General features: G+C 44.7%; 4 protein-coding genes and 1 pseudogene across 10 annotated transcripts in view; 2 read left to right on the plus strand and 3 right to left on the minus strand.

Moving 5' to 3' along the window:
* Nucleotides 1–219, minus strand: part of LOC125523914 (uncharacterized) — a 3942-nt gene extending 3723 nt beyond the window's left edge. For both annotated transcript variants that reach the window (XM_048688981.2, XM_048688980.2), the window contains exon 1: nt 1–219. This exon is cut by the window's left edge and continues 760 nt beyond it. The gene's annotated coding sequence lies outside the window, so the exon portion shown is untranslated.
* A 12781-nt stretch (nt 220–13000) lies between these two features.
* Nucleotides 13001–15902, minus strand: LOC125520438 (uncharacterized). 3 transcript variants are annotated; one of them, XM_048685365.2, is made up of 8 exons: nt 15636–15902; nt 15466–15539; nt 15265–15375; nt 15124–15192; nt 14959–15036; nt 13951–14873; nt 13801–13860; nt 13001–13705 (listed from the first exon to the last, which is right to left on the minus strand). In XM_048685365.2, the coding sequence occupies exons 3-6, from the start codon at nt 15341–15343 to the stop codon at nt 14080–14082; spliced, it is 1020 nt and encodes a 339-aa protein (XP_048541322.2). In that variant the 5' UTR covers nt 15344–15375; nt 15466–15539; nt 15636–15902; the 3' UTR covers nt 13001–13705; nt 13801–13860; nt 13951–14079. The 3 variants fall into 3 exon arrangements, with proteins under 3 accessions (XP_048541322.2, XP_048541321.2, XP_048541320.2); XM_048685364.2 differs by lacking the exon at nt 15466–15539 and having other exon boundaries at nt 13001–13636; nt 15636–15898; XM_048685363.2 differs by lacking the exon at nt 15466–15539 and having other exon boundaries at nt 15636–15898.
* Nucleotides 15903–16038: 136 nt separating this feature from the next.
* LOC125520436 (uncharacterized) lies at nt 16039–21117 on the plus strand. 4 transcript variants are annotated; one of them, XR_015610062.1, is made up of 7 exons: nt 16039–16469; nt 16594–17423; nt 17515–17845; nt 17945–18520; nt 18840–19108; nt 19201–19308; nt 20649–21117. XR_015610062.1 is itself a non-coding variant. In XM_087533387.1 (7 exons), exons 1-6 carry the CDS (start codon nt 16278–16280, stop codon nt 19104–19106), a joined length of 1923 nt encoding a protein of 640 aa, XP_087389513.1. In that variant the 5' UTR covers nt 16039–16277; the 3' UTR covers nt 19107–19108; nt 19201–21117. The 4 variants fall into 4 exon arrangements, 1 of the variants encoding a protein (XP_087389513.1); XM_087533387.1 differs by having other exon boundaries at nt 17945–18191; nt 18465–18520; nt 19201–21117; XR_015610061.1 differs by having other exon boundaries at nt 17945–18191; nt 18465–19108; nt 19201–21117.
* Nucleotides 21118–22440: 1323 nt separating this feature from the next.
* LOC147961043 (uncharacterized) lies at nt 22441–24063 on the plus strand. The gene has a single exon (XM_087533648.1). It carries the CDS (start codon nt 22441–22443, stop codon nt 24061–24063), a length of 1623 nt encoding a protein of 540 aa, XP_087389774.1.
* Nucleotides 24064–29270: 5207 nt separating this feature from the next.
* Nucleotides 29271–29409, minus strand: LOC125526134 (small nucleolar RNA Z247; annotated as a pseudogene).
* Nucleotides 29410–71787: the final 42378 nt, after the last annotated feature.

The raw sequence follows: 71787 nt of genomic DNA on the forward strand, positions 1-71787 counted from the left end.
GGTAGCCACGGTCGAGTGGGGCGCAGAGACTACGGTGCTCGAGGTGAGCGCGTTGGATGCAGCCGTATTGGATATGCGTACAGTGCAAGGAACACAGGGTGGCGCTGCACCTGTAGCCTCAGTTGTTTCTTCGTTGGATCCATAATGATATGGGAACAAGCATAAACACGGATGGAGCCTTGGCAAGGGAGATGGCTATCCAAGGACGCTAGAGTGATTCTGATGAATTCCTTTTTTATTAGCCTCCTAATGTATCTCATGGGATTCTATAATTTACATGAATCCCTCCATCAGGAGGTAACCAAAATCCTCTCCCAGTTTTTCTAGGCCGGCTTGAATAATAAACAGAAATACCACATGGTGAAGTGGTCTGAAATCTGTAAGCCTAAGGACCAGGGTGGTCTTGGGGTCATCTCATCCAAGTGGATGAATATCGCCCTCCTCTCGAAATGGCTCTGGCGGATCCAGACTGAGGAGGGCGGCCTTTGGCTGGAGATTATTCGCGCTAAGTACCTTCGTGGTCAACCTTTGGCCTTTGCCTCTAGGTCAGGCGGGTCCCAGTTCTGGCAGTCGGTGATTCGTCTGATGCCTGTACTACGCATTGGAACCGCGATCTCTGTAGGGTCCAGCGCTGGCACCCTCTTTTGGCTAGATCGATGGGCAGGGCCCCGCTCATTTGCGGTGCGCTTCCCTTCATTATTCTCGATCTGCACCCGCCCACTCTTATCGGTTGCGGTTGCCCTAGTAGACTTGGGGGTCGTTACCTTCCGCCGTACCTTTGGGGCGGCGGAACGCGAACAATGGGATGAGCTAGTTGCATGTATTGCACTCCGCTCTCCTTCTCCCGAGCCAGACACGCTATCTTGGCATCTTGAGCCGAATGGCCTCTTCTCAACTAGGTCCCTTTATCAGGCAATTATACCCACTCCGGGACCGGCGGAATTATCCGTTCTTTGGGAAATCAAACTTCCCCTGAAGATCCGCATCTTCCTTTGGCAGTGGGTTCGAGGCCGATTACCCTCGGGCACGGAGGTCCGCAAGCGTAATGGCCCTGGGGATGGCCTTTGCCCCCTCTGTTTGGTCCCGGAAGATTGCAACCACATTTTCTTTCGTTGCCCTGCAGCTCAATTCCTATGGAGTTGCTTCCGGGAGGTCGTGGGTGGCAACTGGTGCCACGATAACCTCCCGGACTTGTTTGGGGAGGCATTTAGCCTCCCTGGCCCCCGGAAAGCCGCCACTTGGGTGGCTTTGGGGACCCTTGCTTGGACCCTGTTGTGCTCCCGCAATAAGCTTGTCATTGAGCGTGTGATCCCCAACCGTGCGACTGACGCTATGTTTAAAATGTGTGGCCTCTTACAGCTCTGGAGACCGCTTAGCAAGCGGCGCGATCGGGAAATCCTTGACTACATCAGCGCAGGCCTTCGATCTTCGGCAGCAGCCCTCTCGCCAGCGCCACCTCCACCGCCACCCCCACCCGAGCCAGATTAGCTTTCCTTTTCTGTCTTCTTCTTCTTTTTTGGGGCTTGTTCCGCTGTGCCCCCAGCATGACTTGTTGACTTGATCGGTTCATGTACTCTTATGTTGGATGCTTGGTCGTTGGCTTTATAATATAAAGCGGGGGGAAACCCTTTTTCAAAACAAGCATAAACAAAAGATAGTATCTTTATCTGTGCCCCTTTTCGAAAAATCTGTGCAAACAATGAAAAGGGGAAGTCTAAACTAAACTACAGTTGCTGCAAAAGGCTAACATCAGAAAAGGATTTTATAGGACATCAAAATGAGGGTCATTTCCAAGGATGAGGGTCATCTTTACATCCCTTTCAAAGTAGGGGTTGTCGGTTACATCTCTCACTTTCAGCCATCACAATGAAAAATGTGCTAACCATGGATGCATTGTGCCGTGGGAAGTTAATTATGGGAAGGCACTCTCATCTTTTAACCTCAGCGATTAGTCTAAAGATTCCCTGTGACGTTATACCTTTCTTTTGGGTTTGATACGAGACAAATTAGTCATTGGATGCATGAGCATGCTTGGGACTAAGAATACAGTTCTACAGGGGAAGGGATATGCAAATTAAAGGTGCTGAAGTGATTGGTAAAGAGACCTCATCCATCCAATTACAACATCACTGGAAAGAAAAAGGCAGCTCCAGTTCAGGAACAAAAGAGAACACGTACGTCTATGGCGGTCAGCGCATTCTTTTTTGTATGCCGACAAGTGTGCTGGGATGACCACGGCCGTGATGGCGTGGTCGAACACCTGTCCCTTTTTTGTGTGTTGGCGTGTGCGCCGGTCGCTGGCAAGTGCGCCAGATGAACTGTGTGGTATTTTTTTTTTAAGCTGGCATTGTATGCCGGCGCGGGCATGATGTCGGCATGAACTTCGGGTGACGACATGGATGACTGGTGGTAAGTGTGTCGGTTATACACATAACGTGGATGAGTGTACATCCGAGCAAAACAAGACAGCAGCTGTGTCCATCATTAGTCAGGCTGTGTGACTGATGACATATTTTTTTGAGAGAGATTTCAGTTGGTTGTGACGTCGCCGTCCTTCATAGCTTTCGCGGAGGTGCAGAGTCAATAAGCCCGCAGCAGGCAGCAGCTGTTCCATGGAATGCAACATTCATTAGACACGCCATGGAAAGGTCAAAGTTGGCGAGGACAAGTGTTCTTAATCCCCAACTGGTTGGGTGCTTATTGACTGTCGTTGACGTGTTGGGGCCCCAGCAAGGGCCGGTCCACAGATAAACGGGGCCCAGGGGCAAGACAAGAACATGGGGCCCTTCTTGACACACAAAAACTCATTTTATTTATTTATTTTTAAAATTAGAAGCAAAGTAAATATCCAGTACATAGTGTAGATTGATGGAACAATATAGCTCCAGAACAGTTCAGTTTTCGTATTTGTTATAATGGAGATATATTTTTTTCTACAAAACAAAACAAACAATGAATGATTGTTGTTCATTGACATGCAGTATTTCTGAGTTTGGTGAATGAGCTAGGTTTTTTTAATTGTTTACTACAACTATTATCACCCTCGTTGGTATCATCAGCATCAGCATAAATATTGTCAGTTTTTGCTCTTCAATATTTACTACAGTCAAGTGCAAAGAATTACTACTTTTGGAAAACTTAGCCATTACCCGCCAAAAAAAGGAAAACTAAGCAATTGATCCTTTCTGAGATTCTACCTGTTCATCTATCCATTTTTCTCCCTTCCTTTAATCACTACCAAGACAAATACTCACTCTATAAATTAACATAAGAGCATTTAGATCACTAAAGTAGTGATCTAAACGCTCTTATATTAGTTTACGGAGGGAGTACTTTCTTGGAGACATGTCACTAAATAAGCTGCATAAAAAGCGTTAATACAGGAGCAGAAGAACCTGGAAACGGATTAGTGCGGATGTAGGTGGCTTGATCCACAGGCCGCGGCAGCCAGAATTAGCATGAATAAGACGACACCACCATGAAGTGAATAAAATTAACCCTTTCTCTTCTAATCTCCTACCTGAGTACTCTCTCATATATGGATCCAATGAAGAGCAGAACAATGTGCAATGTGGAATCGTGACTGCCGGAGGGTAGGGCTAATTACCAGTGAATCTTTGAATCGAGGAACGAGGTTACGGGAAGCAAGAACACATACCATCTTGATCTCTCCAACTCTAGTTGATGGGGAGTGACCAGATCGTTGAGAAAGGAAGGAGAGGACCATTGGGGAGTGAATTCGCGCCCTAGGTATCACGGCCGTGTCCTTATAATCGGAGAGGCATCAGGCATGCGAGGGGCGGCGCTGTTCAGGAGTTGGGATTTGGGGAAGCGAAGCAGTCACGGAGCTGAAGAGACGAGAGCGATGATGGTCCAGTGCGAACAGACCTGACTTTTGCCTGGTGGGTTTTCCATAGCACGGCTCCTTGGGCCTTCATTATTTTTCCCTTGTACTTTCCTTGGCCCATTCTACTTACTAGAGAAGGAACACCTGGGCCGGGGCCCCTGCCCCCCGGGGCCCAGGGCGGGCGCCCCGTTTTCCCTGCCTATGGGCCGTCCCTGGCCCAAGCCTTTGCTGTTGGGTGTTGTTGAGCTATGTTCACAATTTGAACTTCGATGGAATTTTATTCTTGAATCCCTAAATTGAGATTCCAGCTATGAATTTCCTTCACGGATTAGCAATGCTAGCCAAAGCATTAGCAACAACTATGAATTTTATTTCTATGTCATTTGAGAAATAGTTATTTTGAACTAAACTAGTTGCCATCATGTCTATGCAACTTCTCAGGCACGATACCTGACAACGCAAATAGTATGCAACTTCTCAGGCACGATACCTGACAACGCAAATAGTAAGAACACTCTTGCATCCCTGGTGATCCTTGCCTATTGAGAGATTTGAAACAAGCAAAATGCTAGAGTTTTTTGGAACGAAGGCTCAAGAAGAGCCCTGCTTTGAATTAACAAAGCCATCAGCCGGTCAGGATTACAAACTCGAAACCAACACAAGAAAACGTAAAAACGACAAGGTACAAAGGCGCTGGAAAGCAGGTCACAAGCCTCACACACACCAAGCTAAAATGATCCTACACGGAGACACGCAGCTCGGAGATGTGTAGGTCCTCAATCGCGAATAGGACACCAGGGAAGGATAATGTCAGCACAGGAGCAGCACTTCCGACGGCGAGGAAGGGCCTGCCGTCGCCAAATCACCAGCGGCCCCGACATGCCATGTCCTCCCAGCTCCACTACCAAAGAAGGCCCCTGCCTCCTCGCCTGGCTCGAAGGCACCGAACCGTTGACAGTGTAGAAGTTCACCCTAGAACCTTGGAGGAAGGACACCAGCAGGCTGCAACTGGAAAGGAACTGAGCTCACCCGACTAGCCACTTGGTGCTCACCTGGAGCAGAGCATCACCAAAACCCACGTACTGGACACGGAAGAGAAAGAGATGCCGGAATGGACGGAGAAGAGCAGTAGCAAGTGTCCCAGGAAGGCATTGAGAACCTAAGGCCTTGACTGAAAACGGAGCTTTAGCTCTCACGGAACACTGAGATGAGCCACCGGAGGGGAACCCGCTCCCCTCTCGCGCTGGAAGGCAAGGCACACCTCCTCTGCCATGAGAGCTCCTGAATGCAAGGAGCCACAGAGAATCTCACCACAGACATAGGGCACCCGCTACCACCGCCGCTGCACACCCACCACATCACCGAGAATCCCAAAGCCCACCTAGCTCCCAAAAACGGCGCCTTCAGGAAGGACGCGACGCCAAGAGCGCCGCCGCCGCCCAACAGAGTTGTGGTTTTCACCTGGGAGGCTAGAGGGAAAGGGGGACGGCGGATCTAACCTGAACGGCGCCTCCAAGGAGGGGAACGACGCCCTCGAGCGTCGCCGCCGCCAAAACTGGTGAGGCGGGCTTGGGATTTCTCCCGGTCTTCGAATCCCCGCCTCCCTTACCCCAACGACGCTAGATCTGGCGGCTCGCAAGGAAGCAGGCCAGATCTAGCCGGGGTGGAGCTCGTCGAACAGGGGAGGCAGGGCGGCCAGTTCTGGCGCTGCCGACAACCACATCGGCCGCAGCACCAAGGCACTCGTCGTCCGGTTCACCCGCCATTCACACGGCCAGGATCGCCGGCCCACGCCCGCGCCACTGCCTGCCGCAGGGCCGGTGACGCCTCGCCGACTAGGGTCGCCGCCCCGGAGAACGCCCCCCCTCCCCCCCCCCCCCCCCCCCCGCAGAAGATGCTGGGCAGCCAAGGCCCCGCCGCCACCTTCCTCGGCGGCGCCCTGGGCTTGCCCGGCGGCGGCGAGGGAGGAAGGGAGGGGAAAGGGGGGAGGCGGCGGAGCTAGGGTTTGGACCCTCGAGTCGCCCTAGCAGGGGCGACGCGAGGGGAGGGGGAGGCGAAAAAATGCTAGAGTTTTCATCAATGAGAGTGTGCACCATGTTTCCCGTCCTTACGAAGAAGACTGTGTGATGCCTTAATTTGGATGGCGGCAGCTGCAGATGGCCTAAGAGAGAAGTCGTTCTACGACTATGTGATTTTACACATTGTGTTTTTTTGGGTGTTCTTTTAGTAAATTTGTGCACCTCTCTTAAATATTTTTCACGTAAAATGAAATAATAAGAAGTACGTGTGAAGTGGCAAATGACAATGCAGATACAATGAAAGTATTTCCTGTAGGCTATCACATAATAATAGTGATGAAATTTAAAAAACTGTAACCATGTGGGGAGGCGGGGGGGGGGGGGGGGGGGGGGGGGAGGGGGACTGGAAGTTGGCATCAAACAAACACATTTTCTTGTCTCTTGCAAAAATAGCTATCCTATCCCTTTCTACAATCTCTCTATATCCTTGTTACATAAGGTAAGTACTGTATAATAGTTCGGTTTTCCGTGATTTTTTCTATTCCTCTGTGTAAATAGCCTAATATGGGTTCACAATCAATAACATTCTCACCATCGAGAGTAACGATCAGTCGAAGAACACCATGCATTGATGGGTGTTGAGGGCCCATATTGACTATAATGAGATCTTTTCTTGTAAGCGGAAGTCAGGCACCAGGAGCTGAATAGGCCACAATTAGGGAGGCCCGTTAGAAAAATAGGTAATTTTTTTATTATTCAGAAATATCAACAATGTACCTTTATCTTACTCATTCATATACAATAATTTTAATTAAAAAACTAAAATATTCACACATATTTAAAAAATGCCTGTACATCTAAACACATGTGCTGTATTTGAAAATCTGTACATGTATTTTAAGAAAAAAGTTTATGTAATTTACAAAAAAACATTTGATTAAAAAGGTGTTCACATATTTACAAAAATTATTTAGGTAATTGAGTAAAATGTTCACATGTTTTTGGAAATGTTCATTGATTATAAGAAATGAAGCATGCCTACTAAGGATATTTAAAGTTGTTGTTTCAAAGTACTCATATGTTGAACTACAATTTGAATAATGCGCCCCACCTAACGTTGTACGTGATCCATTCTCTCCATGCCGTCAAATCTCCCAACTTCATCACAGAAGTTTTCAGGTACAGCTACACCTACATATTTATACAGTCCCCCCCTCCCCCCACCCTCGTGTGTTTTTTGCATGTCAATTTCCCAGCATTGAAAGAATTAGTGATGATGGTAGGTTTGTTGTTATTTTTTCTCACGTTTCTGCTTGCTATCTCGGCAGTCTATCTATTGGATGGGACATGGGAGTGATAGGTATCGGGAGAGAAGTAGCTACCGCAATGCCATGCGTTGGATCGTAGTTTGTTGATCGATGGAGTTACAACGAGTTCTGTTGGGTTGCTTGGAGCTTGATGATGAAGAACAGGACGCCAAGAACTACTCCATTTTTCACGGCTCCCGCCTCCTCGTAGTGCCATGACGACGGTGATAAAGCGGAGATGGAAGGCGGCAAGGCAATAACAAAACTACAATCAGCTGGCCAGCGAGAGACAGGTTCCTTGTTGCCGTGCACATGCCAAGCCTGACGAGCAACGCCGGGGCGAAGTTGAACCTGCATCACAGGATAGTGGTGATGGTTGAGTGGGGCGCAGAGATGGTGGCGCTGGATGTGAGCGCGTTGGATGCAGCCGCCTCGTTGATGGTGGCGCTGCATGCAGAGCAAAGAAAAGTGGGTGGTGCCGCACCTGTAGACTCTTTTTCTATTCAATCCATCAGGATCGGGTTGCAATATCACAAAGATAACGGAACAAGTATAAAAGATAGCATCATTTATGCAAGGGAACCCTTTATGCAAACAACCAAAAAGGGAAGTCTATACTAAACTACAGCTATTGGAAAGAGCAAAAGGCTAAGAGCCTCTCTAGCAGACCCCGTAAAAGGGCCGAACCTGCATAATTCCGACGAGTATACATGTTCGACCTGTTTTTCTTGTCAGAACAGACTCCGTATCCCGGGCCGGGCCTGTAAAAAGTTTACCTTGGCCCGAAAAAAGACCCTCTTCATAGCCATTTATGCGATTTCACTGCTCGGATACGGGTCAAACCCTATCCGTCTCCGCCGCCGCTCCGTGGCGATTCTCCTCCCTCTCCGCCCCAATTTCTCGAAGCCAGCGAGCCTAAAAAAAAGCCATAGCGACACTTCCCGACCCATGGACGGCTACCGAAGTGGTGCGGATGACGCGGAGCGCTGCCGCCGCCGCACCCAAGCGGGGGGCGGGGAAGTGGCTCAACTATGGGAGCCGGCTGCCGCCGGCGTTCGAACGCCGCGAGCTCGCGGTCCGTCGCCGCGAGGAGCTCATCCGCGGGCGCCTCGAGCTCGCGGCTCACTCCGGTCAAGAGAGATCCGGAGGAGCTCGGGCCGCTCGCCGTCAAGCTCGAGGCCGACGCGGACCCGCCGCGTCGAGGCGTCATCGGCCCCGGCGACTACCTCTCACCAGGGCAAGAGAACCACCTCAAGCGTGCTATCATGGAGCGCTTGGCGAGGGAGGAGGAGGCGGCTGATGCGCGCCGCCGCCGCGAGCTCGAGATCGAGAATATCTTCCTCGAGCAGGGCATGCGGTGTCGCAGGCGCACGTGTCCAAGGAGGCAGACCTGCGCGTCATGAAGGCCGAGCAGGCCAAGGTCTGGATCGACCTCGATTCCGACGAGGACTGAGCTCATCCGTCTCCTCCGCCGGGTCGTCGCCGCCGCCGCACCCATCGATTTTGGTAGCCTAGGCTCGGGTACGCTGCACGGCCCGCAGATCCCCCCTCCTATGTAGTACTATGATGTAGTATGATCAACAACTATCTATAATGTAGTATGATGATCAACTATGTATGATGAATTTCGTTGCAAGTTTCTCTCGTGAATGTTTTTTTCTTCAAATTTTACTGTTTCATATACGGGGTCTGATCTACAGCGAACTGTAAACGCATTTTTCGGATCAGACTTTTACGGGATATGCTAGAGATGCTCTAACAACAGAAAAGGTGTTTAGGGCATCTAACTCTAACCCCTAAAATGGACACATTATTTATCCACGCACCGGTGGGGAGCAGTCCGTGTATATTGATGCGGGAACCAGCCATCCAACCATGTCCCCTATAAATGCCCTTCTATGCATGTGCATGTCACGGTTGAGGAGAGAGAGAATGTCCGGATGTCCGATGTGGCAGCTTTTGATTGTCTAGACGAATGTTCGGACTCCCCCAAAGCCCCCCACTCCCACCCCCACCTGAACACACACCAAATTTGCTTCTAGTTTGGAAGAGTCTGGATGACCGGACATTTGGGGGTGGCATTGGATGGCAAAAAATGTTAGGACTCCCGCAAAGAACATTTATGGGAGATTTAATGGTCCTTGTTGGAGATGTCCTAATAAGACATCACAATGAGGGTCATTTCCAAGGATGAGGGTCATCTTTATATCCCTTTCGAAGTAGGGGTTGTCAGTTACATCTCTCACTTTCAGCCATCACAACGAAAAATGTGCTAACCATGGATGCATTAGTTAGCTGCGGGCAGTTAATTATGGGAAGACACTCTCATCTTTTAACGTCTGCGATTAGTCCAAAGATTTCTCATCTTTTAGCCTTGGCAATTAGTTAGCTGTGATAGGTTAATTATGGGACGATTCTCTCATCTTTTAACCATTCCTTTTGGTTTGATACAAGACAAATTAGTCGTTGGATGCATGAGCATGCTTGGACTAAGAATACAGTTCTGCAGGGGAACGGGTAGGCAAATTAAAGGTGCTACAACTACAACATCACTGGAAAAGAAAACGCACTTTCAGTTCAGGAACAAAAGAGAACACGTACGTCTCTGCACGCGCGCTTGTGCCTGACGACTGTTGGGCATGATGCTTCTACTGAACTGAGGGTCAGTTTGGTTGCTTCCCTGGAGCAAAGTTGCCTGGCCTGGTGCTTGCCTGAGAACTAACTGTGGTTTGTTTGGTTCGTGACCTGGAGATCGAATGCTAGCCTGGCCTGGAAAAGTGGAGCTCGTCGTTAGCCTGGCCGGTAAACCTGAGCGTGTGATTAGCCTGGTTCAGGCCACCTGAAATGGACGCCTGGACATGCCTGTGATGCTAACCCTGTCATCCAATTTAAAATGGGAAAGGTACAGGTGAATAGTGGCCTGGTTTAATATATTTAACACTTACTAGGCATGGCCACGAACCAAACAATGCTCGTCTCGTCGATTTTTTGTCCAAAAGGACCACCTGCCTAGCGGAATTACCAGAAAAGACCCCCTCTGGATGAAATTGGCAAAAAAGACCCCCTAAGCCATGGTAGCAGGCGCGGCAGCCGACACGTGGCACCTGCCGCCACGCCCGGAGGCGGCAACACTGTTCACTATACTGTTCATGCAAGAGACGAGGAAAACAACAACGAGGCGAGCGAACAGTACCTGCCGCCTCACGCAGTGGCGACAACACTGTTCATGCATGAGTGAACAGTCATTTTGAAAAATAAAAGAAAAATAGCAGAAAAATTCAAAAAGTTCTGAAATTTTGCACCCACTTAGAACACTCGATTGTTTTTGCTGCTAAAAAATTCCAGATTTTTCTGAATTTTTCTGTTTTTTTTTATTTTTTCAAAATTACTGTTCACTGCACGTGAACAATATTTTGAACAGTGCTGCCGCCCCTGCCTGAGGCGGCAAGTACTGTTTGCTCACCTCGTCGTTGTTTTTCTCGTCTCCTTCGTGAACAGTACACTGAACAGTATTGCCGCCTCCGCGCGTGGCGGCAGGTGCCATGTGTCGGCTGCCGCGCCTGCCGCCACGCCCCTGGGGTATTTTTTGTCAATTTCATCTGGAAGTGGTCTTTTCTGGCAATTTCATTGGGCAGGTGGTCTTTTTAGACAAAAAATCCGCCTGGTCAGGCAGGAAACAGAGACATCTCAGGCCTAGTCCAGGCACACAATTTTTCCTGGCATGGCCTCTAGGATGTGAACCAAACAGCCTCTGAAACTCTGGTTAGTACAGGCAACTATATACTACTCCTTTCATTCCTAAATATTTGTCTTTTTAAAGATTTCAAATGGACCATCACATACGGATGTATATAGACATATTTTAAATATAGATTCACTCATTTTGCTTCGTATGTAGACATTTGTTGAAATCTTTAGAAAGACAAATATTTAGAAACGGAGGAAGTAGTATCTAAGCTGCTGCTGGTGAACTAAAACTCTAGTACACAAAACTGAACTGAACTGTAGTATAGTATCTCCAACCTTCATCACTTTTATACGGGTGTTAACAGATCGTTTGTTTTTTCAGTAATCAGTAGTCCCTCGGACCACGTATACGTATATAGGGACTAATATATTATCTGAGGTTACCTTTGCCCTCGGGTTAACCCGGTAATATATGACATGCATGTTACACTTATATAAAGTATACCATCGAATTCGCATATGAAAGAAGTTTTTAATGACTTGATTTTTATATCATGCATCTCATATACTAATTTTTTTATCATTGGTCAAAGGCTACCTTAAAAAATATACGTGAAAGTGATTATATGTATGTGGTAAGCATCTACTCGTGGTAAGTGTATCGGTTATAGACATGATACCAGTAGATAAATGGTTAGCCGCAACTTTAATTGATGGCGCACCATTTTCAATCAACGTTATCACTATTTTGTTCTAAATAGTGATGACGTTGACATATTTGATACTCCTTTGTCCTAATTTTTTTGTTTTAGATTTGTCTAGATACGGAACACGTCACAAGTTGGTGAGCCCAGCTGTACTGACCAGCCACAAGTTAGTGGTGGTGTTGGATCCCTGTGAACGCCATAGGAAATAAGGGTAGTGGTGGCGTGCATTATTTTGACACACCATCGCTAACTTTTGCCTATATAAGATGTTGGCAGCTTCCTTTGTTCCTCACATAATTTCATTTCTTTATCAACAAAAATCTTCTCCCTAGCTTGCTCCTCTTGGTATTTGTTCTACCCGCGTTGTAGCTATGTGGCCGGTTTGACCCACCGGAGCTTGTAGAATCGGCATGAGACCCACGCGTGCTAGCCCACATCGACTGAGAGTGTCGAAAGTTCAAGGCTCCGCCGCCTTGGCGGAGTTTCCCTATGCCCCTGCACCACCGGCGCCGAAGTGGTCGGGAATCCGACGAGGGCGCCCGTGCTGCCATGCGCTTGCGGACGCTCTCATGATAAGAACACTTCACACACAACAAAGAATCGAGAACGAGTGTTCATCATCTGCGCTGGTCATGGAAAGAACGTTTCAGCACATTTCCAACCTGTTCTGATGTTGACCTGCGCGCTACTGCCATCTATCTGCTAACCATATTGGTCCATTAATTCCTACATTTTCAGATCGAACAGATAGAAGAGATATTTGCCGTGATAATCCTCACTGTATTGGGCTGTTTATATAGTACATGTACATGTTCAGTTACAAGACATTACGACGTGGAATATCAAGAGAGAGGTCTCTAGACCTTCTACATTCTAGCACTAAGCTGTAATTGCTAGGCGTTGCAACTCATTATGCTAGACAGCACTAACTCGTAACATTTGACACGCCCCCTCAATCTCAACCGACAGAGACAAGATTGAGATTGCGACGACATCGGTCTAGCATCAACTTCGTGCATGGTTTGGTGAAGACATCCACGACCTGATCTTCTGAAGCAATGAACCGGACATCTAGAGCTCCTAGTGCCACCTTCTCTCGGACGAAGTGGAAGTCGACCTCGATGTGTTTTGTCCTTGCATGAAACATTGGGTTGGCGGTAAGATAGTTAGCTCCAAGGTTGTCACACCATAGTACAGAAGGGCGCGGCTGCGATATATGCAGCTCTTTTAGTAATGACCGTACCCAAGTAACTTCGGCAGTCCCATTTGCGAGTGCCTTGTACTCTGCCTCTGTAGATGAGCGTGACACGGTTGGTTGTTTCCATGCACTCCAAGAAATTAAAGTTGGTCCAAAGAAGACCGCAAAGCCACCGGTTGAGCGCCGATCATCTGCGCATCCAGCCCAATCAGCGTATGTGAAAACGCTCAAGAGTGTAGATGTTGATCTCCGTATACTAAGCCCACAAGATATTGTCCCCTTGACATAGCGGAGAATTCTTTTTACAGCTTCCTAATGAACCTCCGTTGGTTGAACCAAGTACTGACAAACCTTATTGACGGCAAATGAAATGTCGGGTCTGGTGAGCGTCAAGTATTGCAAACCACCTACAGTACTGTGATAGACAAAAGCTTCTTCATCATTTAGAGCTTGGCCAATGTCCCGCGATAACTTATGTTGCACATTCATGGGGTTGACACTGCCTTGCAATTCTCCATGTGTGTACATTGAAGTAGGTCAGTAGCATACTTCTTCTGAGTAAGACTCAACCCCCGAGAGCGCTTCAATTCCCAAGAAGTACTGCAATGGCCCAAGGTCCTTCACTGGGAAGGACTGAGCTAGCTGATTCAATAGACGCCGAACAACAGTCGGGCTGGAACTGGCGACGACGATGTCGTCGACGTAGACGAGCATATACATGGTGATGCCGGCATGAGAGAAAATAAACAGGGATGTATCTACTGTTGATGGAGCAAAACCAAGTTGCTGGAGATGATCACTGAGCCGCGAGTACCATGCACGCGGCGACTGTTTGAGGCTATAGAGAGCCTGCTGAAGTTTACACATCATACCTGTAGATAAATCAGAGGTTTGGTTTACTTGTGGTGCAGTATTATGCGCTGAATATTGGGTCGTGTCATCTACAAGATTGACAACATTTCACCTTCAATACGTTGTTTGCACCAATAATAATTGACCACATAAGAATTGAAGAATAAGCAATGATGACCGATACCTGCAGGTAAATCCGTGGCATGGTCTTCATGTGGTTCAAAATTCCCAACTTGTTCACTTTCTGTAATCAAGTTTTCATATAACAGAAAAATGAGAACATAAGTCTTCATTCATAAATAGCAAGTATATAAATGAATAATGAACCTCATACCCGTATATAAATCAGAGGTTTGGTTTACTTGGGGTGCAGGGTTACCAGACAAACATTGTGTGGTGTCATCGAGGGGGCCACATATGGCATCCTACGATTCCAACCAGTCTCCCCATGTGGGAAGAATAGTCAATGGGTCGTAGCACCCATAGTATGCTCTAATATATAGGGGGCGTTCTCTTTTTTTCCATGTACGACAACACTTCTATCAAAGCAATTCTTTGGGTCGCTCCCTTCAACCCATATCGCTGCCACCTGAGAAGTCATTGGGGCATTGTACCTTCGTTGATCCAAGTTGATATCCGTGTTTAGTGAGATCCTATACTCATCTAGATTTGGAACAGACCCAAGGCTCTTTAAAACTTGTGCATAAGGGTTATGCTCAAGTATTCGCAGAATCTTTCGTATGAGTTCTATATTAAGATCTGGAGACCTCATAGCCCTGTGAACCAAGTCTTGATCTGTATCATAAATATAGAGCTGCAAATGGCGAGGTCCATTATCAGCCGGCACCAGACCATCAAGAGCGTGGTATAAGCCACCACATGCACGAAATGTATATACTCCAGTTCCTGCCGCAGTGCTTACTCGGCGATCATGAGTGACTCCTAGAGTTGTGAATGAGAAGTGCGAGTTGAAATACCGTATATGCTCTCTGAAATATTTAGCATCCTCATCATCTTGACTTGTAAACAACCGTTTTAGCTCTTCTGGAACATCTGGAGTAATAATATCGACTTTTCTTTTTCTGCAACAAAATGCTGGGCCCTCAAATGGAAACCGCAATGCCCCACGGTGGCGGCAGTCGGGAACCTTTCTTAGGACATGGTGCTTTGTAGGTAGGTTTCGGTAAATGAATTCATCGGTATTTGATACTGGTGCTGCTCGTGGGCGTCCAAGTTGGTAAGATTCATAAGCAAGACCTAGCATTAAAGAACAATATATATTAAATTATGAATGAAGACCTATGAGGCTCATGGTAAATTCGGAAATAGACAATGGACATACCTTCGGCCATAAATATTCTAGGTTCCTCATCAGGCTCATGGTACACAGATTCTCCATTTTGCAATGGCGCCAAGCAGTCTAGTAGGCAATATATTGGTCAAACATAAATGCCACAAAATTGTCAACGAAGAACCTGAACAGTGAACGACTAAACATTTAATGTACCTTCAAAATTGGGTTGTTGAACAACGGGTTCAAATATTCCATATGGATCTTCTATCTGGTCGTTGCCCACTACGAAAAACCACAAGATAAGTAGAGCATACAAAATCAGGTACTATAGTAGTCTAGGGTCATAAAAATCACTTTGTAGATCTTGAGTGCTTTGAGTATCATCTGGAGACGGTTCTGCAGGGCGTCTCTCATCATTAGTTGGCGTCTTCATTGGTTGACTGGAGCCATTAAAAGGCTCTATACCTGAATAGACGAAAGAGAACCAGGAATTGCGGTCAAATAAACACTATGGACACACTTCCACCATAACTAAATGGACGAACTAAACCGGACCTTGAATTGAGAAATCTGGGTTACGTATTCTGCTAAGTTCGGGTGCCTGAACCCTGAAAGTTGTGTGAGAGGCTCTGCATTGTGTTCAATTGACAGTAACTTTCATTCAGAAGCTGATTATAGTTTTGTTCTTGTTTAGAAGATTACAAACCAAAGCCATTAAAGCATACCTTGTGCAATATCTCTTACAACGGTGGAGATTGATTGCATGTTATCACCAAGAGGCATAGCAACATCTCTAATGCGTCCACCAATTTGTGGTATCTGATATGCATCATTCCGGTGCAACCAATCGGACTCCTCGTCGCAGTGGCGGACCCACCATTGGGGCGAGCTGGGGCGGCCGCCCCGGGTCGCCGGCGGCGGGGGATCGACCCCTACCTACCTATCTTCCTCCGGCGGTGGAGAAAACCAGCGGCTGCGGCGTCTCTGTTCGTGCGGCAGCCAGCGAGCGAAGGGATAAGAGGAAAGCAGAGAGATGTGGGCCGGTCCGCCGGTGGACTGGGCTATTTTCTACAGGCCCAAAATAAACGTCTGTTAGATCTGCTGACTAGTCCTCGATCCAGAAATCCAATCCACCGTTCCCCTCCCTCTGCACGACCTAGACGACCTGCTGCTCGCTGCTGCGGTGCTGCGCCGCCGCCAGAGCCCAGAGGCCAGGGGTTCCTGGGCGCGAGGGGCGGCTCCTTCATCTGCTCGCTCCTCCATCGGCGAGGGAGGGGGTTGATACTGCGGCTGTGTGGGGCGGTGCTGGTGCTGGAGCCTGGAGGTCGGGCCAGCGGCGAGGGGCGGCAGTGGGGGCTGTGCCAGTGATGGATTCCGGCGAAGAGATGGACTCCGGCGAAGAGGTGGATTGGATAGGCATAGTTGCTGCTGTCGAACTCGAAGAAGCTGAGGCTGAGGCTGCTGCTGTCGAAGATGCGGCGGCTGTGGCAGAGGCAGCAGCTTCGGCGGCCAGAGCCAAACGGAGGCGAGAGCGACCACATGACTCTGACGACCGGCAGGTATCCTCTTCTAGTCTTCTTGTATCCGCTTCCTTTGATATGTTAGTTGGAAACTTGGAATGTTGAATAGCAGATAGCAGTAATAGGACACTCGGTTTTGATATGGTGCCATTTGATGTTGTAGGGCATTCCTCCGGCATTTAATTTAGCTGATGTGGATCCTGATCCTGGCACACGTAAGCAAATTGAAGAGTATGCAACTCCAGAAATTAGAGATGAAATGAGAAGGGCATATTTGTCGAAAGGTGTTGGACGTTTGTATGGTCATGATTTTCCTCGGACTCTTTTTGGGAAAGATTGGCGGAACTTCAAAGAAGCATGGTATAAAGATTATGATTGGCTAGAGTATAGTAAAGAGACAAAATCTGCCTATTGTTTCCATTGTTTTCTTTTCAAGCCTCCAAGCATTGGTGACAAGTTTGGCCATGATGTCTTCACTAAGAAAGGGTTCAAAAATTGGAAGAAGGCAGTGGAAATATTCAATGCTCATGTAGGTGGACCAAACAGCGCTCACAACAATGCTAGAAGACGGTGTGAAGATTTCAAAAACCAAAAGCAAAGTGTGTCATATGCAATGACTTCTCATACTGAGAAATCACATATTGAATATGAAGAGCGTTTCAGGGCTGTTGTAGGTGTGGTAAGGTTTCTTGTCTCTCAAGGCCTAGCTTTTCGTGGGCACGATGAGACTACCACTTCCATGAACAAGGGTAATTTCCTTGAGATGTTGGATTGGTATGCAGAAAGATGCAAAGATGTAGCCGATGTGGTCCATAAAAATGCTCCTGGCAATCATCAATTGACTTGTCATAAAATCCAAAAACAAATAGTACAAGCATGTGCCGAAGTGACTACAAAAGTGATAATGACTGAGCTTGGTGATAGTAATTTCTCTCTACTTGTTGATGAGTCTCGTGATGTATCTGTTAGAGAGCAAATGGCTGTGATTGTGAGGTTAGTTATTTGTCATGATTGTTCTAATTCTGAATGTACCTACTCTACCCTGACATGCTTGTTCTAATTTTATAGTTTGTTTTGCTTGAAGGTTCGCGAACCAAAAAGGGGAGTCTTTGGAAAGATTGCTTGGTGTTAAACATGTTCTTGATACTACATCCGCTTCTTTGAAAAGATCTTTGGACGCAATGTTTGTTAAACATAATTTATCCATGTCTAGATTGAGAGGACAAGGATATGATGGGGCCTCAAATATGCGTGGAGAACTTAATGGTTTGAAGAAATTGGTGCTAGATGTCAATCCGTATGCTTTTTATGTGCATTGTTTTGCCCACCAACTTCAATTGGTAGTTGTTGCTGTTGTCAAGGGAGTCCTAGCTGTTAGTGATTTCTTTGGACATACAAATAAGATTGTCAACATGGTTAGTACTTCTTATTTCTTATAGCTTATGGATTTGCAAATCCAAATAGTATATATCTAGCCATTATAAAATTCTAATGCACTTACTCTTTTCTTGTAGGTAAGTGCCTTGTGTAAAAGAAAAGATGCATTGTTGCAGAAGCATCATGACAACCTGGTTTTACAGTTAGAGCATGGGGAGATTTTGTCAGGAAAAGGCGAGCATCAAGAGACAAGTTTAGCAAGACCCGGTGATACACGATGGGGGTCACACCACAAGACTCTAATCCGGATATATCAAATGTGGGATTCCGTGGTTGAAGTGCTACATGGTATTTCTCTTGATGGAGCAGATGCTGATGATAGAGGTTTGGCTTCTGGCTTTATGATAAACATGGAAACATTTGAATTTGTTCTTATCTTGCATTTGATGCTTCGAGTGCTTGGTTTAACCAATGATTTGTCACAAGCATTGCAACAAAAAGATTAGAATATAGTCTGTGCTATGAATATGATTGTGTCAGTGAAAAGTCTATTACAAAAGTTGAGAGATGATGGATGGGAGCCTCTCTTAATATCTACTACTAACTTTTGTGCTGCAAGAAATATAATAGTGCCCAATATGGATGATAACATTTCAGCAAGGGGTTACCCAAGAAGATCACGCAAAATGGTTACTTGTCTCCATCATTACAAGGTAACTATATTCAATGAGGTGTTGGATAGAAACATAGTTGAGATGAATAATCGATTTAGTGAAACTTATACACGCTTTTTGAAGTGCATTGCTTGCCTTGATCCTAGAGACTCATTTAGCAACTTTGATCATGATAAGCTAGTTGAGCTTGCAAATATTTACTCAATTGATTTCTCTTCACAAGAGCTCTATCTGTTGACTGATCAACTCAACATATATATTGATGTGATGAAAAGAAGTACTGAATTCTTGGCTTGCGATAGTTTGAGTTCTCTTGCTCTCAAGTTGGTTCAGAGTAGCCAACATCTGGTATTCCCAGGTTTATCGGCTCATCAGACTTGCATTGACATTACCGGTGGCAACTGCATCAGTTGAGAGGGTTTCCTCAGCCATGAATATTATAAAGACTGATCTTCGAAACAAGATGGGTGATGATTGGCTTAATGATTTGATGGTTTGCTTTGTTGAGCGCGAGATATTTGCTAAAATTAGTGATAAAGAGATTATGGTTCATTTTCATGCCTTGAAGAACCGTCGAGGTCATCTACCTCCACAACCTCGTGTTCAGTATGCAATTACGTCTTAAAGGTATACTACCACCCAGTTACCATCAGATGTGTGTCTATATCAAAATATACAACTCTCATCACACTTGTGATAATGCATTCTTTATTTTGTAGGTCTCATTTGGAAATTGGAATTATGGGATCATATTGTGGCATAACTGAGCATTTCAAGCGGCAAGAGTCCATGTGAGCAGTCAGGCGGCCTCGGCGACTTTTAACAGTGTACTAGTTTTAAATAGTCTTTTCATCCTTTTGCTGTTGAATGCTATGAGTTCTGGTTGAATATAGCTGCATTTGTAGCGAAAAAAATTTAAACATTAAATGTTCGCCCCGGCTAACTTCAATTCCTGGGTCCGCCACTGCCTCGTCGTATGGTAAAGTATTCTCCTTGTCGTGGGGGGCATGTTCAGCTGATAGAGATGAATTTGGTATATTTGATGCTACTGCATGAAAATTGTAGATAACATCAGTAATTTTTTTTTTGTTATATTCGATAAGATAACACCATGCAATCAATATGTTATGGTAGCACAGAACCTTTAGACGCTATTTGTTGTAGCTGGGTGACACCGGATTGTCCTGTAGCTGGTGTGTGTGACACGGTGCTATCGTTGGTGAGTAGGGTCGTAGTAGCCTTTCTCTGCTCACGTGATTGGCGTTGTCGTTTTAATATTTCATCCCTATTTTGTGCATACCGCTCCCTGTCCCTTTGCCTCCGTATCTCTTTAGGGTCAACATAGATGAGAAAGCTAGTTAGTATCAACAAATAGGGTTCACTGTAGTTGGTTGATCGTCATTACCAATGGGTATGGACATCGGTGTTTGTGTTTCATTTTCATGGACACTGATATCGGCGGAAGCGTCAGCCATTTTTTTGTTTCTGTAGGCGTGACGTTGTCTCTTTAATATTTCGTCTCTATTTTGTGAATACCGTTCCCTATCCAGTCGCCTCTTCAGCTCCATAGGGTCTACATGTATGATTTAGAGTATCATAAGTTACCTGAATAATACGTAAGCATGCAGTATATGGCCATACTTACCTTGGGACATGGCTAGGGGTGTGTGTGGCACATTTTGCTCATCATTCGGCAGAGGTTTATCATTCTGCTTCTTTAAACGTGCCTCATGACGTCTTTTCAGAATGTCCTCTCTATTTCGTGCATAATATTCTCTGTCCCTCTGCCTCTTAATTTCTTCAGGGTCTGTTTAAATATACAATGGAAATTAGCACATTCGTTATAGAAGTGTTCATCAACCCAGAAAAAAAGAAGCGCTCAGTTGGCTGATAGTTACCTGAGGAATGGATGTTGCTTATATCCTGAAATGGGGTGCGTGCCCCCGAGTGATTTGGAGAAGTCATAACGTCGACTTCATAGACTGAATACTCCAGTCAAAAATCTGTCAAGAGGGTTGACTGGAAGCATATATTAGTTAGAATTAGATTCAAGTTATGTTGTCATAAATCTGTAGATTGCATTTTCTTAAAGCACAAGGAAGTTAGAAGATAACTTGCAAGAACAAGAAGAAATGTGTAATATTAAAATCTTGCCTGATGTTTTCAGAGGATGGCACAGGTGATGCAAGGAACTGACGACCTGTTTGCAGCGAGAAGGTGAGGCAGGAGCAGCCGCGCATCTAATGGCCAGTGGAGGGCGGCGAGGGAAGGCGGCGGTGTTTTCGTGCGGCGAGGTCGCCGTCCAGGAAGGCGAAGGCGATGATGTTTCTGAGCGGCAAGGGGATATGGGTGGGATATGTTTCTTGTTTTTGGATTTGGATTTGAAAGGTCTATTATTATTTGTGGGAATGGGGGATACGTGATTGTAGGGATTGTGTTTGCTTTCGCATGGAAGTTTTCCTCCACGGTGGTGGAGTACGGTCAGTCAATGTAAATTAGTAAGTGCACACCAAAAAACATATCAGGTGAAGGCTGGCCGTTGGATATAGATTAGCGGGGATAATCATGCGGTAGTAGTGAGTCCGTGTATGTTTTGTGCGGTGCATTTAGCAAAGATAATATTTGCTTTTTTATTAGTAGTGGAGATGTGGGCCTCCCAGCGTTATTTTTCTGCGAAAAAATAAAAGCTGAGATTTTTTACAAAAAGAGCAGGTCACGCCCTGTCCATCGGGTCATTGACGGCGGCCCTACGCCATGCTGACATGCCTTATCAGCGGTGGACGTATACAAATGAGTTTTGTACCGTATCTGCACAGCGAAGCCAAGTTTTTGCACTACTTCAATGTACACCACAACTTATAGTACTAAGGTGATCATTCATGCCAAGTTCTAGCATCATTGATGTAATTAATTCTGGTATGGCTCACATCAAGAACCCCGTCAACAGAGGGCTGCATGGCACTGCCGGCGTCAGCAGAGGACGTACGTGAGCCGGCTGGAGAGGTACCTGCACCAGAAAAATCGCTCGAGGCAGGATGATTAGTATCCAACAAAGAGGTAGCAAAATCTCTTACGTGATCAACCTGTGCTACTAGCTAGGAATGTGGCAAAGGGATATATGTAGATACAGGTTGAATGGGTGTTGGCAGAATGAAATTAGCAAATGGATACACATTTTCATCAAAGATAACATCACGTGAGATATAGACCCGTCTGATGGATCTATCCAAACATTTATAATCTTTGTGCATGCTGCTATATCCGAGAAAAACACATTGGCGAGATCGAAAATCAAGTTTATGATTGTTGGAGGGTCGTAAATTAGGCCAGCATGCATAACCAAAAGTACGTAGACGAGAATAATCGGGAGTTTCATTGAACGGCATGGTAAGAGGTGTAGAGTTTTGAATGGTGCGGCTCGGCATGCGATTGATTAGGTAGCATGCAGTGAGGAAAGCTTTGTCCCAAAAACGAAGGGGAAGCGAGGAGTGAGCGAGGAGGGCAATGCCAGTTTCGACAATATGTCGATGCTTTCGTTCCGCGATGCCATTTTGCTGGGAGGTGTGTGGGCACGTAACGCGGTGAGCGATGCCGATACGGGAAAAATATCGATGGAGCCGGCGATATTCACCCCCCCACCCCCCCAGTCTGACTGAACCGCACGAATTTTGGTATTAAGAAGTCGCTCAACATGGTTTTGGAAAACATAAAATGTGTTTTCAACATCGGATTTTCGCTTAATCAGATAAATCCAAGTAAAGCGACTAAAATCATCCAAGAAACTCACGTAATACTTAAATCCGCCAACAGAGGTACGAGCCGGCCCCCACACATCGGTGTGAACTAGCTCAAGCGGAAAGTTGGTTACATGAGCGGTGGGGGCTGACGGAGGATCGGTTCTACCGCAGGTGGCGGCGGAAACGGTTCAGGCCCTGGCCGAAGTCACAGAGCCGGAACCCATGCAGACTGGTGATTCTGCTTCTGAGCATGGTACGGACAAATCTGAGGCTGACAAGTTGTCCAAGTGGGCGGCAAAGAAGAAGAAACTTACTTGTTTTCGATGTGGTGATATGGGACACTTTATGGCTGAGTGCACTGCGGAATTATGTGACCTGTGCCGGAAACCTAAGCATACCGCTGCCGAGTGCCCTCTTATGCTTGGGCCCAAGCCTACTGTTCAGATTTTCGGAGTATGCTGCTCAGAGCTGATGTTCTTCGAGTCTCCTAGTGTGGCCCCTCTGGCACCAGCGGTAGAGACCTCTTTCCCAGGGGTGGTGAAGGTAGTTCATGGACCATTGACCGAGGCGCAAATTATTCAGCAGCTGCGGGAACTCGCTCTGGGTAATTTTCAGTGGTCGCTGCTCAAGCTAAATGATACATCTTACAAAGTTGATTTTCCGTCTAAGGAGGATCAGTTGCGAATCCTCAAGTTCGGTATGAGCAGGGTCCCAGGCACTAGTTTTGTGTTGCAGTTTGATGAATGGAAAAAGAAAGAGCCGCAGGGCACGTCATTGAGGCAGATTTGGGTTCGTTTCTCCGGGGCGCCATCTGATCCCCTGGATAGCTTCTTGGAGACGTGGAGTTTGGGGTCTTTGATCGGTAAGACTGAACAGGTGGATATGCCATTCACTTGGGCCAACGGGGTGGCGCGTTTACTTGTCAGTGTGGCTAATATTGAGTTCTTGCCGAACGTGGTGCCTTGGACGTACGATGGTGTTCTATATCAGCTGGACGTTCTGTATGAGGATCCTAATTTGTTCAATGAGTTTGAGGATGATATTCCTATGGACACGACTGAGGGAGGAGGTGCCCCGGGGAACCAGGATGATTCGGCTATCGGTGATGATGACGGGGCCAAGGAGCCGGTCGGTCCGACTGATTCTAGTGATACTGCTCCTGCTCGGTCATCTGGTGTGGCTCCGACGTCCACCTTGCAGCTTGGGTCCTTGGGACCGTTCTCTGCTCCACCTCGGCTTCGGGGCGTCTATCCGGGTTCTATGGATTCCGTAGCTCCCCTTTGTGCGCCGGCAGTTCTTGAGTTGGGAGATACCGAGGGGCAGGTGGCCCCTCCCACATCTCCTACCTCGCTGTTGGCTACCGTGGATGGTGATGTGCTTGCGGCTATGGCTAAAGGTGATGGGAAGGAGGCCCGGTCTCCTCTGACGACGACACTGACGGCGCACACAAAGGACTCGGCGTTCTCCCCCAGGTCGCCGTGCGCGGGAGGAGGGATGGCTCGGCAGGAGGCCGCAGTCACTCCATGCCCCGTTGCAGTGGGCGGGTCAGGTGATGCGCCCGTCTCACCGGCTTCTTCTTCGGAGCATCCTGCGAGGGTATCCCCGGGCCCTCTTGCCGGCAGATCGACCGTTGACACGCCACGGGAGTCGTCGCCGTGCTGCTCGCCTGCCCCGGTGGCTACGGCCGGGGTGCCGCTATTGGGGGACGGGCAGGAGGCCTTTCCCCTAGCAGAGCTTCACGCGAGGAGGTCATCGCCTTTGGCGGTATCCCGGATCCTACCTCCTAGGGGAGGCGGGTCAGCGGGAGGCTGCAGGAGCAGCCGGACATTGATGACATGCAGCTGAGGTGTGCTTTGAGAGCTGCCAAGCAGCGCGACGTCGAGACCTCCACTGGTATGTCCGTTAATAAGTCCAATTCCATTTTGCATTTTACTGATGTTGAAATTATTCATAATGCAAATCAAATAGGAGTTTCACTTGGTAATAATGATATTGAGATATCTAGGTCGGTTAATGACATTCTTGATTTGGAAGCTGATCGTGCGGTAGACATGATCCGGCACATTGCTGCTGTTAAACCTATGAACGACTCAGAGATAGATGCGCTTGGGGTTAGGGTTCTTGATGGCTTGTGTGCCGATCTTGACCCTGCACTACACGAGACGGAGGAGGACACCATTCCTGAGGTGTCTCTTCATGTAGACGAGCCCCAGGCAATAGAAGCAGAGAGTGACTGTGCTGATCGGGCTGATGGTCTCCCTAAGCCAAAACGGATGTGGAAATGAAAGGTTTATCCCATCTCGGTAGCACGTAGGAGTGCTAGGATCCGCACTGCAACAAAATTTCATGATGAATTATGAGAGGCATTTTCTGGAATAGCAGAGGTCTTAGGGACTTGGCTAAAAGAAGATTTCTAGCGGAGGCTTCTCTCGAACATCATTTGGATTTTATTGCATTGTCGGAGACCGGAAGAAGCAACTTTACTTCACAATTTCTTGCCACTTTGTTCGGGGGGGGGGGGGGGGTAGATTTTGACTGGCATTGCCTCCCCCCTCGAGGAAGATCCGGTGGGGTTTTACTTGGGGTTAAGTGCGAAACGTTGGAAGTTTGGAGTGTAGTTTTGGGGGATTTTGCTGTCAAGTTTCGAGTTAGAACTAAGGCAGATGGGTTTGATTGGGCTTTGGTGGCGGTGTACGGAGCTGCGCAACCAGAGCTCAAGCCAGACTTTTTGGCGGATTTGGTTCGTATTTGTGGTAACGAACATCTCCCCCTATTAGTAGGGGGGATTTCAACATTATCCGTAGGAAGGACGAAAAGAATAATGACAATTTTGACGGCCACTGGTCGTTTATGTTCAACACTATTATTGAAAGCTTGGATCTCAGAGAGATAGAGCTTTCGGGTAGGAAGTTCACCTGGGCTAATTCGTTACCGGTACCGACATTTGAGAAACTTGACCATGTCCTAGCCAGTGTAGAATGGGAACAGAAGTTTCCTTTGGTAACCGTGCAAGCACTGACAAGAGGTGTCTCTGATCATACACCATTACTAGTCGATTCAGGAGAGCAAACTTTTGTGGCAACAAGAACATTTTCTCTTTTGAACTTGCCTGGTTTGAAAGAGAAGGGTTCCTCGAGTTTTTAGCTCGGGAGTGGGCTAAAGACTCAGGAGGAAGGACACCTATCGAGCGATGGCAATGCAAGATTCGTCATCTCCGAAGGTTCCTTCGAGGATGGGCTAAGCACACGCATGGTATTTATAAGGCGGAGAAGGAGAGACTTCTTCTACTTATTCAAAACCTTGAAGTTAAAGCTGAAACATCTATCTTGAATTCCAGTGAGTTGGAGACAAAGATAGAGGCGGAGATGCGTCTTAAACAGCTTCTTCGAGAGGAGGAATTGAAGTGGGCGTTGCGAGCTAAAGTTCGCAAGATAGTACAAGGCGAGGACAATACTCAATTCTTTCATATGATTGCTAATGGGAAGCATCGTAAAAAGAGAATTTTCCAGCTAGAACAAGACGAGGGGACGATAGTTGGTCAAGACAATCTGAAAGTCTATATTACCAACTATTATAAGCAGTTGTTTGGTCCCCCGGAAGAGAATTTTGTGTCCTTAGATGAGTCTAGGGTTGAGGATGTTCCTCAACTTGAGACTGTCGAGAATGAGCTCCTGACTGCTCCTTTCTCTGAGAAAGAGGTGTTTGAAGCTATTGCACAAATGGAGAATAATAAGGCTCCAGGACCAGATGGGTTCCCGGCGGAGTTCTACAAAAAGTGCTAGCATTTTATTAAGGGAGATTTGATGCCCATGTTCCACGAGTTTTTTGAGGAACAGCTCCAGTTGTTTAAGCTGAATTTTGGAACGATAACTCTTCTTCCTAAGAAGGCAGACGCTGCTCGCATTGAGCAGTTCAGACCCATATGCCTGCTTAATGTGAGTTTCAAAATTTTCACCAAGGTCGGGACGAACAAACTTACGCAGATTGCGCATTCTGTGGTTCATCCGTCCCAGTCTGCTTTCATGCCTGATAGAAATATCCTTGAAGGGGTTGTTGTCTTGCATGAAACGCTCCATGAAATCCACTCAAAAAAACTTGATGGCATAGTTTTTAAAGTGGATTTTGAAAAAGCATATGATAAAGTTAAATGGCCTTTCCTTCAACAAGCTTTGCGTATGAAAGGTTTTGATTCAGCCTGGAGAAACCAGATTGACTCCTTTACGCAAAAAGGGAGTGTAGGGGTTAAAGTGAATGACGACATAGGTCACTATTTCCAAACACACAAGGGGCTAAGGCAAGGAGACCCGATGTCACCGATCCTGTTTAACATAGTGGCGGATATGCTGACTATTTTAATAGGTCGGGCAAAGGATGCAGGGCAGGTAGGCGGCCTGGTCCCACATCTAGTTGACGGAGGGATTTCCATTCTTCAGTATGCTGATGATACTATCATCTTTATGGAGCACGACTTGGCGAAAGCAAGAAACATGAAGCTGTTGTTATGCTTATTTGAACAATTATCTGGCCTCAAAATTAACTTCCACAAGAGCGAATTGTTTTGCTTCGGAAGAGCAAAGGATGACCAGGACATGTATAAACAATTGTTCGGATGTGAATTTGGCTCCTTACCGTTTAAGTACTTAGGTATACCCATTCATCATCGTAAGCTGACTAACTCTGAGTGGAAATGCATCGAGGATCGCTTTGAAAAGAAACTGAGCTGTTGGAAAGGGAAGCTCATGTCATACGGAGGACGATTGATTTTGATTAATTCGGTCCTTACCAGTATGCCTATGTTTCTCTTATCCTTTTTCTAGGTTCCGGTGGGAGTCGGGAAAAGGTTAGATTTTTACGGATCTCGATTCTTTTGGCAGAATGATGAGCTCAAATGAAAGTATAGGCTTTCTAAGTGGGATATAGTCTGTAGGCCGAAGGACCAAGGGGGTCTTGGTATTGAAAATTTGGAAGTCAAAAACATATGTCTCCTTAGCAAATGGCTATTTAAACTATCGTCTGAGTCGGACGCTACTTAGGCACAGATGTTGCGCAATAAGTATCTTTATGCTAAAATCTTGGCCCAGGTAAACGTGAGGCCTTCCGACTCACCTTTTTGGAAGGGTTTGATGAGATTCAAACAACTTTTTTTCAACAAGTCAAAATTTATTGTTGGGAATGGTGCCACTACGAGGTTTTGGGAGGATACGTGGCTTGGGGAGACTCCCCTTGCACTTCAATATCCTACTTTGTACCACATTGTGCGACGTAGAGAAGCCTACGTTGCAACTGTTTTACAATCCACTTCCCTCAATATTAGTTTTCGGAGGACGCTAGTTGGAAATCGTTGGGAGGCCTGGCTCCACCTTGTTAGACGTTTGATGGAGGTCCGGCTGTCCCAACAACCAGATCAGCTGTATTGGAAACTTACTAAGAACGGTGTGTTCTCGGTTAAATCTATGTATCTGGATGTCATTAACTCTAGCGTTGTCCCTTCATCGATTCACGTTTGGAAAGTAAAGTTTCCCTTACGAATCAAAGTGCTTATGTGGTTTGTGCATAAACAAGTCATTTTGACTAAGGATAACCTGGCAAGACGCAACTGGATGGGCTTTTCTAGGTGTAGCTTTTGCGATCATAATGAAAACATCAAACACCTCTTTCTCGATTGTCCGTTGGCTAAGATTCTGTGGCGGTCGATTCATATTGCGTTTAATATTAATCAGCCCACCTCTATCAACATGTTATTTGGAGCATGGCTTGATGGAGTTGATTCCGATACTGCAAGACACATTCGTGTTGGCGTTTGTGCTTTACTTTGGGCAGTATGGAACTGTAGAAATGATTTAGTATTTAACCGATCAACAAACATTCACTTTTTGCAGGTTATCTTCAGGGCCACGACGTTCATCCGTATGTGGTCGCTACTCACTCCGACAGAGGCCAGGGAGCGTTTGGTTACTGCGTCTACCCGATGGGAGATGGTAGCGCGGGATATTTTCAACCGATTTGGATGGCGGTCATGTAATAGGATAGGCATGTAGTGGTCCTATTGTGTTTGCCAGCCGGTTGTGGTTTTGGGCTGTAGCTCTTTCGAGCCTTTTGTTTATTTTCGCACCTCGATACTTGGCGACTTTTCTACTAGATTATGCTTTTAATAATATGAGCCGTATGCATTGTTCTGATGCAGAGGCTGGGGTAAACCCCTTTTCGAAAAAAATGAGAGGAATTATTATATGGAAGCTGATGCATTTTTCCACGTTGGCAAGCATCACATACTAAAGACTCACGAGATGGTGCACAAGGTAGTTTATTCAACCTAATGACGGAATCGACGACGCTGGATGAAGGATGGCCGAGCCTCTTGTGCCAATGTTCAGAGGTGAGCTTGACAACAGAGAGGACGCGGAGACTGGACTGACTAAAAGATGAAGACGCACGGAAGCTTGGCACCGGGTAGAGACCGCCGCGGCTTCTACCTTGCAGAAGGACCCTCCTCTTGACTTGATCCTTTAGACGAAAAAAGTCAGGATACATCTCGGGAAATGCACGGTTATCAGAAACAAGTTTATGAGTTGAAATAAGGTGTTTGTGTAACTCTGGAACGTGAAGAACATTTTTAAGCAGGAGTGGATTGTGTGAGCCAAAAAGCATAGATTTACCAACGTGAGAGATTCGCAAACCTGCTCCGTTGGCAACATGGACCTTATCCTTGCCGCTGTAGCAATCATGGACCGTGAGGCGATCAAGGTCGCTGGTGAGGTGGTCCGTCGCGCCAGAGTCGAGGTACCAGTTGGTGTCGACAGAGTAGCCACCATGGCCGCCGGTGTTGGTAGCGTTGCTGTTGCGCTCAGTGTTTCGGTAGCGCTCGCGGTTAAAACGCTGCCTGCACCTCAACGCATCATGCCCATATTTCTGGCAGACTTGGCAGGTGGGCTTGTTGCGGTTGCGGCCTCCGCGGCCACGGCCCTGCCCCTGGCCACCACGACCTCCACCGCGGCCTGCTGCATTAGCAGAGGAGAAGATCTCGCCGGTGGAAGTCTGCTGCTTAAGACGAAGCTCGGCGCTAAGCAAATACGCATACAAGCTAGCAAGGCTCACTGGCTCATCACGTGCTATGATTGAAGCAACAAGGGGCTCATATTCTGAGCCCAGACCAGCGAGCATGTAGCCAAGAACCTCCTCATCGGAGAGGGGCTTGCCAGCAGACGCCATAGCGTCGGCATACCCCTTTATCTTGTTTTAGTACGCAGCAGCAGATAGGTCCTTTTTCTTCTGGTTGGAGAGCATGTAGCGGATTTGCATCACGCATGCGCAACTCTCTGAGGAAAACATCGCGTGCAGCGCATCCCAGATGGCACGGGAGGTGTGCAGCTACGTCAATTGCCTGATGATGTCCTCAGTCATTGAGGAGAGCAAGGCGATGAGGACTACCTAGTCCTGTTGATACCAGCGAAGGAACACCGGATTTTCCATGATACGGGCAGCGTCGCCGGTACCCTCGGTGATGGTCTCTGCCGGTGGAGGGATGGTGCCATCGACATAGCTGAAGGAGCCCTGCGCATGAAGGATAGGGACGGCTTGAGTTTTCCAAAGAAGAAAATTCTCCCTTGTGAGGCGGATGGTGATCAGGTCAGCGATGGCAGCAATGGAGGCGGAGCCGGATGAGATGATCATGCCAGAGGTGCCATCACTGGTAGAAGGAGTGGTGGACATGGTGAGGAAGAAGATCGAGCTCTGATTACCAAGATAGAAGAGATATTTGTCGTGATAATCCTCACTATATTGGGCTATTTATATAGTACATGTACATGTTAAGTTACAAGACATTAGGACGTGGAATATCAAGAAAGAGGTCTCTAGACCTTCTACATTCTAGCACTAAGCTGTAATTGCTAGGCGTTGCAACTCATTATGCTAGACATCACTAACTCGTAACATTTGACACGAACCCTGTCAAATATGTGTTTCGTGTGTTCTTTAAACAACACAGTCTGATGCATGTTTTTACAACAGTTTAACATTAGTAAAGTTTACTGAATGGCAATGCATTGTGGTACTGAACTTGCTGAATTCTGCACCTTATTGGACTCATACTCCAACTAACTCATCCAAAAATCCAAACTGAAGGAGAGAGATGGGCATTATATTTCAACACCCCCCTCACGTCTAAACTTATTTAGTCGTTAGACGTGGGATCGAAGTAGGCCGCAGAATCTTTTTATTTTAATATTGCGTTGGTAGGGTCTTGAACTCAAAACCTCTTGGCTCTGTTACCATATTGAATTCATACTCCAGCCAACTCATCCAAAAGTCCGAGCTGATTGAGAGAGGCGGGCAATATATTTCAACACACCTATTACACTGCGTTCACCACTTGACCTGCTCATCATGTATCTACGCCGCTCATGGGCGCACACAACGGCTGTACAACTTCACCGGTCACGGCCGTCCTAGTGACGCGGACCCGTCGCTGCACGCAGAGTACACGGCCAATCTCCGCCGGACAAAGTGCTCCACGCCCACGGACAACACCACCATCATAGAGATGGACCCCGGGAGCTTCCTCACTATTAGAAGGGATAGAGAGGGATTGGTAGAATCGATGTTATACTATTGAACCTCGTGAGCATATATATAGGAGTACAATGATCAGTTTCGAGTACAAGATAAGGCAGAAACAAATCCTAGTCTATCATACACTTCCTAATACAATGGTAGCGATGCAGACGGTGAGACAGGAGAAGAATCCGAAGATAAGCCGACGGACATCCCCCACAATCGTAACAGTCGATGCACCACGGAAGTTGTGGCTGGAGTGGAAACCGACAAGGTTGCTCAAGCAAGGCGGTAGTCCTTTTTGCCGATGTTGAGGTAGCCGAGAGCGTAGGGTGGTGTAGTTGTGGTTGAGGTAGTTGTGAGAGGGACGCAATGGTCGATGTCGAGTCGGGGTGGCCGGTGTCGAGGCAGTCGCCGTGGACTGGGAAGAAGAGAGGTAGCGGCGGGGTGAGGAGGAGGCGGCGGCTGCTTGGTTAGAAGCACAACGACATTGCTCATAGTAGGCGAGAACCCGACAATGTGACGAAGACCGGCGCGTACGATGGCGTTCCCGCGCCGAGGAAGGCGGCGCGGTGCATACCACAGGAAATCGACGTGCTGGGATGGTGGAGTGGACCACGAACCGTGGTCTACGGCCCGAAGGGGTGATGCGACGGTAGCAGGCAGGTTGCGGCGACAGCAGGAAGACCGCGGGCCGCGGCGCTACGACCCAAAGGGGCAGCGGAGCGCGGGTTGGTGCAACCGCGGGGACGGCCTCGAGCAGCGCCAACAAGCCCTGTGTGGATCAAGGGGCATCATGAGCCACCAACATGCACGTAAGCCGATGCACACACTAGAGCAGAAAACTACCAGGAAACCATTTTATTAATTATTCATAAAGCCTTACAAAGTAATACATAAGTAAGCCTGAAGTCATCATCTTGGAAACACCTGTCGCTACTCATATCTGCTTGATGAAGGGGTGCCGAATGTCTGCCCCAATACTAAACAGACATCGCACCAAAACCTAACATCTAAAGCCGGATGCCCCAGCCAAGCCACAATGCCGGGACCGGGTCACACGCCGGCCCGGCGCACTCTTAGAGCCCGCCACCACCGTCTTCCACCTATCCATCTCCAGAGCAGGTATTGACACACAGACGTTGCCAGGCCTGCCGTCGATGCCACCATGGAGCCAGACAACACCACCATCCTGCATGTATCCATCCACACGTGCCCGTCGCTAAAACTCAACAGTGCCATGCTGTAGGGATCCGCCGTTGGCCTTATGGTAGACGTAACTGTTGGAAATTTCCTACGCACACGCAGGATCATGGTGATGCACAACAACGAGAGGGGAGAGTGTCGTCCACGTACCCTCGTAGACCGTTAAGCAGAAGCGTTATGACAACGCGGTTGATGTAGTCGTACGTCTTCATGATCGACCGATCCTTAGCACCGAATGTACGACACCTCCACGTTCAGCACACGTCCCGCGAACTCACGATCCAGCAGAGCTCAGGGAAGAGTTTCGTCAGCACGACGGCGTGGTGACGATGTTGATGAAGCTACCGCAGCAGGGCTTCGCCTAAACACCGCTATAGTATGACCGAGGTGGATTATGGTGGAGGGGGGCACCGCACACGGCTGGAGAGATCTCAATGATCAACTTGTGTATCTAGAGGTGCCCCCTGCCCCCGTATATAAAGGAGCAAGGGGGGAGAGGCGGCCGGCCAGGAGGAGGCGCGCCAGGAGGAGTCCTACTCCCACCGGGAGTAGGACTCCCTCCGTTCCTAGATGGAATAGGAGAAGGGGGAAGGAGGAGGGGAGAGGAAGGAAAGGGGGGCGCCCCCCTCCTTGTCCAATTCGGACTAGAGGGAGAGGGGGCGCGCGGCCTGCCCTGGCAGACCCTCCTCTCTTCACTAAGGCCCATCATGGCCCATTAAACCCCCCGGGGGGGTTCCGGTAACCCCCGGTACTCCGGTAAAATCCCGATTTCACCCGGAACACTTCCGATATCCAAATATAGGCTTCCAATATATAAATCTTTATGTCTCGACCATTTTGAGACTCCTCGTCATGTTCGTGATCACATACGGGACTCCGAACTACCTTCGGTACATCAAAACATGTAAACTCATAAAACCGATCGTTATAGAACTTTAAGCGTGCGGACCCTACGGGTTCAAGAACTATGTAGACATGACCGAGACACGTTTCCGGTCAATAACCAATAGCGGAACCTAGATGCTCACATTGTTTCCTACATATTCTACAAAGATCTTTATCGGTCAAACCGCACAACACTATACATTGTTCTCTTTGTCATCGGTATGTTACTTGCCCGAGATTCGATCGTCGGTATCCAATACCTAGTTCAATATCGTTACCGACAAGTCTCTTTACTCGTTCCGTAATACATCATCCTATAACTAACTCATTAGTTATCATGCTTGCAAGACTTATAGTGATGTGTATTACCGAGAGAGCCCAGAGATACCTCTCCGACAATCGGAGTGACAAATCCTAATCTTGATCTATGCCAACTCAACAAGTACCATCGGAAACACCTGTAGAGCACCTTTATGATCACCCAGTTACGTTGTGACATCTGGTAGCACACAAAGTGTTCCTCCGGTATTCGGGAGTTGCATAATCTCATAGTCATAAGAACATGTATAAGTCATGAAGAAAGCAATAGTAGTAAACAAACGATCAAGTGCTAAGCTAACGGAATGGGTTAAGTCAATCAGATCATTCTCCTGATGATGTGATCCCATTGATCAAATAACAACTCATGTCTATGGTTAGGAAACTTAACCATCTTTGATCAATGAGCTAGTCAAGTAGAGGCATACTAGTGACACTATGTTTGTCTATGTATTCACACATGTATTATGTTTCCGGTTAATACAATTCTAGCATGAATAATAAACATTTATCATGAAATAAGGAAATAAATAATAACTTTATTATTGCCTCTAGGGCATATTTCCTTTAGTCTCCCACTTGCACTAGAGTCAATAATCTAGATTACGCAGTAATGATTTTAACACCCATGGAGCCTTGGTGCTGATCATGTTTTTGCTCGTGGAAGAGGCTTAGTCAACGGTTATGCAACATTCAGATCAGTATGTATCTTGCAAATCTCTATGCCTCCCACCTGGGCTTGATCCCGGATGGAGTTGAAGCGTCTCTTGATGTGCTTGGTTCTCTTGTGAAATCTGGATTCCTTTGCCAAGGCAATTCCACCAGTGTTGTCACAAAAGATTTTCATTGGACCCGATGCACTAGGTATGACACCTAGATCGGATATGAACTCCTTCATCCAGACTCCTTCATTCGCTGCTTCCGAAGCAGCAATGTACTCCGATTCACATGTAGATCCCGCCACGACGCTCTGTTTAGAACTGCTCCAACTGACAGCTCCACCGTTTAATATAAACACGTATCCGGTTTGCGATTTAGAATCGTCCGGATCAGTGTCAAAGCTTGCATCAACGTAACCATTTATGATAAGCTCTTTGTCACCTCCATAAACGAGAAACATATCGTTGGTCCTTTTCAAGTACTTCGGGATGTTCTTGACTGCTGTCCAGTGATCCACTCCTGGATTACTTTGGTACCTCCCTGCTAGGCTAATAGCAAGGCACACATCAGGTCTGGTACACAGCATTGCATACATGATAGAGCCTATGGTTGAAGCATAGGGAACACTTTTCATTTTCTCTCTATCTTCTGCAGTGGTCGGACATTGAGTCTTACTCAACTTCACACCTTGTAACACAGGCAAGAACCCTTTCTTAGCTTGATCCATTTTGAACTTCTTCAAAACTTTATCAAGGTATGTGCTTTGTGAAAGTCCAATTAAGTGTCTTGATCTATCTCTGTAGATCTTGATGACCAATATATAAGCAGCTTCACCGAGGTCTTTCATTGAAAAACTCTTATTCAAGTATCCTTTTATGCTATCCAGAAATTCTATATCATTTCCAATCAGCAATATGTCATCCCATATAATATTGGAAATGCTACAGAGCTCCCACTCACTTTCTTGTAAATACAGGCTTCTTCAAAAGTCTATATAAAACCATATGCTTTGATCATACTATCAAAACGTTTATTCCAACTCCGAGAGGTTTGCACCAGTCCATAAATGGATCACTGGAGCTTGCACACTTTGTTAGCTCCCTTTGGAACAATAAAACCTTCAGGTTGCATCATATACAACTCTTCTTCCAGAAATCCATTCAGGAATGCAGTCTTTACATCCATTTGCCGAATTTCATAATCATAAAACACGGAAATTGCTAACATGATTCAGACGGACTTAAGCATCGCTACGGGTGAGAAGGTCTCATCGTAATCAACTCCTTGAACGTGTTGAAAACCTTTTGCAACAAGTCGAGCTTTGTAAACAGTAACATTACCGTCAGTGCCTGTCTTCTTCTTGAAGATCCATTTATTCTCGATGGCTTGCCGATCATCGGGCAAGTCAACCAAAGTCCACACTTTGTTCTCATACATGGATCCCATCTCAGATTTCATGGCTTCAAGCCATTTTGCGGAATCTGGACTCGTCGTCGCTTCCTCATAGTTCGTAGGTTCGTCATGGTCAAGTAACATGACCTCCAGAACTGGATTACCGTACCACTCTGGTGCAGATCTTGCTCTAGTTGACCTACGAGGTTCGGTAGTAACTTGATCTGAAGTTACATGATCATCATCATTAGCTTCCTCACTAATTGGTCTAGGAGTCACAGGAACAGATTTCTGTGATGAACTACTTTCCAATAAGGGAGCAGGTATAGTTACCTCATCAAGTTCTACTTTCCTCCCACTCACTTCTTTCGAGAGAAACTCCTTTTCTAGAAAGGATCCATTCTTAGCAACGAATATCTTGCCTTCGGATCTGTGATAGAAGGTGTACCCAATAGTTTCCTTTGGGTATCCTATGAAGAGACATTTCTCCGATTTGGGTTCGAGCTTATCAGGTTGAAGCTTTTCCACATAAGCATCGCAGCCCCAAACTTTAAGAAACGACAACTTTGGTTTCTTGCCAAACCATAGTTCATAAGGCATTGTCTCAACGGATTTTGATGGTGCCCTATTTAACGTGAATGCAACCGTCTCTAAAGCATAACCCCAAAACGATAGCGGTAAATCAGTAAGAGACATCATAGATCGCACCATATCTAGTAAAGTACGATTACGACATTCGGACACACCATTACGCTGTGGTGTTCCGGGTGGCGTGAGTTGCGAAACTATTCCGCATTGTTTCAAATGTAGACCAATCTCGTAACTCAAATATTCTCTTCCACGATCAGATCGCAGAAACTTTATTTTCTTGTTACGATGATTTTCCACTTCACTCTGAAATTCTTTGAACTTTTCAAATGTTTCAGACTTATGTTTCATTAAGTAGATATACCCATATATCTGCTCAAATCATCTGTGAAGGTGAGAAAATAACGATACCCATCGCGAGCCTTAATATTCATCGGACCACATACATTATTATGTATGATTTCCAACAAATCTGTTGCTCGCTCCATAGTTCTGGAGAGCGGCGTTTTAGTCATCTTTCCCATAAGGCATGGTTCGCAAGTAAGAAGTGATTCATAATCAAGTGATTCCAAAAGTCCATCAGTATGGAGTTTCTTCATGCATTTTATACCAATATGACCCAAACGGTAGTGCCACAAATAAGTTGCACTATCATTATCAACTCTGCATCTTTTGGCTTCAACATTATGAATATGTGTATCACTACTATCGAGATTCAACAAGAATAGACCACTCTTTAAGGGTGCATGACCATAAAAGATATTACTCATATAAATAGAACAATCATTATTCTCTGATTTAAATGAATAACCGTCTCGCATCAAACAAGATCCAGATATTATGTTCATGCTTAACACTGGCACCAAATAACAATTATTTAGGTCTAAAACTAATCCCAAAGGTAGATGTAGAGGTAGCGTGCCGACAACGATCACATCGACTTTGGAACCATTTCCTACGAGCGTCGTCACCTCGTCCTTAGCCAGTCTTCGCTTAATCCGTAGTCCCTGTTTCGAGTTGCAAATATTAGCAACAGAACCAGTATCAAATACCCAGGTACTACTACGAGCTCTAGCGAGGTACACATCAATAACATGTATATCACATATACCTTTGTTCACCTTGCCATCCTTCTTATCCGCCAAATACTTGGGGCAGTTCCGCTTCCAGTGACCAGTCTGTTTGCAGTAGAAGCACTCAGTCTCAGGCTTAGGTCCATACTTGGGTTTTTCTCCTAAGCAGCAACTTGTTTGCCGTTCTTCTTGAAGTTCCCCTTATTCTTCCCTTTGCCCTTTTTCTTGAAACTGGTGGTCTTATTGACCATCAACACTTGATGCTCCTTCTTGATTTCTACCTCCGCAGCCTTTAGCATCGCGAAGAGCTCGGGAATAGTCTTATTCATCCCTTGCATATTATAGTTCATCACGAAGCTTTTGTAGCTTGGTGGCAGTGATTGAAGAACTCTGTCAATGATACTATCAACAGGAAGATTAACTCCCAGTTGAGTCAAGTGATTATGATACCCAGACATTTTGAGTATATGCTCACTCACAGAACTATTCTCCTCCATCTTGCAGCTATAGAACTTATTGGAGACTTCCTATCTCTCAATCCGGGCATTTTTCTTGAAATATTAACTTCAACTCCTGGAACATCTCATATGCTCCATGACGTTCAAAATGTCGTTGAAGTCCCGGTTCTAAGCCGTAAAGCATTGCACACTGAACTATCGAGTAGTCATTAGCTTTACTCTGCCAAACGTTCTTAACGTTATCAGCAGCATCTGCATCAGGCCTGGCACCCAGCGGTGCTTCCAGGACGTAATTCTTCTGTGCAGCAATGAGGATAATCCTCAAGTTACGGACCCAGTCCGTGTAATTGCTACCATCATCTTTCAACTTTGCTTTCTCAAGGAACGCATTAAAATTCACAACATCACGGGCCATCTATCTACAACAACATAGATAAGCAAAAATACTATGAGGTACTAAGTTCATGATAAATTTAAGTTCAATTAATCATATTACTTAAGAACTCCCACTTAGATAGACATCCATCTTATCATCTAAGTGATCACGTGATCCATATCAACTAAACCATAACTTATAATCACGTGAAATGGAGTAGTTTTCAATGGTGAACATCACTATGTTGATCATATCTACTATATGATTCACGCTCGACCTTTCGGTCTCAGTGTTCCGAGGCCATATCTGCATATGCTAGGCTCGTCAAGTTTAACCAGAGTATTCTGCGTGTGCAAAACTGGCTTGCACCCGTTGTATATGGACGTAGAGCTTATCACACCCGATCATCACGTGGTGTCTCAGCACGACGAACTTTGGCAACGGTGCATACTCAGGGAGAACACTTTTATCTTGAAATTTAGTGAGAGATCATCTTATAATGCTATCATCAAACAGAGCAGAATAAGATGCATAAAGGATAAACATCACATGCAATCAATATAAGTGATATGATATGGCCATCATCAACTTGTGCTTGTGATCTCCATCTCCGAAGCACCGTCATGATCACCATCGTCACCGTCGCGACACCTTGATCTCCATCGTAGCATCATTGTCATCTCGCCAACTATTGCTTCTACGACTATCGCTACCGCTCAGTGATAAAGATAAGCAATTACAGGGCGATTGCATTCCATACAATAAAGCAACAACCATATGGCTCCTGCCAGTTGCCGATAACTCCGTTACAAAACATGATCACCTCATACAAAAATATAGCATCATGTATTGACCATATCACATCACAACATGCCCTGCAAAAACAAGTTAGACATCCTCTACTTTGTTGTTGCAAGTTTTACATGGCTGCTACGGGCTAAGCAAGAACCGTTCTTACCTACGCATCAAAACCACAATGATAGTTCGTCAAGTTGGTGTTGTTCTAACCTTCTCAAGGACCGGGCGTAGCCACCCTCGGTTCAACTAAAGTTGGAGAAACTGACACCCGCCAGCCACCTGTGTGCAAAGCACGTCGGTAGAACCAGTCTCGCGTAAGCGTACGCGTGATGTCGGTCCGGGCCGCTTCATCCAACAATACCGCCGAACCAAAGTATGACATGATGGTAAGCAGTATGACTTGTATCGCCCACAACTCAATTGTGTTCCGATCGTGCATATAACATCAACGCATAAAACCTGGCTCGGATGCCACTGTTGGGGAACATAGTAATTTCAAAAAAATTCCTACGCACACGCAGGATCATGGTGATGCACAACAACGAGAGGGGAGAGTGTCGTCCACGTACCCTCGTAGACCGTTAAGTGGAAGCGTTATCACAACGCGGTTGATGTAGTCGTACGTCTTCACGATCGACCGATCCTCAGCACCGAATGTACGGCACCTCTGCATTTAGCACAAGTTCAGCTCGGTGACGTCCCGCGAACTCACGATCCAGTAGAGCTCGGGGAAGAGTTTCGTCAGCACGACGGCGTGGTGACGATGTTGATGAAGCTACCGCAGCAGGGCTTCGCCTAAACACCGCTACAGTATGACCGAGGTGGATTATGGTGGAGGGGGGCACCGCACACGGCTGGAGAGATCTCGATGATCAACTTGTGTAGCTAGAAGTGCCCCCCTGCACCCGTATATAAAGGAGCAAGGGGGGAGAGGCGGCCGGCCGGGAGGAGACGCGCCAGGAGGAGTCCTACTCCCACCGAGAGTAGGACTCCCTTCTTTCCTAGTTGGAATAGGAGAAGGGGGAAGGAGGAGGGGGAGAGGAAGGAAAGGGGGGGGGGCGCCCCCCCTCCTTGTACTACAGGGAGAGATCTCAATGATCAACTTGTGTATCTAGAGGTGCCTCCCTTCCCCCGTATATAAAGGAGCAAGGGGGGAGAGGCGGCCGACCAGGAGGAGGCGCGCCAGGAGGGGGGAGATAGGAAGGAAAGGGGGGCGCCGCCCCCTCCTTGTCCAATTCAGACTAGAGGGAGAGGGGGTGCGCAGCCTACCCTGGCAGCCCCTCCTCTCTTCCACTAAGGCCCATCATGGCCCATTAAACCCACGGGGGGGGGTCCGGTAACCCCCAGTACTCTGGTAAAATCTCGATTTCACCCGGAACACTTCCGATATCCAAATGTAGGCTTACAATATACAAATCTTTATGTCTCGACCATTTCGAGACTCCTCGTCATGTCCGTGATCACATCCGGGACTCTGAACTACCTTCGGTACATCAAAACATATAAACTCATAAAACCGATGGTCACAGAACTTTAAGCGTGTGGACCCTACGGGTTCGAGAACTATGTAGACATGACCGAGACACGTTTCCGGTCAATAACCAATACGGAACCTATGCTCATATTGGTTCCTACATATTCTATGAAGATCTTTATCGGTCAAACCGCACAACACTATACGTTCTTCTCTTTGTCATCGGTATGTTACCTGCCCGAGATTCGATTGTCGGTATCCAATACCTAGTTCAATCTCGTTACCGGCAAGTCTCTTTACTCGTTCCGTAATACATCATCCCGTAACTAACTCATTAGTTATCATGCTTGAAAGACTTATTGTGATGTGTATTACCGAGAGGGTCCAGAGATACCTCTCCGACAATCGGAGTGACAAATCCTAATATTGATCTATGCCAACTCAACAAGTACCATCGGAAACACCTGTGGAGCACCTTTATGATCACCCAGTTACGTTGTGACGTTTGGTAGCACACAAAGTGTTCCTCCGGTATTCGGGAGTTGCATAATCTCATAGTCATAAGAACATGTATAAGTCATGAAGAAAGCAATAGCAGTAAACAAATGATCAAGTGCTAAGCTAACGGAATGGGTCAAGTCAATCACATCATTCTCCTAATGATATGATCCCATTGATCAAATAACAACTCATGTCTATGGTTAGGAAACTTACCCATCTTTGATCAATGAGCTAGTCAAGTAGAGGCATACTAGTGACACTATGTTTGTCTATGTATTCACACATGTATTATGTTTCCGGTTAATACAATTCTAGCATGAATAATAAACATTTATCATGAAATAAGGAAATAAATAATAACTTTATTATTGCCTCTAGGGCATATTTCCTTCAGTAACACCGCTCCTCCTCTTGTCTTCTCCATCCAGCACTTGCTCCAAAACGATGCCCCCAGGAGGAAGAATGATACCCAAGGCGCCGTCATTATCCAATCCGGTAGAACCATATTTAGGGATTCCCCAGGAACATCCTGGTCGAGTTGACATGACCTGCAACAATGATGCCTCGAGAAGAAAACGACGTCAGAGATGCCGCCATCGTCTGCCAAGACAGCAGTCAGGCATGGTTTGCACCAAAAGCCGCGTCGCACCAATCTCGTGGCTGGCTAGAACCGCATGGAGTTTCGCCATGAAGACGTATGCCGCCGCCGGTACTCCGGCGGAGATCCTCCATCCCCTCACTAGAGCCCTCATCGCGTCGCTCACAATCCACGTGAAGAATCAATGACAGATCTTGGTGGGATCCAGATTCGTGGCCGCCACCATCCCCACAACCGCCAGCAGCACAAGCCATGGGATCGTCGGTTGCCGCCGCACGGCTAGGGAGCCGTCCTGGCGGCGGTGCGGAGTGATACGTCTCCAATGTATCTATAAGTTTTGATTGTTCCATGTTGTTTTATTATCAATCTTGGGTGTTTTATAATCATTTTATATCATTTTTGTACTAACATATTGGCATAGTGCCAAGTGCCAGTTGCTGTTTTTTACATCACAGAAAATCAATATCAAACGGAGTCCAAATGCCACGAAACTTTACGAAGATTTTTTATGGGCTAGAAGGAAGGCAATGGGCCCTGGTTGCACCTGAGGGGTGCCCCGAGGAGGGCATAACCCACCAAGGCACGCCAGGAGGCCCTAGCGCGCCCTAGTGGGTTGTGCCCACCTGCCCCCCCGACCGCCTCTTTGCTCTCTAAATACCCCAAAAATACCAGAACCCTAGGGGAGTCGACGAAATATTCATCCAGCTGCCGTAGAGTCCAGAATCACAAGATCCAATCTACACACCATCACGAAGGAGTTCACCACTTCCATTGGTGCCTCTCCGATGATACGTGAGTAGTTCTTTGTAGACCTTTGGGTCCGTAGTTAGTAGCTAGATGGCTTCATCTCTCTCTCTCTCTCTTGATCCTCAATACAATGGTCTCTTGGAGACCCATATGATGTAACTCCTTTTGCGGTGTGTTTGTTAGGATCGATGAACTTCCAGTTTATGATCATATCTATGTTTTTATATCCATGAAAGTATTTGAGTTTCTTTTATGCATGATCTGTTATAGCCTTGTATTTCTTCTCCGATATTTGGGTTTTGTCTGGCCAACTTGATCTATTTATCTTGCATTGGGAAGAGGTGCCCGGTAGTGGGTTCGATCTTACGGTGCTTGATCCCAGTGATAGAAAGGGAACCGACACGTATGTATCGTTGCTACTAAGGATAAAAAGACGAGATCTATATCTAATGCCATATAGATAAACGGATCTTGTCTACATCATGTCATCATTCTTATTGCATTACTCCGTTTTTCCATGAACTTAATACAGTAGATGCATGGTGGATAGCGGTTGATGTGTGGAGTAATAGTAGTAGATGCATGCAAGAGTCGGTCTACTAATCTTGGACGTGATGCCTATGTGATAACCCACAAGTATAGGGGATCACAACAGTTTTCTATAAGTAAGAGTGTCGAACCCAACGAGGAGCTAAAGGTAGAACAAATATTCCCTCAAGTTCTATCGACCACCGATACAACTCTACGCACGCTTGCTGTTCGCTTTACCTAGAACAAGTATGAAACTAGAAGTACTTTGTAGGTGTTTTCGGAAAGGCTTGCAAGAAAGTAAAGAGCACGAAAATAAAACTAGGGGCTGTTAAGGTAAAGAAGCAACTAAAGTAAATATAGCGAGTGTGGAAAAGTGGTGGTAGGAGTTGCAAAATTGTCCCTTAAGCAATTGACTACTTTACTAGACCGATAGCAAGTATTATGTGGGAGAGGCCACTTCTAGCATGTCATCCCTGACTTGGAATTCTATGCACTTATGATTGGAACTATTAGCAAGCATCCGCAACTACTAACGTTCATTAAGGTAAAACCCAACCATAGCATTAAGATAAATTGGTCCCCCTTCAATCCCGTATGCATCAATTTCTATGCTAGGTTGAAGCTTCTGTCACTCTTGCCCTCCAATACATAGTCCTGTCAACCTACAAACTAACCCTAGGGTGTGATCCACGCGCGCAATCATATGATGGGCACCAAAGGACATCAACATAACCAAAAGCAAATTAAATCAATCATAGCAATTCATCAACCACCGATAGGACAACGAAAATCTACTCAGACATCATAGGATGGCAACACATCATTGGATAATAATATGAAGCATAAAGCACCATGTTCAAGTAGAAGGTACATCGGGTTGCGGGAGAGTGGACCGCTGTAGATAGAGGGGGAAGGTGATGGAGATGTTGGTGAAGATGGCGGAGGTGTTGGTGTAGATCGTGGTGATAATGATGGCCCCCGGTGGCACTCCGGTGCCATCGGAAGCAAGGGGGAGAGAGCCCCCCTCCTTCTTCTTCTTATTCCTTGACCTCCTCCCTAGATGGGAGAAGGGTTTCCCCTCTGGTCCATGGCCTCCATGGCACAGGAGGGGCGAGAGCCCCTCTGAGATTGGATCTGTCTCTCTGTCTCTCTCTGTTTTTGCGTTCTGTTCTAGCTCTGTTTCGCCGTTTCGTATATATATGGAGATCTGTAACTCCGATTGGCCTGAAACCTTCGCCGCGATTTTTTTCCCGAATATTAGCTTTCTTGTGGCAAAAGAAGAGCGTCAACCGCCTTATGGTGGGCTCACGAGGGTAGGGGGGCGCCCTACGGGGGGGGGGGGGGGGGGGGCGCCCCCCTACCTCGTGACCACCTCGGGCACTGGTTCGCGTTGATTTTCCTTCCAAATTTTCCATATTTTCCAAAAATAAGCTCCGTCCGTTTTTATCCTGTTTGGACTCTGTTCGATATGGATATTCTGCAAGACCAAAAACATGCAACAGACAGGAACTGGCACTGGGCACTGGATCAATATGTTAGTCCCAAAAATAACATAAAAAGTTGCCATAAAGTATATGAAAGTTGAATAATAATGGCATGGAACAATCAAAAATTATAGATACGATGGAGACGTATCAACATCCCCAAGCTTAATTCCTGCTCGTCCTCGAGTAGGTAAATGATAAAAAAGATAATTTTTGATGTGGAATGCTACCTAGCCTAATCTTGATCATATGTCTAATCATGGCATGAATATTAAGACACGAGTGATTCAAACCAATAATCTATCTTTTGACATAAATACAATAATACTTCAAGCCTACTAATAAAACAATCATGTCTTTTCAAAATAACATGGCCAAAGAAAGTTATCCCTACAAAATCATATAGTCTGGCTATGCTCCATCTTCACCACACAAAAAATTCACATCATGCACAACCCCGATGACAAGCCAAGCAATTGTTTAATACTTTTGACGTTCTCAAACATTTTCAACTTTCACGCAATACATGAGCGTGAGCCATGGACATAGCACTATAGGTGGAATAGAATATGATGGTGGAGAAGACAAAAAGGAGAAGATAGTCTCACATCAACTAGGCGTATCAACGGGCTATGGAGATGCCCATCAATAGATATCAATGTGAGTGAGTGGGGATTGCCATGCAACGGATGCACTAGAGATATAAGTGTATGAAAGCTCAAAAAGAAACTAAGTGGGTGTGCATCCAACTCGCTTGCTCATGAAGACCTAGGGCATTTTGAGGAAGCCCATCATTGGAATATACAAGCCAAGTTCTATAATGAAAGATTCCCACTAGTATATGAAAGTGATAACTCAAGAGACTCTCTATATGAAGAACATGGTGCTACTTTGAAGCACAAATGTGGAAAAAGGAATAGTAGCATTGCCCCTTCTTATTTTTTTATATTTTTATTTTTTATTTGGCCTTTCTTTTTTTATTTGGCCTTTCTTTTTTATTTGTCCTTTCTTTTTTTGGGGGCAATGCTCTATTGAATGATGATTATGACACTTCTATTTACTTACAACTCAATATTACAACTCGTTATCTAGAACAAAGATATGACTCTATATGAATGCCTCCGGCAGTGTACCGGGATGTGCAATGATCTAGCATAGCAATGACATCAAAAAACGGACAAGCCATGCAAAACATCATGCTAGCTATCTTACGATCATGCAAAGCAATATGACAATGAATGCTCAAGTCATGTATATGATGATGATGGAAGTTGCATGGCAATATATCTCGGAATGGCTATGGAAATGCCATAATAGGTAGGTATGGTGGCTGTTTTGAGGAAGGTATATGGTGGGTTTATGGTACCGGCGAAAGTTGCGCAGTACTAGAGAGGCTAGCAATGGTGGAAGGGTGAGAGTGCGTATAATCCATGGACTCAACATTAGTCATAAAGAACTCACATACTTATTCCAAAAATCTATTAGTCATCGAAACAAAGTACTACGCGCATGCTCCTAGGGGGTAGATTGGTAGGAAAAGACCATCGCTCGTCCCCGACCGCCACTCATAAGGAAGACAATCAATAAACACCTCATGCTCCGACTTCGTTACATAACGGTTCACCATACGTGCATGCTACGGGACATGCAAACCTCAACACAAGTATTTCTCAATTTCACAATTACTCGACTAGCATGACTCTAATATCACCATCTTTATATCGCAAAACTATTGCAAGGAATCAAACATATCATATTCAGTGATCTACAAGTTTTATGTAGGATTTTATGACTAACCATGTGAATGACCAATTCCTTTCATCTCTCTAAATAGGTATAAGTGAAGCAAGAGAGTTTAATTCTTTCTACAAAATATATGCCCGTGCTCTAACAAATATAAGTGAAGCAAAAGAGCATTCTACAAATGGCGGTTGTGTATGTAAAGAGAAATAGGCAATCCAAACTTCGAATGATAAAAGTGAAGCACATGAAGCATTCTATAAAGCCATACTCAAAAGATATAAGTGAAGTGCAATGAGCATTCTATAAATCAACCAAGGACTATCTCATACCAGCATGGTGCATAAAAAGAAAAAGAAAAACCTAAATGCAAAAGACGCTCCAAGATTGCACATATCGCATGAACAAAACGAATCCGAAAACATACCGATATTTGTTGAAGAAAGAGGGGATGCCTCCCCAGCATCCCCAAGCTTAGACGCTTGAGTCTCCTTGAATATTTACTTGGGGTGCCTCGGGCATCCCCAAGCTTGAGCTCTTGCCTCTCTTCCTTCTTCTCACATCGAAACCTTCTCAATCATCGAACACTTCATCCACACAAAACTTCAACAGAAAACTCGGTAAGATCCGTTAGTATAATAAAGCAAATCACTACTCTAAGTACTGTTGCAAACCAATTCATATTTTGTTTTTTCATTGTGTCTACTCTAATATAACTTTTTCATGGCTTAATCCACTGATATAAATTGATAGTTTCATCAAAACAAGCAAACTATGCATCAAAAACAGAATCTGTCTAAAACAGAACAGTCTGTAGCAATCTGAACATTCACCATACTTCCGATACATGAAAAATTCTACCAAAATTAGGAAAAGTAAACAATTTGTATAGGAAGACAGTGCAAAAAGAATCAGAACCATTTGACGTTCCAGCTCAAAATGTAAAATCGCGCACTACAGCCAAAGTTTCTGTCCTGCACCGTACAAACCATCAAGCAAATGTAAACATCCTAAAGGCAAACCTTGGCACATTATTTTTATAATACAATGGAATTGTACAAGGGGATAATTATTTTTATTGAAAAGTTTCTGTAATCAAGATTCACAAAGTTTCTGTGAGCATGAACAATGTTCAAGGCTAGCTCCCACTTCAACAATGCTTGTCTTTCTCACTTTCGCTTTCCTTTTTGAAAGAGTTTTGGGTTCCCCTCTTTATTTTTGTTGTTTTTAAACTATATAAAAGCACTCAATAGAAATAAATGAATCTCTAAAACTTCCGGGTTGTCTCCCTGGCAGTGCTTTCTTTAAAGCCATTAAGCTGGGCATATAGAGCTCAAGTAGTGAATCCACCCGGATCCCAAGGTATATCAAAGCCAATTTTAATTAACAATGATTGTTAATTTAGTAGTGAGCACAAAGCAACATATATCAAGCAATGACGAAGTATAACTCTCTTCCTATGCATCGGCATGTCATAAAAGAACAATTCATGCACACACAGTAAAGGCCAATGCATAGTATAAACAGTTTCTTGCAATTTTATCATATTGGAAACATAGAGAGGTGGAGATATAGTTCCTCTCTAATAATAATTGCAAGTAGGAGCAGCAAGCACATGCATATTATATCTATCAAAATCATCATGTGCAATGGTAAAAGGAAACCCATCAATATAATCCTTAATAAGTGCAAACTTCTCTAATATAGTGTAGTCGGGAGAATTCAAAAAGATAATAGGACTATCATGCGTGGGTGCAATAGCAACAATTTCATTTTTAACATAAGGAACTATAGCAAGTGCATCTCCATAAGCATAATTCATATTGGCATCTTGGCCACAAGCATAGCAAGCATCATCAAAAAGGGATATTTCAAAAGAATCATAGGGATCATAACAGTCATCATAGCAATCATCCTTCGGTAAGCACGAAGGGGAATTAAACAATGTATGAGTTGAAGAGTTACTCTCATTAGAAGGTGGGGACGGGTGATCAATCCGCTCTTCCTCCTTTTGTTCTTCGCTCTCCTCCTCATCTTTTTCATCCAATGAGCTCACAGTGTCATCAACTTCTTCTTCCATAGATTCCTACAAAATACACTACAAGTAATATGTCAACTTGTGACCTTATGTTAGTGACCCTGGAAGAATTGGTCATAGATCTATGACCATTTCAGACCAATTGGTCAAAAGTTGTTCGGGGGGCTCCAAAACCTAAACTATAACGACCATTTTGGTCAGAAAGGTCGTAATTTCCTTACACGAAATGGTCATAAAGCAGATAGCACTGGTCTGCTGCCTTATTTCTAGCTGATCATGACCAATATAGATGGTCATAACCTTGTAAATTGTGGTGGGTGGCTATGACTAGGCACCACCTCATCAGTTTTGCCTATGTGTCATGTCCATGTGGCAATTTTTGCCCTAGGTTGTGAAGCAACCTATATTTCTGTCATTCCCAAAATTCCCAAAAAAATCTCATAAATTCTTTGGGTCATATCTTCATCAAATATGTAAAAGTCCTTCCTTTCCTAGTTCAAAACTAATTCAACAATATTCATTTTCCTATTCTGTTCACGACAACACTTTATGAAGGAAGTGCTATTTATATATTCTTGATTGCCCTCGGAATTTTTGGGCACTCTTTCCTATCCAAATCATTACCGCATGACAAAAATCAGCTCCACTTGCCTAGCAAATCTTCCTCGGCAAATTTCCAAAGTTTTTGTCCACCTAGATAAATTGTGAAGGAAGTACCTTTTTTATATATCCAAATGAAATGAAATTTATACAGTTTCTTCATATGCCCAAATTATCACCCTCCTCCAAATTGCAGCTCAGGCAAATTATCTATGTGAGCCCAGGTTCAATTTATATTTTATGGCCAAATTGGCACGTTGCAAAGAAAGTGTTATCTAGACCCCTCCTATTAACCTCAAACTCTTTGGGCACTCTTCCATACCCAAATCATTGCCACATGATAATATTCAGCTCCATTTTCCTAGTCAATCTTTCTCAGGAAATTTTCAAAGTTTCTACCTCGAGAGAAGCTTTGTGAAGTAAGTACTAGCTAGGCTTACCCAAATGATCTGAAAATCTACCAAGGTATAACCATACCTATGTAACTTACCTACACCAAATTTGAGCTCATTTCATTCATCCAATTTCTCTCACTAGTTTTCCCAAGTTTCCATCCATAGAAGAGCATTCTGAAGGAAGTAGCACTTTGGCATGTCCAAGTGGTATCAATTTTCTACGGTGCTTTCCAATGCCCAAATAACCATCCTCCACCAAATTGCAGCTGAATACATTCATTATTTTGAGCCCAGCTTCAACATTCATATTTCTGTCCAGTGTGGTACTTTGCAAAGCAAGTACCACCTAAGATCCTCCTTTTGATCTGAAAATTTTCGAAGACATTCTTCTTAGTAGATGATCATCCTCAGCAAAAACTCACGCCCATTGGCCATGTGCATTTCCCGTACCGCTAATCAAATACTTGGCTGCTAATTCATGTTTGAGCATCGATTGGTCTCCCCGTGAGAATCTTATGTTGTAATTTTCTTCCTAGAACCTACCTGGGGAGTGCCCAACCCACTAGAAATTCCTAGGCTGCCCAGAACACATGGCAACGCCACGGTCACGCGGTGACCACGCGTCGGGCATGCGAGTTTACGCGCTCTAGAGTTGGGGGCCTTGGCTACCGCCCAAACCTCAACGTATCGCCATCAAACCATGTATTTATGATTAAATAGGTACTTATGTAACTATAAATGATTTTTGGAAAAAATAAATAGTAAACTACGAGGCAGCTGCAGTTCAAATTTGATCCGCTTCCTGCTGAATCGGCGGGAATTTGTCTTTTTCACCAGAGGTGGATAAAAACTTTTGACGCCCAACAATTTTGTCAATTGTGAATTAAATATGACCTAGTATTTTATAAAAATGATCTGGTCCAATTTTGCAACAATTATTTGGGAGGTCCTTCACAAAAAACCTCCTTTTGGGCACTCGAAAAATGGAAAATGGTTTTTTCGTCCAAAGAAAATGAAAACTTTCTAAGGAAACATTGATTACCATTCCAATATGCACCCTTGTGCACAATATGAGATCATTTGAACAAACTATGCCATGAATGTGGCCATAAGATTAATCATTTGGCTTGAAAGCCATTGATCTCCACACGTGATAGCTCGTTTCTGAGAACACTTTTTTAAAATAATTGTTGTATTACAAGTTTGTTATTTTTCTTGGGAACTTGGCCACATATAATGACACAATGCAAAGGTTTCCCAATTTTCTGATTTTTTTGAATTTTTTATGCCCGTTTCAAAATGCGGTCAAAACGGCGAGAATGACCGTTCCTAGCTAGTGGTTGAATCTTGGAATTTTTTTGGTGTTTCTCTGATTAAATAGGTACTTATGTACCTAGAAATGATTTTTGTTAAAAATAAATAGCAAACTATGATGCAGCTGTAGTTCAAATTTGACCCGCTTCCTCCTGAATCGGCGGAAATTTGTCTTTTTCACGAGAGGTGGATCAAAACTTTGTACACCCAACCATTTTGTCTATTGTGCATTAAATATGGCCTAGTATTTTAGAAAAATGATTTGGTCCAATTTTGCAACAATTATTTGGGAGGTCCTTCACAAAAAAACCTCCTTTTTGGACACTCGGAAAATGGAAAATGGTTTTTTCGTCCAAAGAAAATGAAAACTTCCTTCGGCAATATTATTTTCCATTCCAATATGCACCCTTGGGTACAATATGAGATCATTTTAACAAACTATGCCATGAATGTGGCCATAAGATTGATCATTTGGCTTGAAAGCCATTGATCCCCACACCTGATAGCTCGTTTTTGAGAACACTTTTTAAAAATAATTACCGTATTACAAGTTTGTTATTTTTCCTGGGAACTTGGCCACATATAATGACACAATGCGAAGGTTTCCCAATTTTTTGAATTTTTTTGAATTTTTTATGCTCGTTTCAAAATGCGGTCAAAACGGCGGGAATGACCGTTCCTAGCTAGTGGTTGAATCTTGGAATTTTTTTGATGTTTCTCTGATTAAATAGATACTTATGTACCTATAAATGATTTTTGGAAAAAATAAATAGCAAACTACAAGGCAGCTACAGTTCAAATTTGACCCGCTTCCAACTAAATCGGCGGAAATTTGTCTTTTTCACGAGAGGTGGATCAAAACTTTTTACACCCAACCATTTGGTCAATTGTGCATTAAATATGTCCTAGTATTTTAGAAAAATGATTTGGTCCAATTTTACAACAATTATATGGGAGGTTCTTCACAAAGAAACCTCCTTTTTGGACACTCGAAAAATGGAAAATGGTTTTTTCGTCCAAAGAAAATGAAAACTTCCTTAGGCAGTAATGTTTTCCATTCCAATATGCACCCTTGGGTACAATATGAGATCATTTTAACAAACTATGCCATGAATGTGGCCATAAGATTGATCATTTGGCTTGAAAGCCATTGATCTCCACACCTGATAGCTCGTTTTTGTGAACACTTTTTAAAAATAATTACCATATTACAAGTTTGTTATTTTTCCTGGGAACTTGGCCACATATAACGACACAATGCGAAGGTTTCCCAATTTTTTGATTTTTTTGAATTTTTTATGCCCGTTTCCAAATGCGGTCAAAACGGCGGGAATGACCGTTCCTAGCTAGTGGTTGAATCTTGGAATTTTTTGATGTTTCTCTGATTAAATAGATACTTATGTACCTAGAAATGATTTTTGGAAAAAAATAAATAGCAAACTACAAGGCAGCTACAGTTCAAATTTGACCCGCTTCCAGCTGAATCAGCGGAAATTTGTCTTTTTCACGAGAGGTGGATCAAAACTTTTTACACCCAACCATTTGGTCAATTGTGCATTAAATATGTCCTAGTATTTTAGAAAAATGATTTGGTCCAATTTTACAACAATTATTTGGGAGGTTCTTCACAAAAAAACATTTTTGCCACAAGAAAAATGATTAAAAAAATATAGAAAGATAAAAAATGCATGGAAATCGGTGATCATCCATAAAATGGGGTCTAATTTGAGTGAAAAATTTGGTTGTGCCATTTTGAAAAATATTTTGATAGTTGCTTCACAAAATTCCCCTAGTTTTAGTACTTACAAACTATTTTAAATCACAAAATTTCTGAACCAATCAGGGCTCTTCTCACGGATCACCCCACTATAGTCGATCTGAACCGTCCGCGTCCGAAGGATCCAACGTCTATCATTCACCTCTCAGGTCATAGAGACCCAACCCAAACCCTAGCAGCAATGCAATCCCCGTCTCCCCTCTCCCGTCGCCGCCTGTCTCTCCCCATCTCCCCAATCCAGATCTCTCCGTCGCCGCCCAAACCCAATCCCCAACCCAATCTCCTGAGTGTGGTGCCGCGCCCCTGCTTTGTCCCTCTGCATCGCCCGCATCATCCGGCTCCATGGCCTCCTGCATCGCCGGTTTAGGGTGCCACCACCGTGCAGGCCCCGACCTCGCACCCCACGGCGGCCGGAGATGATGGCGAGGAAGGGATCGGTCCCCTGACGAATCCTCCTCCCTCCATGCCCGCACGCCTCGATCCCATCGACCCAACGCCCAGGCCCAGCACGTGTTGCCGCCATGGACTCCACCGCGAGTTCTACCAGGCCGAGGACGGGGAGCACAGCCACCGCCTCCTCCCGCTGCTCGCCACCTCCCTCATCGTGCTTGACGCCATGCAAGGTCCGCCTCTCTCTCCTCCTCCTGCTCTCTCTCTGTTGCTTGGTTTGATTTTGCTGATGCGGTTTCCTTCCTCCCCTCCCTAATGCATGCGCGCAGGTGCACAGCCTAGTAGGATACCACGGCTCCGTCTGCTTCTTCCGTTGTTGTGTGGTCGACGACGACGACGATGCGGCCGTGCGGTCGGTGCCCTCTCAAGCCGCTCGCCCGGGACGTGCCGTGCCGGAGGAGGGGTCCAGATCTGGGCCACACCAAGATCAATCGTCCCTGGAACTCGGGGGGGTGGGCAAGATGGACGTGCCTCTGCTGGTCCCCAAGCTCCCTCCTCTCGATTCTTCCTTGTGCTACTCAGGCCCGCTCAGTCCGACTCTGCGGATGTAGGTGAGCCACTACCTTCCCCTCCTTTGTTTTCTCCAGTGCTCTTTCTGGCCATGCCCGACCATCGAGCCCTGTTCTTTGTGGTCTATCAAGCTTCTGTTCGACAGAATGCCTGCAAGTTGCTGCTAATAACTTGCACTTGCTAGCTGCTACTAGTGGTCTCATGTTAACTAGATGTTGCTCTTTTCATGATCTGCTTCATAGATACATGCATATGTGATTGCTTCCTGCCTTCCTGCGTGCTACATCTCTGCTAGCATAAATCAAAGAGAAGAAATAGATCTACCTATTTTTTACCTGTAGCCTTTAATAAATTATATGAATTTGTAGCCTTTAATGAATTCAATGTATGACTGTGATGGGAATTATGGCACTACTTGATGTTTGCATCCTATACTTTGCTTGTGAATGATGCTATGTTGTTCTGCAGACTGTCAACATGACTCATATTTAGCCATGCTTTAGTCACTGTGCCCTTAGTTCTTTGTTTGTAGGGAGCTATGCTTATCATCAGAAACTCTTGGTGATGATGTTATTCCTCTTTTGGTTCATGTGTTGCAATTATATACCACATAATTCTACACCATGTGGTGGACATAAGTATCTTAGTGACTTCATTTGAGTGTGCATTTCTGTTAATTCTAAGCTTCTGTTGCTGTGAAAATGTACCTCACTGACCGTCTGTCTATTTATTGTGTACTTCTTGCATGAGGAGGTGACTAGTGATGCGGCGCGTGAAGCAGCAGTAGGGGAAGGGGGTCTCCTGCTCGAGGAGGCGGAGGAGTAGGGGCGTGCCCAGCCGGCAGCCCTGTCCTGCTTGTGGGGGAGGGGCAGGAGGGGTCTCCTCCTCTGCTTCCATTGCGATCGTGGCAGGTAGCTCCTCCATCTTCGTCCCCCTCTTCCTGTGCTCACTACTTCTGCTGCTAAGTTGACGAATATGTGATGCACTTGTCCCAAGGAATTTTAGATGGATCTGTATGAACAAGTCATGTTTTTATTTTATTTTATTTAGGTTGTTAGTTACCAAACAGAGAGAGAAGATGAGCTCATGCTTGGATTTTTTTCTGCCAGCACATGATTTCTATGTATGCAATCATCATCTTGCGTGTGCGAGCTGGTTCTTTGCTTGGGCATCGCGTCGATGACCAAGTGTTAGTGCCGATTTGTTGTGGTGGTGCTCATCTGGCCATTGATTTCTTGCTGATAATTTGTCTACTCCACTTGTTTATTTTTACTGAAACCTTTGTTTGCATGTTTCTAAAATACAGAGAAGAACACCCTGTGTTCTGGTAAAATATTTGTTGGCTATGATATGAAATTCCATGATGTGTGTGTTGTTTTAGTTTCTGTAGCTACAACAAAGTCCCAGTTTACTCTGTACTTGCTGCTGATGATTGCTAGCTAAATATACAGCGGCGGTGTCCAGGAGGAGAGCAGCGGGCTGGAGTAGCCGCCGCTGGTTTTCTTACTGATTTTTTTAAATGTCACAACATACTATGCTGCTACCTAGTAAAAACCAACTTACTATGCTGCTACCTAGTAAAATTATTTCTGTGTTTGATGCATGGCCTATCTTACTTCATGCTCATACATTCTGTTCTGTACCTAACTTATATTGGAAGCTGACTATTCTGTAAGATGGATCTAACCATCATTAAGTGCACAAGTTTTCAGGATAATTCACAACTGCATTAAAAAATTCTAGTGGGAGTTATACATGTTTTCTCATGATAGATTGATCTAGACTGAAACATGATTTTGCATCCCGTTTTCCGTCGACAAATATACAAGTTATACAAGTTATATCAGCAAGTTACTGTATGTATTAGAGAAATTAGTGTTGATTTATTTGTTGTTCTTTTTTTTATTTCTAATTTTTGCATGAGAGCAAACTGGTGTAGCTAGCTGAACTATGCAGCCATGAATCAGGAAGTAGCATATTCAGTTTTGCTAATAGAAAATAAATGTATTAAAACTTTAAAAACTGTATAATAAGTGCTTGTTCATGTCTGGTTTTCTCTAAACTTTGTTTGTATGATTGAGGGCAAATTTACTTGGTTCTTTTCTCTAAACTGTGCTTGGAACATTCATTTTTATGATCTAAAAGTGCCTTCCTGTGATGATGCAGGTGCCCAGTTTGTGCTTGCTACCAAAGGAGCTCCATGTTGAAGAAGATTGAAGACACTTGTAGAGCTACAGGGTTAACACCAGGGCACCGTATCACGTGTAGAGCTTGTAGAGCTTGTATGAGCTTATTATGTGTAGAGATTGTAAAGTATATGTTATTTGTACAATAGGAGCTTTGTACTGAATCTGGCTGATAATATTTGGAGTATTATGTGTGTGTTTTGTTTGTGCCAATTTAAATACTGGTTATTTATTTACTGTTAAATTGAAATATGAAGAATATGAACTTGCTAGCTGGGACCCATGTACCTGAACCTGACATCTGGGATCCATTTGACTAGTCGACCTTTTTTATATTACAAAAAACTAAAACTTTCTAGCGGAAAAGGCCACGGCCCAAAAATGAGAAGGCTTAATTGTTGGGCTTTGGCCCATCTACCTAGCCAAAATTAATATGAAAAAAACACAAATAGGCCGAATTGTTGGGCTACGCCCATGTAGAAAATCGAATTGGACCGGGCTGAATCTTGTGCCACGTCAGATTGCCACGCTGGATGCCTACGTGGCCTGGGGAGGTTGCTAGTGACCAAAACGCCACAGTAGACGTATTTTGGTCATAAACGTCTTCGACCATTCCAGAAGAAAGGTCGCTATAGTCAGTTTATGACGGCCAGCTTTTGACCTTATGTTTTTGGTCACAAAAAGGTCACAAATGGAAATTTGTGACCATTCAGTGACCAATAGTGGTGGTCACAAGTTGACATATTTCTTGTAGTGATAGTAGTCTCTTCTTGGACAGCGGAGACTTTCTTAATAAGTGCATTAATTTCATAATTCTATTCATAATTGTATTCGTAATTCTCATAGCAATATTTGAGGATAGCTAAATTTTCAGATCTATAACAAGCATCATCAATATCATCAAACTTTTTAAACATAGATTCAATTTCATAAGCACCCATAAAAGCAACAAATTCCTCTATTTGTTCCACATCATAGTAATCATATATACCTCTAGCATAAGAAGCCAAGGTTTCATTATCATTAAATTTGCATGAAAAGGGGAGGTGTGGAGAATTCATCCTAGAGCAACAAGTATAATCATATTCTGAGCATAGTTGTCTAGCATACCACTTCAATATATAAATTTGATCCCGTAATAGTTTCCCTTTTTGTGTCAAGCGATAATCCCTAAAGTATTCACGTTGATCCAATGTTACTCCCATTACATAATTGAATGGGGTTTTCTCAGGATTATTAAAGTAGTACATAATATCTTTCATATAACCAGCATCAAGGGTTTTAGGAGGTTCCCCATCTCCATGAGTAGCAAGTACACCTAATTTTTTTGGTATTTCGTGTTCCATATCCATAACTAAAGATAGAGAACAACTAAGAACAGCAAATAAAAATTACTTAGTGATAAAGCAAACAAGCACACACGAGAGTATTCACCCCACGCTATTGCTCCCCGGCAACGGCGCCAGAAAAAGGACTTGATAACCCACAAGTATAGGGGATCGCAACAGTTTTCAATAAGTAAGATTGTCGAACCCAACGAGGAGCTAAAGGTAGAAAGAATATTCCCTCAAGTTCTATCCACCACCGATACAACTCTACGCACGCTTGACGTTCGCTTTACCTAGAACAAGTATGAAACTAGAAGTACTTTGTAGGTGTTTTCGGAAAGGCTTGCAAGAAAGTAAAGAGCACGAAAATAAAACTAGGGGCTGTTAAGGTAAAGAAGCAACTAAAGTAAATATAGCGAGTGTGGAAAAGTGGTGGTAGGATTTGTGAAATTGTCCCTTGAGCAATTGACTACTTTACTAGACCGATAGCAAGTATTATGTGGGAGAGGCCACTGCTAGCATGTCATCCCTGACTTGGAATTCTATGCACTTATGATTGGAACTATTAGCAAGCATCCGCAACTACTAACGTTCATTAAGGTAAAACCCAACCATAGCATTAAGATAAATTGGTCCCCCTTCAATCCCGTATGCATCAATTTCTATGCTAGGTTAAAGCTTCTGTCACTCTTGCCCTCCAATACATAGTCCTATCAACATACAAACTAACCCTAGGGTGTGATCCACGCGCGCAATCATATGATGGGCACCAAAGGACAGCAACATAACCACAAGCAAATTAAATCAATCATAGCAATTCATCAACCACCGATAGGACAACGAAAATCTACTCAGACATCATAGGATGGTAACACATCATTGGATAATAACATGAAGCATAAAGCACCATGTTCAAGTAGAGGGTACAGCGGGTTGCGGGAGAGTGGACCGCTGTAGATAGAGGGGGGAAGGTGATGGAGATGTTGGTGAAGATGGCAGAGGTGTTGGTGTAGATCGCGGTGATGATGATGGCCCCCGGTGGCACTACGGTGCCACCGGAAGCAAGGGGGAGAGAGCCCCCCTCCTTCTTCTTCTTCCTTGACCTCCTTGTTGGAAATATGCCCTAGAGGCAATAATAAATTGATTATTATTATATTTCCTTGTTCATGATAATCGTTTATTATCCATGCTATAATTGTATTGATAGGAAACTCAGATACATGTGTGGATACATAGACAACACCATGTCCCTAGTAAGCCTCTAGTTGACTAGCTCGTTGATCAATAGATGGTTACGGTTTCCTGACCATGGACATTGGATGTCATTGATAAAGGGATCACATCATTAGGAGAATGGTGTGATGGACAAGACCCAATCCTAAGCCTAGCAAAAGATCATGTAGTTCGTATGCTAAAGCTTTTCTAATGTCAAGTATCATTTCCTTAGACCATGAGATTGTGCAACTACCGGATACCGTAGGAGTGCTTTGGGTGTACCAAACGTCACAACGTAACTAGGTGACTATAAAGGTGCACTACGGGTATCTCCGAAAGTGTCTGTTGGGTTGGCACGAATCGAGACTGGGATTTGTCACTCCGTGTAAACGGAGAGGTATCTCTGGGCCCACTCGGTAGGACATCATCATAATGTGCAAAATGTGATCAAGGAGTTGATCACGGGATGATGTGTTACGGAACGAGTAAAGAGACTTGCCGGTAACGAGATTGAACAAGGTATCGGGATACCGACGATCGAATCTCGGGCAAGTGTCGTACCGATAGACAAAGGGAATTGTATACGGGATTGATTAAATCCTTGACATCGTGGTTCATCCGATGAGATCATCGTGGAACATGTGGGAGCCAACATGGGTATCCAGATCCCGCTGTTGGTTATTGACCGGAGAGTCATCTCGGTCATGTCTGCATGTCTCCCGAACCCGTAGGGTCTACACACTTAAGGTTCGGTGACGCTAGGGTTATAGAGATATTAGTATGCGGTAACCCGAAAGTTGTTCGGAGTCCCGGATGAGATCTCGGACGTCACGAGGAGTTCCGGAATGGTCCAGAGGTAAAGAATTATATATAGGAAGTGCTATTTCGGCCATCGGGACAAGTTTCAGGGTCACCGGTATTGTACCGGGACCACCGGAAGGGACCCGGGGGTCCACCGGGTGGGGCCACCTGCCCCGGGGGGCCACATGGGCTGTAGGGGGTGCGCCTTGGCCTATATGGGCCAAGGGCACCAGCCCCAAGAGGCACATGCGCCAAGAGAAGAGGAAAAGGAAGAGTCCTAAAGGGGGAAGGCACCTCCGAGGTGCCTTGGGGAGGAGGGACTCCTCCCTGGCCGCACCCTTCCTTGGAGGAAGGGCCAAGGCTGCCCCCCCTCTCCCTTGGCCCTATATATAGTGGGGGGAAGGGAGGGCAGCACCAACCCAAGCCCTGGCGCCTCCCTCTCCCTCCCATGGCGAAGCCCTGTTGGAATCCCACTACTTCCACCACCACGCCGTCGTGCTGCTAGATCTCCATCAACCTCTCCTCCCCCCTTGCTGGATCAAGAAGGAGGAGACGTCGCTACTCCGTACGTGTGTTGAACGTGGAGGTGCCATCCGTTCGGCGCTAGGATCATCGGTGATTTGGATCACGACGAGTACGACTCCATCAACCCCGTTCTCTTGAACGCTTTCGCGCGCGATCTACAAGGGTATGTAGATCCACTCCTCCCACGTTGCTAGATGACTCCATAGATTGATCTTGGTGACACGTAGGAAAATTTTGAATTATTGCTACGTTCCCCAATAGTGGCATCATGAGCTAGGTCTATGCGTAGTTTCTATGCACGAGTAGAACACAAAGTAGTTGTGGGCGTTGATTTTGTTCAATATGCTTGCCGTTACTAGTCTTATCTTGATTCGGCGGCATCGTGGGATGAAGAGGCCCGGACCGACCTTACACGTACTCTTACGTGAGACTGGTTCCACCGACTGACATGCACTAGTTGCATAAAGGTGGCTAGCGGGTGTCTGTCTCTCCCACTTTAGTCGGATCGGATTCGATGAAAAGGGTCCTTATGAAGGGTAAATAGCAATTGTCATATCACGTTCTGGTTTTTGCGTAGGTAAGAAACGTTCTTGCTAGAAACCCATAGCAGCCACGTAAAACATGCAAACAACAATTAGAGGACGTCTAACTTGTTTTTGCAGGGTATGCTATGTGATGTGATATGGCCAAAGGATGTGATGAATGATATATGTGATGTATGAGATTGATCATGTTGTTGTAATAGGAATCACGACTTGCATGTCGATGAGTATGACAACCGGCAGGAGCCATAGGAGTTGTCTTAATTTATTTATGACCTGCGTGTCAACATAAACGTCATGTAATTACTCTACTTTATTGCTAACCGTTAGCTGTAGTAGTAGAAGTAATAGTTGGCGAGACAACTTCATGAAGACACGATGATGGAGATCATGGTGTCATGCCGGTGACGATGATGATCATGGAGCCCCGAAGATGGAGATCAAAAGGAGCAAAGTGATGATGGCCATATCATGTCACTATTTGATTGCATGTGATGTTTATCATGTTTATACATCTTATTTGCTTAGAACGACGGTAGTAAATAAGATGATCCCTCACTAAAATTTCAAGAAGGTGTTCCCCCTAACTGTGCACCATTGCGAAAGTTCGTCGTTTCGAAGCACCACGTGATGATCGGGTGTGATAGATTCTTACGTTCACATACAATGGGTGTAAGATATATTTACACACGCGAAACACTTAGGTTGACTTGACGAGCCTAGCATGTACAGACATGGCCTCGGAACACAAGAGACCGAAAGGTCGAGCATGAGTCGTATGGTAGATACGATCAACATGAAGATGTTCACCGATGTTGACTAGTCCGTCTCACGTGATGATCGGACACGGCCTAGTTGACTCGGATCATGTAATCACTTAGATGACTAGAGGGATGTCTATCTGAGTGGGAGTTCATAAGATGAACTTAATTATCCTGAACATAGTCAAAAGGTCTTCGCAAATTATGTCATAGCTCGCGCTTCAGTTCTACTGTTTAGATATGTTCCTAGAGAAAATTTAGTTGAAAGTTGATAGTAGCAATTATGCGGACTAGGTCCGTAAACTGAGGATTGTCCTCATTGCTTCATAGAAGGCTTATGTCCTTAATGCACAGCTCAGTGTGCTGAACCTCGAACGTTGTCTGTGGATGTTGCGAACATCTGACATACACATTTTGATAACTACGTGATAGTTCAGTTAAACGGTTTAGAGTTGAGGCACCGAAGACGTTTTGAAACGTCGCGAAACATATGAGATATTTCGAGGGCTGAAATTGGGATTTCAGGCTCGTGCCCACGTCAAGAGGTATAAGACCTCCGACGATTTTCTTAGCCTGCAAACTAAGGGAGAAAAGCTCAATTGTTGAACTTGTGCTCAGATTGTCTGAGTACAACAATCGCTTGAATCAAGTGGGAGTTGATCTTCCATATGAAATAGTGATGGTTCTCCGAAGTCATTACCACCAAGCTGCTAGAGCTTCGTGATGAACTATAATATAACAGGGACATATATGATGATCCTTGAGATATTCGCGATGTTTGACACCACAAAAGTAGAAATCAAGAAGGAGCATCAATTGTTGATGGTTGGTGAAACCACTAGTTTCAAGAAGGGCAAGGGCAAGAAGGGATACTTCATGAAACGGCAAATCAGCTGCTGCTCTAGTGAAGAAACCCAAAGTATGAACCCAAACCCGAGACTAAGTGCTTCTGTAATAAGGGGAACAGCCACTGGAGCAGAATTACCCTAGATGCTTGGTAGATGAGAAGGCTGGCAAGGTCGATAGAAGTATATTGGATATACATTGTGTTGATGTGTACTTTACTAGTACTCCTAGTAGCACCAGGGTATTAGATACCGGTTCGGTTGCTAAGTGTTAGTAACTCGAAATAAAAGCTACAGAATAAACGGAGACTAGCTAAAGGTGAGCTGATGATATGTGTTGGAAGTGTTTCCAATGTTGATATGATCAAGCATCGCACGCTCCCTCTACCATCGAGATTGGTGTTTGCATTGAGCATAGACATGATTGGATTATGTCTATCGCAATACAATTATTCATTTAAAGAGAATAATGGTTACTCTGTTTATTTGAATAATACCTTCAATGGTCTTACACCTGAAATGAATGGTTTATTGAATCTCGATCGTAGTGATACACATGTTCATGCCAAAAGATATAAGATAGTAATGATAGTACCACCTACTTGTGGCACTGCCACTTAAGTCATATCGGAATAAAACGCATGAAGAAGCTCCATGTTGATGGATCTTTGGACTCACTCATTTTTGAAAGGATTGAGACATGCGAACCATGTTTGTTGGTAGATATGCATGAAGAAACTCTATGCAAATGGACCGTTTGGACTCACTTGATTTTGAATCACTTGAGACATGCAAATCATACCACATGGGCAAGATGACTGAAAGCCTCGTTTTCAGTAAAGTGGAACTAGAAAGCAACTTGTTGGAAGTAATACATTTTGATGTGTGCAGTCCAATGAGTGCTGAGGCATGTAGTGGATATCGTTATGTTCTTACTTCACAGATGATTTGAGTAGATGTTGAGTATATTTACTTGATGAATCACGAGTCTGAATTATTGAAAGGTTCAAGTAATTTCAGGGTGAAGTTGAAAGATCGTCGTGACAAGAGGATAAAATATCTATGATATGATCATAGAGATGAATATCTGAATTACGAGTTTGGCACAGAATTAAGACATTGTGGAAATTGTTTCACAACTAATATAGCCTGGAACACCATAGTGTGATGGTGTGTCTGAACATCATAACTGCACCCTATTGGATATGATGCATACCATGATGTCTCTTATCAAATTACCACGATAGTTTATGGGTTAGGCATTAGAGACAACCACATTCACTTTAAATAGGGCACCACGTAATTCCGATGAGATGACACCATATGAACTATGGTTTAGAGAAACCTAAGCTGTCATTTCTTAGAAGTTTGGGGTTGCGACGCTTATGTGGAAAAGTTTCAGGCTGATAAGCTCGAACCCAAAGCGGATAAATGCATCTTCATAGGACACCCAAAACAGTTGGGTATACCTCCTGTCTCAGATCCGAAAGCAATAAGGGATTGTTTCTAGAATCGGGTCCTTTCTCGAGGAAAGGTTTCTCTCGAAAGAATTGAGTGGGAGGATGGTGGAGACTTGATGAGGTTATTAAACCGTCTCTTCAACTAGTGTGTGGCAGGGCATAGGAAGTTGTTCCTGTGGCACCTACACCAATTGAAGTGGAAGCTTATGATAGTGATCATGAAACTTCAAACCAAGTCACTACCAAACCTCGTGGGATGACAAGGATGCGTACTACTTCAGAGTGGTACGTAATCCTGTCTTGGAAGTCATGTTGCTAGACAACAATGAACCTACGAGCTATGGAGAAGCGATGGTGGGCCCGGATTCCGATAAATGGCTCGAGGCCATAAAATCCGAGAGAGGATCCATATATGAAAAAAAAGTGTAGACTTTGGAAGAACTACTTGATGGTCGTAAGGCTGTTAGGTACATATGGATTTTAAAAGGAAGACGGACAATGATGGTAAGTATCACCATTAAGAAAGCTCGACTTGTCGTTAAGATGTTTTCCAACAAGTTCAAGGAGTTGACTATGATGAGACTTTCTCACTCGTAGCGATGCTACGAGTTTGTTGGAATTATATTAGCGATTACTGCATTATTTATGAAATCGTGCAAATAGGATGTCAAAACATTGTTTCCTCGACGTTTTTTTGAGGAAAGGTTGTATGTGATACAAACCGGAAGGTTTTGTCAATCCTGAAAGATGCTAATAAGTATGCAAAGCTCCAGCAATCCTTCTAAGGACTGGAGTAAGCATCTCGGAGTTGGAATGTATGCTTTGATAAGATGATCAAAGTTTTGGGTTTATACAAAGTTTATGAGAAACTTGTATTTCCAAAGAAGTGAGTGGGAGCACTATAGAATTTCTGATGAATATATGTTGTTGACATATTATGGATCTGAAATGACGTAGAATTTCTGGAAAGCATATAGGGTTATTTGGAAAGTGTTTTTCAATGGAAAGCCTGGATTAAGCTACTTGAATATTGAGCATGAAGATCTATAAGAATAGATCAAAACGCTTAATGGTACTTTCAAATGAATACATACCGTGACAAGATTTTGAAGGAGTTCAAGATGGATCAGTCAAAGAAGGAGTTCTTGCCTGAGTTGTAAGGTATGAAGTTAAGACTTAAAGCTCGACCACGGCAGAATAGAGAGAAAGGATAAAGGTCGTCCCCTATGCTTTTATCATAGGCTCTCTACAGTATGCTATGTTGTGTACCGCACCTGAAGTGTGCCTTGCCATGAGTTAGTCGAGGGGTACAAGAGTGATCCAAGAATGGATCACAGGACAGCGGTCAAAGTTATCCTTAGTAACTAGTGGACTAAGGAATTTTCTCGATTATGGAGGTGGTAAAAGAGTTCGTCGTAAAGGGTTACGCCGATGCAAACTTTGACACTAATCCAGATTATTCTGAGTAGTAGACTGGATTCGTATAGTAGAACAGTTATTTGGAATAGCTCCAAATATAGCGTAGTAGCTGCATCTACAAGATGACATAGAGATTTGCGAAGTACATATGGACCTGAAAGATTCAGACCCGTTGACTAAAACCTCTCTCACAATCAAAACATGATCAAACCCAGAACTCATTGAGTCTTAATCACATGATGATGTGAACTAGTTTAGTGACACTAGTAAACTCTTTGGATGTTGGTCACATGGCGATGTGACCTGTGAGTGTTAATCACATGACGATGTGAACTAGATTATTGACTCTAGTGCAAGTGGGAGACTGTTGGAAATATGCCCTAGAGGCAATAATAAATTGATTATTATTATATTTCCTTGTTCATGATAATCGTTTATTATCCATGCTATAATTGTATTGATAGGAAACTCAGATACATGTGTGGATACATAGACAACACCATGTCCCTAGTAAGCCTCTAGTTGACTAGCTCGTTGATCAATAGATGGTTACGGTTTCCGGACCATGGACATTGGATGTCATTGATAACGGGATCACATCATTAGGAGAATGATGTGATGGACAAGACCCAATCCTAAGCCTAGCAAAAGATCATGTAGTTCGTATGCTAAAGCTTTTCTAATGTCAAGTATCATTTCCTTAGACCATGAGATTGTGCAACTACCGGATACCGTAGGAGTGCTTTGGGTGTACCAAACGTCACAACGTAACTGGGTGACTATAAAGGTGCACTACGGGTATCTCCGAAAGTGTCTGTTGGGTTGGCACGAATCGAGACTGGGATTTGTCACTCCGTGTAAACGGAGAGGTATCTCTGGGCCCACTCGGTAGGACATCATCATAATGTGCACAATGTGATCAAGGAGTTGATCACGGGATGATGTGTTACGGAACGAGTAAAGAGACTTGCCGGTAACGAGATTGAACAAGGTATCGGGATACCGATGATCGAATCTCGGGCAAGTGTCGTACCGATAGACAAAGGGAATTGTATACGGGATTGATTAAGTCCTTGACATCATGGTTCATCCGATGAGATCATCGTGGAACATGTGGGAGCCAACATGGGTATCCAGATCCCGCTATTGGTTATTGACCGGAGAGTCATCTCGGTCATGTCTGCATGTCTCCCGAACCCGTAGGGTCTACACACTTAAGGTTCGGTGACGCTAGGGTTATAGAGATATTAGTATGCGGTAACCCGAAAGTTGTTCGAAGTCCCGGATGAGATCTCGGACGTCACGAGGAGTTCCGGAATGGTCCAGAGGTAAAGAATTATATATAGGAAGTGCTATTTCGGCCATCGGGACAAGTTTCAGGGTCACCGGTATTGTACCGGGACCACCGGAAGGGTCCCGGGGGTCCACCGGGTGGGGCCACCTGCCCCGGGGGGCCACATGGGCTGTAGGGGATGCGCCTTGGCCTATATGGGCCAAGGGCACCAGCCCCAAGAGGCACATGCGCCAAGAGAAGAGGAAAAGGAAGAGTCCTAAAGGGGGAAGGCACCTCCGAGGTGCCTTGGGGAGGAGGGACTCCTCCCTGGCCGCACCCTTCCTTGGAGGAAGGGCTAAGGCTGCGCCCCCCCTCTCCCTTGGCCCTATATATTGTGGGGGAAGGGAGGGCAGCACCAACCCAAGCCCTGGCGCCTCCCTCTCCCTCCCATGGCACATCTCCCTCCTCCCGCAGCGCTTGGCGAAGCCCTGTTGGAATCCCGCTACTTCCACCACCACGCCGTCGTGCTGCTGGATCTCCATCAACCTCTCCTCCCCCCTTGCTGGATCAAGAAGGAGGAGACTTCGCTGCTCCGTACGTGTGTTGAACGCGGAGGTGCCGTCCGTTCGGCGCTAGGATCATCGGTGATTTGGATCACGACGAGTACGACTCCATCAACCCCGTTCTCTTGAACGCTTCCGCATGCGATCTACAAGGGTATGTAGATCCACTCCTCCCTCGTTGCTAGATGACTCCATAGATTGATCTTGGTGACACGTAGGAAAATTTTGAATTATTACTATGTTCCCCAACACTCCTCCCTAGATGGGAGAAGGGTTTCCCCTCTGGTCCATGGCCTCCATGGCACGGGAGGGGCAAGAGCCCCTCCAAGATTGGATCTGTCTCTCTATCTCTCTCTGTTTCTACGTTCTGTTCTGGCTCTGTTTCACCGTTTCGTATATATATGGAGATCCGTAACTCCAATTTGCCTGAAACATTCGCCGTGATTTTTTCCGAATATTAGCTTTCTTGCGGCAAAATAAGAGCGTCAACCGCCTTACGGTGGGCTCACGAGGGTAGGGGCGCGCCCTAAGGGGGGCGCCCCCCTGCCTTGTGACCACCTCGGGCACTGGTTCGCGTTGATTTTCCTTCTGAATTTTACATATTTCCCAAAAATAAGCTCCGTCCGTTTTTATCCCGTTTGGACTCCGTTTGATATGGATATTCTGCGAAACCAAAAACATGCAACAGAAAGGAACTGGCACTGGGCACTGGATCAGTATATTAGTCCCAAAAAATATAAAAAGTTACCAAAAAGTATATGAAAGTTGAATAATATTGGCATGGAACAATCAAAAATTATAGATACGACGGAGACGTATCACTATGTAATGATCATTGCCTGGATATCATCATAATTATTTGAAGTTCTATCAATTGCCCAATAGTAATTTGTTTACCCACCATTTGCTATTTTTCTCGAGAGAACCCACTAGTGAAACCTACGGCCCCCGGATCTTCTTTCTCATATATTTGCCTTGCGATCTACTTTTTCTTTGCATTTTTGTTTAGATCTATTAAAACAAAAAAATACAAAAATACCTTGCTGTGTTTTATCTTTATTTATTATATTTGGAGTTCGATCTATCAATCTACTACAATTTACCTCCCGTCTGTTTGTCTATCTTGAGGCGCCATACCCCGGAAGGGATTGACAACCCCTTTAACACGTCGGGTTGCGAGGTGTTGTTATTTGTGTGCAGGTGATGCTTACGTTGTGTTGCTTGGTTCTCCTACTGGTTCGATACCTTGGTTTCATAACTGAGGGAAATACCTACCGTCGTTGTGCTACATCATCCCACTCTCTCTAGGGAAATACCGACGTAGTTCCAGCTACCATCAAGGAGAATTTCTGGCGCTACCATCAAGGAGAATTTTTGACGTAGTTCCAGCTACCATCGGGTTGCGAGGTGTTGTTATTTGTGTGCAGCTGTTTCTTACATTGTGTTGCTTGGTTCTCCTACTGGTTCGATACCTTGGTTTCATAATTGAGGGAAATTCCTACCGTCGTTGTGCTACATCATCTCTCCCTCTCTAGGGAAATACTGACGTAGTTCCAGCTACCATCACGGAGCCCCCAGCCCGATGTGCCCCAGCCGCCTCAAGTGATTTCCACCGCCTCCTCCTTCCTCAGTGCCTTGGCACTGCATGCCACCGCCACAACAGCCAATGCGCAGGCAGGATATTTCAAAGTGGGGTGGGGGCCGGCGGCATTGAGATCTGATCCCCCTGGCGCCGCCCTGGAGTGGCGGCATTGAGGAGGTCGGAAGGGGTCCCCCATTGGTGACACATGGATGATTGAGTTAGTATGTTTAGTAACATTTCCTTTTTCATTTTTGCGTATGTTTTTTTTTATTTTTTCTTTTAAAGGTGTTTTAGTAGTTCTAGGCCAGGTGTATAATGAAGGAAATATGCGCTAGAGGCAATAATAAAGTTGTTATTTATATTTCCTTATATCATGATAAATGTTTATTATTCATGTGAGAATTGTATTAACCAGAAACTTGATACATGTGTGGATACATAGACAAAACACAGTGTCCCTAGTATGCCTATACAAGACTAGCTCGTTAATCAAAGATGGTTAAGTTTCCTAACCATAGACATGTGTTGTCATTTGATGAATGAGATCACATCATTAGGAGAATGATGTGGTGGACAAGACCCATCCGTTTGCTTAGCATAATGATCGTTATGTTTTATTGCTATTGCATTCTTCATGACTTATACATATTCCTTTGACTATGAGATTATGCAACTCTCGGATACCGAAGGAATGCCTTGTGTGCTATCAAACGTCACAAGTAACAGGGTATCTCCGAAGGTGTTTGTTGCGTTGGCATTGATCAAGGTTAGGATTTGTCACTTCGAGTATCAGAGAGGTATCTCTAGGCCCCCTCGGTAATGCACATCATAATAAGCCTTGCAAGCAATGTGACTAATGAGTGATACATCTCCAACGTATCTATAATTTTTGATTGCTCCATGCTATATTATCTACTGTTTTGGAAATTATTGGGCTTTATTATCCACTTTTATATTATTTTTGGGACTAACCTATTAACTGAAGGCCCAGCCCAGAATTGCTGTTTTTGCCTATTTTAGGGTTTCGAAGAAAAGGAATATCAAACGGAGTCCAAACGGAATGAAACCTTCGGGAACGTGATTTTCTCACCGAACATGATCCAGGAGACTTGGACCCTACGTCAAGAAACAAGGGAGGAGGCCACGAGGTAGGGGGGCGCGCCTACCCCCCCCCCAGGCGCGCCCTCCACCCTCGTGGCCCCCCCGTTGCTCCACCGACGTACTCCTTCCTCCTATATATACCTACATACCCCCAAACGATCAGATACAGAGCCAAAATCCTAATTCCACCGCCGCAACTTTCTATATCCACGAGATCCCATCTTGGGGCCTGTTCCGGAGCTCCGCCGGAGGGGGTATCCATCACGGAGGGCTTCTACATCATCACCATAGCCCCTCTGATAAAGTGTGAGTAGTTCACCTCAGACCTACGGGTCCATAGTTATTAGCTAGATGGCTTCTTCTCTCTTTTTGGATCTCAATACAATATTCTCCCCCTCTCTTGTGGCGAACTATTCGATGTAATCTTCTTTTTGCGGTGTGTTTGTTGAGACCGATGAATTGTGGGTTTATGATCAAGTCTATCTATGAACAATATTTGAATAATTCTCTGAATTCTTTTATGTATGATTGGTTATCTTTGCAAGTCTCTTCAAATTATCAGTTTGGTTTGGCCTACTAGATTGATCTTTCTTGCAATGGGAGAAGTGCTTAGCTTTGGGTTCAATCTTGCGGTGTCCTTTCCCAGTGACAGTAGGGGCAGCAAGGCACGTATTGTATTGTTTCCATCGAGGATAACAAGATGGGGTTTTCATCATATTGCATGAGTTTATCTCTCTACATCATGTCATCTTGCTTAAGGCGTTACTCTGTTTTCATTAACTTAATACTCTAGATGCATGCCGGAGAGCGGTCGATGAGTGGAGTAATAGTAGTAGATGCAGGCAGGAGTCGGTCTACTTGTCTCGGACGTGATGCTTATATACATGATCATACGTAGATATTCTCATAACTATGCTCAATTCTGTCAATTGCTCAACAGTAATTCCTTCACCCACCGTAGAATACTTATGCTCTTGAGAGAAGCCACTAGTGAAACCTATGGCCCCCGGGTCTATCTTCATCATATTAATCTTCCAATACTTAGTTATTTCCTTTGCTTTTTACTTTGCATCTTTATCATAAAAATACCAAAAATATTATCTTATCATATCTATCATATCTCACTCTCGTAAGTAGCCGTGTAGGGATTGACAACCCCTTATCGCATTGGTTGCAAGGATTTATTTGTTTTGTGCAGGTACGAGGGACTCGCGCGTAGCCTCGTACTAGATTCATACCTTGGTTCTCAAAAACTGAGGGAAATACTTACACTACTTTGCTGCATCATCCTTTCCTCTTCGGGGAAAAACCAACGCAGTGCTCAAGAGGTAGAAAGAAGGATTTCTGGCGCCGTTGTCGGGGAGTCTACGCAAAAGTAAATATACCAAGTACCCATCACAATCCCTATCTCCCACATTACATTATTTGCCATTTGCCTCTCGTTTTTCTCTCCCCCACTTCACCCTTGCCGTTTTATTCGCCCTCTCTCTCTCTCTATCCTCCATCTCTTTCTCTATTTGCCTCTTTTTTCCTGCTTGCTTTTTGTTTGCTTGTGTGTTGATTTGCTTGCTTGTCACGATGGATCAAGATAACACTAAATTTTGTGAATTTACCAATACCAACAACAATGATTTTATTAGCACTCCGATTGCTCCTCTTACCGATGCTGAATCTTGTGAAATCAATGATGCCGTGATGAATCTTGTCATGAAAGATCCGTTTTCCGGCCTTCCACTACAAGAAATATGTCAACTAGTGACCTTCTGTCAGTGACCTTGGAAGAATTGGTCATAGATCTACGACCATTTGAGACCAATTGGTCAAAAGCTGCTCGGGGGGCTCCAAACGCTCGACTATATCGACCATTTTGGCCATAAAGGTCATAATTTCCTTACACAAAATGGTCATAAAGCAGACAACACTGATCCGCTGCCTTATTTCTAGCTGATCACGACCAATATAGATGGTAATAACCTTGTAAGTTGTGGTGGATTGCTATGACTAGGCGCCACCTCATCAGTTTTGCCTATGTGTCATGTCCATGTGTCAATTTTTTCCCTAGGTTGTGAAGCAACCTATATTTCTGTCATTCCCAAAATTCTCCAAAAATTCTCATAAATTCTTTGGGTCATATCTTCGTTAAATACGTAAAAATACTTCCTTGCCTAGTTCAAAAATAAGTCAACAATATTCATTTTCCTATTCTGTTCAAAACATCACTTTGTGAAGGAAGTACTATTTGTATATTCTTGACTGCACTCAAAATTTTTGGGCACTGTTTCCTATCCAAATCACTGCCTCATGACAAAATTCAGCTCCATTTGCCAAGTAAATCTTCCTCATAAAATTTCCAAAGTGTTTGTCCACCTAGAAGCATTGTGAAGGAAGTACAAGATAGGAATATCGTAATGAGTTGAATTTTGCCACATATTCTATATGACAAATTCATTGCTCTACACAAAAGTTTAGCTCTATCTAACAATACATGTGATCTCACCATCGAATCTTTGTTTCTGGTAATATTTTTAGTTTGTGAAGCAACTACATTTTATAATTGCTGAAAATTTACCAAGATATTACCCTGACTATAGAAACCCCCTACACCAAATTTCAGCATAATCCAATCATCCATGTAAGCCCAACTTCAATTTCTATTTTCTGTTCAAATTGGCACATTGCAAAGAAAGTGCTATCTAGACACCTCCTATTGTCCTCAAAATTTTTGTGCCATCTTAATTATACAAATAATTGCCAAATTCCAATATTCAGCTCCATTTGCCTGTTAAATCTTCCTTAGCAATTTTCTAAAGTTTCTATCGACAGAGAAGCTTTGTGAAGGAAGTACAAGCTAGGATTATCCAAATGGTATAAATTTTTTACAGTGCTTTACTATGCCCAAATTACCATACTCCACAAAATTTCATCTCAATCCACTTATCCATTTGAGCCCAGCTTCAGCATCCATATTTCTGCCCGATGTGATACTTTGCAAAGCAAGTGCCATCCAAACTCCTCCAATTGAGCTAAAAAATTTCCAAGACAGTCTCCCTAGTAGATGATCATCCTCAACCAAAACTCAGGCCCATTGGCCTTGTGAATTTCCCGTACCGCTAATCAAACACTTGGCTGCTAATTCATGTTTGAGCATAGTTCGATCTCCTCATGAGATTCTTCTGTTGTCACTTTATTCGTAGCATCTACCTAGGGAGTGCCCAACCTACTAGACATGCCTAGGCTGCCCAGAACGCATGGCAACGTCACGGTCACGCGGTGACCACGCGGCGGGCATGCGAGTGTACGCGCTTTGGAGTTGGGGCCCTGGGCCACCGTCCAAACCTCGATGTATCACCACCAAACCATGTATTTATGCTTAAATAGATAATTATGTATCTAGAAATGATTTTTGGAAAAAATAAAGAGCAAACTATAAGGCAGCTGTAGTTCAAATTTGACCCGCTTCCTACTGATTTGGCAGAAATTTGTCTTATTCACCAAAGGTGGA

Source organism: Triticum urartu, chromosome 7A, assembly GCF_056163025.1.
Source record: "Triticum urartu cultivar PI428250 chromosome 7A, HENAU_Tu73, whole genome shotgun sequence".
NCBI classification, from domain to species: domain Eukaryota; kingdom Viridiplantae; phylum Streptophyta; class Magnoliopsida; order Poales; family Poaceae; genus Triticum; species Triticum urartu.

What these genes read in the sequence shown, in the direction of transcription:
- LOC125520438 (XM_048685364.2), bottom strand. Translation starts at nt 15,693, where the DNA reads ATGCCTCTTGGTGATAACATGCAATCAATCTCCACCGTTGTAAGAGAT. An exon ending in TGTAAGAGATATTGCACAAG is followed by an intron (nt 15,376 to 15,635) that starts GTATGCTTTAAT and finishes TCGTCTATTCAG; the next exon opens with GTATAGAGCCTTTTAATGGC. An exon ending in TCAACAACCCAATTTTGAAG is followed by an intron (nt 15,037 to 15,123) that starts GTACATTAAATG and finishes ATTGCCTACTAG; the next exon opens with ACTGCTTGGCGCCATTGCAA.
- LOC147961043 (XM_087533648.1), top strand. Translation starts at nt 22,441, where the DNA reads ATGCAGACTGGTGATTCTGCTTCTGAGCATGGTACGGACAAATCTGAG.
- LOC125520436 (XM_087533387.1), top strand. Translation starts at nt 16,278, where the DNA reads ATGGATTCCGGCGAAGAGATGGACTCCGGCGAAGAGGTGGATTGGATA. An exon ending in ATGACTCTGACGACCGGCAG is followed by an intron (nt 16,470 to 16,593) that starts GTATCCTCTTCT and finishes TTGATGTTGTAG; the next exon opens with GGCATTCCTCCGGCATTTAA. An exon ending in AGCAGATGCTGATGATAGAG is followed by an intron (nt 18,192 to 18,464) that starts GTTTGGCTTCTG and finishes ATAACATTTCAG; the next exon opens with CAAGGGGTTACCCAAGAAGA.